The 50,726-nt window shown below is 38.2% G+C and overlaps 5 protein-coding genes across 11 annotated transcripts; 1 reads left to right on the plus strand and 4 right to left on the minus strand.

Annotated features, from left to right (window-relative positions):
* Positions 1-784: 784 nt before the first annotated feature.
* On the minus strand, positions 785-5,185 carry LOC110786074 (phosphatidylinositol 4-phosphate 5-kinase 1). Its single transcript, XM_021990620.2, has 8 exons — positions 3,905-5,185; positions 3,636-3,800; positions 3,372-3,537; positions 3,072-3,182; positions 2,763-2,956; positions 2,546-2,673; positions 2,359-2,452; positions 785-1,655 (listed from the first exon to the last, which is right to left on the minus strand). The coding sequence occupies exons 1-8, from the start codon at positions 4,906-4,908 to the stop codon at positions 1,346-1,348; spliced, it is 2,172 nt and encodes a 723-aa protein (XP_021846312.1). The 5' UTR covers positions 4,909-5,185; the 3' UTR covers positions 785-1,345.
* Positions 5,186-10,986: 5,801 nt separating this feature from the next.
* On the minus strand, positions 10,987-22,350 carry LOC110785941 (oxysterol-binding protein-related protein 1C). Of its 2 annotated transcripts, XM_021990476.2 has the most exons (10): positions 19,449-22,350; positions 18,494-18,850; positions 16,364-16,463; positions 15,214-15,662; positions 14,250-14,405; positions 13,634-13,801; positions 13,413-13,553; positions 12,275-12,505; positions 11,895-12,008; positions 10,987-11,548 (listed from the first exon to the last, which is right to left on the minus strand). In XM_021990476.2, exons 1-10 carry the CDS (start codon positions 19,977-19,979, stop codon positions 11,384-11,386), a joined length of 2,412 nt encoding a protein of 803 aa, XP_021846168.1. In that variant the 5' UTR covers positions 19,980-22,350; the 3' UTR covers positions 10,987-11,383. The 2 variants fall into 2 exon arrangements, with proteins under 2 accessions (XP_021846168.1, XP_021846218.1); XM_021990526.2 differs by lacking the exons at positions 18,494-18,850; positions 19,449-22,350 and adding an exon at positions 16,698-16,787.
* A 146-nt stretch (positions 22,351-22,496) lies between these two features.
* Positions 22,497-40,780, minus strand: LOC110795054 (biotin--protein ligase 2). Of its 3 annotated transcripts, XM_056837938.1 has the most exons (10): positions 40,333-40,779; positions 40,186-40,247; positions 39,237-39,385; positions 38,377-38,497; positions 38,110-38,265; positions 33,879-33,924; positions 32,648-32,714; positions 32,359-32,435; positions 24,379-24,460; positions 22,497-23,759 (listed from the first exon to the last, which is right to left on the minus strand). In XM_056837938.1, exons 1-9 carry the CDS (start codon positions 40,674-40,676, stop codon positions 24,418-24,420), a joined length of 1,065 nt encoding a protein of 354 aa, XP_056693916.1. In that variant the 5' UTR covers positions 40,677-40,779; the 3' UTR covers positions 22,497-23,759; positions 24,379-24,417. The 3 variants fall into 3 exon arrangements, with proteins under 3 accessions (XP_056693916.1, XP_056693915.1, XP_021855725.1); XM_056837937.1 differs by lacking the exon at positions 22,497-23,759 and having other exon boundaries at positions 24,180-24,460; positions 40,333-40,778; XM_022000033.2 differs by lacking the exons at positions 22,497-23,759; positions 24,379-24,460 and adding an exon at positions 31,321-31,953 and having other exon boundaries at positions 40,333-40,780.
* Positions 40,781-42,438: 1,658 nt separating this feature from the next.
* LOC110795053 (histone-lysine N-methyltransferase ASHR1) lies at positions 42,439-46,090 on the plus strand. Its single transcript, XM_022000032.2, has 14 exons — positions 42,439-42,611; positions 42,769-42,902; positions 43,008-43,142; positions 43,285-43,339; positions 43,526-43,644; positions 43,990-44,078; positions 44,154-44,235; positions 44,407-44,511; positions 44,632-44,722; positions 44,797-44,916; positions 45,074-45,180; positions 45,319-45,388; positions 45,480-45,543; positions 45,748-46,090. Exons 1-14 carry the CDS (start codon positions 42,509-42,511, stop codon positions 45,902-45,904), a joined length of 1,431 nt encoding a protein of 476 aa, XP_021855724.1. The 5' UTR covers positions 42,439-42,508; the 3' UTR covers positions 45,905-46,090.
* Positions 46,091-46,247: 157 nt separating this feature from the next.
* LOC110795052 (serine/threonine-protein kinase MPS1) lies at positions 46,248-50,455 on the minus strand. 4 transcript variants are annotated; one of them, XM_022000030.2, is made up of 7 exons: positions 50,107-50,455; positions 49,492-49,671; positions 49,309-49,383; positions 47,937-48,877; positions 47,529-47,729; positions 47,135-47,296; positions 46,248-47,041 (listed from the first exon to the last, which is right to left on the minus strand). In XM_022000030.2, the coding sequence occupies exons 1-7, from the start codon at positions 50,288-50,290 to the stop codon at positions 46,493-46,495; spliced, it is 2,292 nt and encodes a 763-aa protein (XP_021855722.1). In that variant the 5' UTR covers positions 50,291-50,455; the 3' UTR covers positions 46,248-46,492. The 4 variants fall into 4 exon arrangements, with proteins under 4 accessions (XP_021855722.1, XP_021855721.1, XP_021855720.1 ...); XM_022000029.2 differs by having other exon boundaries at positions 47,937-48,946; XM_022000028.2 differs by having other exon boundaries at positions 49,309-49,671.
* Between the last annotated feature and the right edge of the window lie 271 nt (positions 50,456-50,726).

A 50,726-nucleotide genomic window follows, 5' to 3' on the forward strand; every position in this document is an offset into this window, starting at 1 on the left:
AAAGAGAAATAGAGACAATGAGCATGGGCCTAGGCTCTGTTCCACTGACTTTGACCCTTGTGGGCCCAACCACACTACTATGTGGACTTTCCTATTTCACATTTTACCATGCCAAAATTTCAATTTTATACTTAAAAATAATATATAGATAGAATTGGAGTCCCAATATCAAACGGATTAATAAAATCTATAAACATCATTTTAATATGACTAATACACCCTCCAAGATCACCCACATAATGACCTAACCATGTAGATCACAGACTATAGATTCTACCAAATAGCCATCTGCCACATGGGCAGAGGAGTCATTCACATGTAATGACCAAAAATGATGTCATTGGGATCCCATTTTAAAATATAAAAATATAAAAATAAAATATGTTGTGGTCAAAATCAAATGGGGTGTCCTCTACATACTCGTTTCTTGTTCCTTGTTTGGTTTGGCTGCTTTAGGACTGACTATTACAGGAGCTAATTAATTAAAAATAGTAAAATACTACTGTACTAAACAGTGACAACTGTAAATAGTAAATACAAAATATAAAAACAGTAAAAAAAAAAGAAAAGAAAGAGAGTTGATCAGTTGAATCTTTCATAGTGGCTTTCACTGCTTTTAATAAACATCTCATTCTCAAACTTCATCCAATGCCCCAACTTTACCTGTAAAAGTCTCATCTAAATTGAATCCCCACCACCACCATTTCCCATTCCCCAAACAAGACCTTGTTAATTCTAAATTAATTGTTAATTGCGTCCTTCCTTCCAACAAAAGTCACAGAAATTAAGCCATCTTAACAACCTTAATCATTAACTTAAAGGCACTAACTACAACTATTACAAATCATGATTTAGATAAATAATCCTGTCCTCTTTTTTTCCCCTATTAACCCTGTACAATTGTTATTCCATACACCCTCTTCCCAATTTCTTTTCTGGGGAAATAACACATTTTCCCATTTCTCTATACCTATTCTTTCAAATCCTCTTACTTCAAATTTCCTACAAAATTCGACCCAAAACAGAGGAATACTATAGTAATAAATAAGAATACCAATCCAATTTACACCTTAATTTAATTTACCTCCACCCGTTGAATGTACAAGAATATGATCCCGTCCCAATTGTGCTCTTAGCTGATCCACAAAACTCAGCCAAGGCTAAAATTTCAGCCAGTCATCGCGAATCTGATTCACCTCCTTCGAGTGTTCTTTGTAAACATTACAATCAAGAAGAGAAGTGTTGAATCTTTCTTGAGTGTGTGATTTCTTTCCACATGGAAATGGAGGGGATTCCTTTTTCAATGGAACAGTACCACCCATTTTAGGTTTAACTCTTTCAACTGCTATCTGTCTTCAACAAATATTCTTCCGATGAAGTCACGGAATCTCTTTGAATATAGCTTAGGATCTACGGCTGAGATTGAAGTTGGATCAGCTTGCAAAGATTTATAGGCATGCTCTAACCTTTTGGTGATATCATAGTCTTGCAAAATGTCAATTACCCCAAAGTAAAGTATGACTTCATAGATTTCACCATTTCGAGCAGGTGCTAAATTGCCGTACCCCCCAGGAGTGTACTGATCAAAATCACTTCTCCTGGCAAGCCGCTCTGCTCTTGCTGGCATGTTTGCCCCTAGTCTGATCAACGGTTTTCTGATCAACAAAATTAAAACAATATTAATTAATACCCTTAATTCCCTCAAATAATTACTATGAACTGAACTCAGCATGGACAAAGCAAAGAGATGCAGGATAACACAAGGATCAGAAATACTCGTGGCATCCCATACCGAACCTCAGTTGGTCAGACTAGAAAATAACAAATTATGTCAATCCTTATCTGTGAGCATAATAAAACCCATATCCATATATCTAAACCTAAAATAAGATGTCTATCCATTTATACCCATACCAAGTAGCAAACAGTCAATGCCACTTCGGCATTCCAGCAAGGTCCCATTTAATAGATGAGATAATTGGATATCCTCCTAACTTAAGATGTCACTAGATCACATTAAAATGACAATCAATTATCAAGCATACAAGTAGTTCCGAATAAGACAAGCTTCTTAAACTTGCTGGCTATGAAGTGTCCACATATACCAATCATAAAATTGATGATCTGGTTATGTAGTGTTAACAGACACCAAACATAAATTGGTGATCTGGCTATACCAATAACAAGACTAGGATCAAGCTCATTGAGGTACTCCTATGTCATCAGCTAACTCCATATACGTTTAACAGTTTCAACAAGGAACTAATACCAAATATTGCAGTGCAAAACCTTCCATATAGACTATAACTTTAACAATTCAATGATAATAAGTTCAATGATCAGGAGCAGAAAGCACACCTGCCAGCAAGAACACGGTCCATATCCTGTAGTTCTGCTTCAAGAAAACGGTGTCCTCGCAAGTACTTCTCATTCTGATATGTATCCCTTTTACCTGGAGAAGAAAAAAAATCCAAATCACTTAGTTTAATTAACATATTTACTCAAGTATAATGCAATCTAAAAGCAGAGAGGATGGGATTAGTACCACGAAGGACGAATGGGGATAGGCCCATCTTATCCCCTGTATTGTCATCGCGAAAATGCACACCAACCAAAAGACTGTAATCCATGATTCTTTCTGCTTCAAGGAACTCACAATCCCGCTCAATTTGCCTGATTTCAAATAGATTACAATCAATTCAAGCTGCATAACAATCATACATGAAGAACATCTTTTAAAAAATTGCTAGTCATTAACTCACTTGATCAATTCCTGATACCAATTCCTTTGGAGACGGAAAACAAAGTCAAGATCAAGATCCTTGAGGGTAGTAGTTTCATCAATCTCAACCTCCGGCTTCTCTGTTGTGCGGCCATGTCGAGATCCTTTCAAGTCAAATCGTCGGTGAATGCGGTATTCCGAGCAAAACAAGTTGCCCATGACAATGAAACGTGTCTGGTTCAAATCCACAAAACAAAATTCAGTTAATTAGGTAAAATTCATGAAAAAACATCCTCAATGAAACAAGCACAAACACAATATTGGGTGTCACATGAAACAAGGATTGTACCTTAGGTCCACCAGCTGGTTTCACACAATGCACACCATAGAAGCGAGTCACGAGTGAGTTTTCGTACCGGCAAACATGTTGGTAGTAACTTGGAAGCATCCTAAGAAGAACCTGAATGATTAATCACCCAATTAGTACACCTTAATTTTCTAATACCAACTCTCATTATTTAAGATTAAAACTAACACTAGAGGTTGAAAACAAAAGAATCACCGAATTAATTAGGCAGGCAGACAGCTAAAAAGCACAAACATCCGAGTAGAAATTAGAAACAATAGTCAAAAGAAATGGCAAACTAACCTTGACTTCAGATTTCTTAACAGTCTTGATCATAAATCTATCATCCTGAGTAAGGTAGAAAAAACTACCACTTTTACCAGGTGATGAAAGTTCACGAAGAGCATCATTCCCACATATTGCCAGCATATAATCAGCTGGATCTATTTGAAATAAATCCCTTAAATGTCTGATTCATACAGATAATAATAAATATGTTCCATCAGTTTTCATCCAAAACACAGTAAAACAAATCAAACAAAACTCAGTAAAATCATATGATCATACCTGAAGACCATAGGACAATAATCCTTCCATCGAAACTCAGTTGATTTATGAGTTGGTGTTAGTTTTGAACCTTCTGGTGGAAACCTTGTCCAGAATTTTTCCTTTGGATCAAAATCACTGTTCTTCAGATCCCTCAATACTGAAGCATGTTTTCCTACTGAATGTCTATTTATTACCAGTTTAACAGTCAGTTCATCGTACAAATTATAACAGAATAATCAAAACAGAAATAATAGCAGAAATAAATTTGAAAAAGAAGAAGAAATTACCTGATACCAAGTTGAAGATTGAGCATCAAATCATAATTCTTATGACCTTTGGAAATGGTATGGCCAGGCTTCTTAGCTTCCTTAATAAAACAACAAGGACTCTTAGCAAGTTGGCGATCTAATCTTACAAATCCATCTCCATAAATCATTGAAGCAGCTTCCACATTATCAATTATATCACAAGTTATATCACCTGCTTCACCTTCACTTTCCCATATACAAATCCGTGGCAATATTCTCTCTCCTCCGACACCAACACCGCCATCCATCGACACCCGTTTCTTAAGATTAGTAGTCACAAATGACGGTGGTAGTGACGGCGGTAACGGTAATGGTGGTGGTGGTGGGTAAGTGAAAGTCCCATTCCCCTTAACAATCCCATTATCCCAACAACCTTCAAACTTATTACCATTAGCCCAAATCAAAAGACCTTTCCCACAAATCAAACCATTCTTCCATTCACCATGGTATTGATTCCCATTCTTCCAAATATACTTACCATTACCATCCTGTAAATTCCTCCTCCATGAACCCTCATAAAAATCACCATTAGCATACCTCTTCTCACCATAACCATGTTTTTTATCAGAAATCCAAGTACCTTTGTAAGTGTCTCCCTCAGAACCAGTGAAAGTACCTTGTCCTTCCATCCGACCACCTTTGAACTCGCCCTCGTAGGTTGCTCCGGACGGCCATGAAAACTTGCCTTTGCCGTTTGCTTTACCTTTCTTCCACTCTCCTTCATACATACACCCGTCTGACCAAAGATACTTTCCCACGCCGTGTGGGACGTTTCCTAGGAAGGTTCCTTTGTACAGATCTCCGTTAGGGAGGTGTTTTTCTACTATTGGAGGGGTTACTACGGCGTCGTTTTGGTGGTTAGTTGGTGTAACTCTTCTTGTGGTTGCTTGCGACCTGCTTCTGATTAATGGGTTTTTTGAAGATTCCTTTTCTGGTGTTTCTGGGAGTGGTATTATTTCCAATTCCAACATTGATTCAAACATTTTTACGGTTTTTTTGCTGGAAAATAAAGTTAACGGAGTGAGGTTGGAGCTTTTTATGGTTAGTTTTTGCAGAAATTTGGAGAGATCAGAGAGGGGTTGGAGGAAGAGGGATGATAACCGGTCGAATCTGCAGCATTTTCCGGCGAGGTGAGAGAAAGACAATGCAGCAGGAAATGAAAAAGAGAGAGAGTTAAAGTTGTGTGGAGAAGGGAGAAGACAGAGAGAAGAGGAGAGAGAGGAGATGAAAAAGGAAGAAAATAAATGTGAAATTTGTGTATTTTGTGTTGGTTTGGTGAAGACAATGTCCAGCAAAACCCCAAAGGGGAGTGAATTGACAGTAATACCCTTGAAGAAATGTGTCCAAATGAAATGGGTCCCTTCCCTTGTATTAGGATTCTATTTCTTCATGGTAATTATGTTTATCTTTGACGTGATGCCGTGATGAAATCGTGTAGAGAGAGGAAGTTGTAGGGTTAATTGTTCTGTATGTCTACGTATTTTGGTACTATCTTACGGAATACGTCTTTTCTAAGGTCTACGCCATGGTCTACTTTACCCTCTATGTTTTCCTTTATTTTCAATCTAGCCACTCCAATAGTCCTACAATCTTCTCCCCCCACCGGCCCGCCCCCTAATTTCGATGTTGTGCTTAGAGTTGTGCATGGGCCGGGCCGGCACAGGTTGTTCACAAGCAGAACGAAATTAGTCGACCGGACATGAGTCTGTTGTAGCCTGGTACTGCACCAATGGTTCATAGATTGTATATGAATATTGTTTTAGAAATTTGGTAAGAGATCGAGACAAGCACGATAGGACCGGTCTCACATGACGACCTGTAGCATAGGACTCATTTATTAAAAGAAGCACGAATTCGACACGACTTTGTCTTGGCCCGTTCTAGCTGCAACCCTTCGAGGCACGAGACACGTGACCTAACAGGTGGGCCTACACATGCCAAGCTCTAGTTGTGTGTATGCTTCTTAAGAGTACTTGTACGGACACAATACTCCAAATTAAGAATAAATACATCATTTATATTGCCCTCCTGGATCAAAGATTTAACAATCAATTTATTTATTGCATGTATTACGAGCAAAAGACTTAGTGTATGAATGCATCGGACAAGGATCCTACCAGACTACCACTATAGACCAAACCATATTGATTAAACATTAACCATAGGATTACTATAAGTTTGTTCATATACATATATATGTACTAGTTGCAACTTTGAAGGTACTTTATGATTCGATCGAGCTTGGAAAATGCATGAATCATAAAGGAATGGATTCATCTCAAGATTGCGTGGATTTATAATGTTTGTATTCTTAATTTGGAGTATTGTAGTATATATGACATGAAGTTGAGAGGGATTAACTCCTAGATGAAGAATTTTTTAAAGAAATGGTTAGGTGGCTATATATTTAATTTAATTAAGCTAAGCTACCTCATTATGTCATGTATCTACTAAGCAATACGGAGTACTTTAGATAAAATTCCACCTCACTTAATTCTTTACTATAAAGTTATGATGACATGAAACATCAATCAAGGGTGTCTTACCTAGTTTTTTCTCACGTTTCACAAACATTACTTTACTTTTCTTACATCAATTCTCTACAAGTTTAGCAATTTTGTCCATATCTAGGAGAATTATTCGAGCCATCCTCAATTTGTTTTTTTATAAATTAAAGAGCAACCAAATTCTACGAGATACAAGATTAATTGATCATTGTTTTGAGCCTCTTTGGCTAGTGTCTTTGTCAATTTGTCATGGACTTGATGAATCACAAAAATTAAAGTACAATTTATATCTTTTAAGCTTTTATCTAGCACTCCTAAAAATAGTACATAAATTTTTACGAAGTATTTTCTGATAGTTGGTATTTACAAGGAGAAAATAGAAATTATATTATATATATCCGGGTGTAACTAGCTAGCTAGCTAGATGATGATATTTGAGTCATCATGACTTGGCTTGGTTGAGCCTATTCACGAGATGATGCCTAAGATTGGTTGAAATTGGATTTAAGACAAATATAAGAGCCAAAGTAAGTCTTATAGGAGTGGAGGCCAGGAGGATCCGATTAGAATGATGCACATTCATTCCTAAACTAGCTCGAATCCCAGAAACTAACTCTTGTACCTCTCAATACTTTTGCCAACTTGATGGTTTAAATATTGTAAGCTTTAATACCAGAAATAATCTCAAATTGATCTTATTGGCAAAGTTGCAATGTACTGCGTGTGGCCTTTTGTTGGAAGTGACAAGGATTTCATGCATTTAGCCATAATCATAATGCTCCTATTTGGAATGGATGAAGGAATGAGACGGATGAAATACAACTCCTAACAATAAATGAAATGAACGAATTAATGAGAGGGATGGAGTACAAATTAGAAGGCTTTCTATATGGTGGAATTAAGCTCCATTTGGTAGGGAGTACAATTTTCTATAACTCACTCAAAGGTAGAAAAACCTTTTCTATTTGAAAGGGAGGGAAACCACTTTTCCATATTTGTTCGTTTCCTCTTTACCTCCCTCTCCTTTTTCCCTTCAATTTTCTCTGATTTTCTTTTAAGGAACCAAACAAAGAAAAACTAGTTTGAAATTGCGTTTTCTCTTAAAAAATGTTTTCGATCAATCGAAAATCATTTTGTACTGAAAACGTTTTACACCAAATCAAACGGAGTCTTAATGAAACCGATGGAGTACAAATTAGTAGGCTCTATGTGAGGTGACGATTGCCGATCTAAGGGCTGCACAACCATAAACGTATTGCATGCATGCAGGGCCGGCTAAAGGGAGGTTAAGCCGCACCTACAGCACCGGGCCACAAAATTTTGGGGCCCCAAAAAGAAATTATGTTGGTTAAACCGCCAAGAACAAATAATATATATTTAACAACTGCTTTATTATGCATTATATAATCTTTCATCTTTGTTCAGTTGGTAAGGACTCATAAGTGTGGTAGCCAAGATTTAGCGTTGGATTCTTCACTTGCCCCCCTTTTTTATTTGTTTTTTTTCATGTCCATCAAACCTTTACATCAATTTTCTCAAACCATCACACATAAAACGTTAAACCATATTATTAATTTGACGCTATATTTTATATAAATAAAACAACATTATATAATAATTATGTGTTTTACATTAAATAATTGCCCGTAAAAATTTATACGGGACCAATATTTGTATTTTAGCATAGGGTTTCTAAATTGCCGGAAACGGCCCTGCATGCATGTCTATATTAATTAAAAAACAAAAACTAATAAAAGAAGTGCTTAATTAATTATATTATTCATAACGCAACCATCAATCTGATTGAATGTAGACGATGGCCCTCGACTAGACTACTTGTCACGTTGCCAAACCCTCAATCATATTTCATACTTTGCCGTTGTTTATCATCGCAAGTCATCTCTTATTTTTTAAATTAATTAATTATTCAACTTTCTTATTATTTGTTTGGGCAGGTGCAATGATATATGATGTAATCTATAATTAATTAGCTTATAACTTGAAATAAAAACTACTCGTATATAGTTTGATAGTGTGTATTTGTAAACGAAAACGTTATTGTTAACAACGACGTATGAGTTTTAATCGTAGTATTTTAATTAACAGATGATTCACCAATTCCTATCCTAATAATATTAATTTGGTGTACGTGTTAGTTGATACTACGGATCAGTAGATAATATAGTACTTCTTAGTTCTTACTCAGACCACTTATATCAAGAATTCGAGATCCGGTCATAAATTCTAAATGATCTTATAACCTCGAAATGAAGGAGATAATTAAATAGCCAAACTTGTTCAATTCTTGTTATAAATATCAGTATAATTTCTTGTTACATAGGTATAGAACTATAGACTATAGATACGGTCATAAAATCTAAAAAAAATAGGAATATAGCCGGGAATTAAACAAAAGGGCCGGAGGGTGTGTGACATGCAAATCTCTTTTTATAAATATGAGTATAGTCCTAAAAGTAGCAGCAGTAAATTAATGCATTATCAATGTACTACTCCCTCCGTCCCTTAATACTCGCACCGGTTTGATCGGTGCAGAGTTTAATACATTTGAATTGACTTATTAATTTAATGAGTGTTAGTTGATAGTGAGATATTTTTTTAATATAGTTAGTGGAAAATGTGTAAGATGTCGGGAGTGGTGAGTGGGGTTGTGGATTTTTAAATGATTTTTTGTAGGGAATAGGGGTGTAGGTGGGGTTAGTAAATAAGTGTGAGAAATAATATAATATTGGTATAAATTTTCATTTATAGAAGCGGTGCAAGTATTAAGAGACGACCCAAAAAGAAAAGCGGTGCAAGTATTAAGGGACGGAGGGAGTATTATCGTATTTAAAAGTTCTAAAAGTGCTCATAGAATATTTATACTACATAGTATATTTTTGACAATTCTGTTTTTATAAACCTAATTTAAATAAAGTAGTTCGTATAATTTTATTGTTGAATTAGATCATAAGAGATCGTGGCATTGTCAATGATTTTTGTTTGCAAAGTCGTTGGTGTATGTATATATGATGTCTGCTCCTTGCAATTTGTTACTTGTATAGTTGTATATAGAAAAAAAATCAAAATAAAAACACCATACCTACTTTAACAAATAAGAAAACACTGAGCTTGTAAAGTTCATCTCTAATAATAATCACTTTCAAGTATGTACGAAGTACTTCACTTGATTTTATCTTATTCGAATTTTAATTGAGCTTATATGAACTAATTTGAAGTTATTTTAGTAGTAAGTCATGGTACTTGAGTAGTTTTTATTTTCATGAATTTACCTGATCTGTATATTTCTATTCCTGGACCAAGTGAAAATTAAAAAGGGTGCACAAAACATGACTCAGTTATACATACTAAAAAGAGTAAAAACAATTAAAAATGTGAAATAAAACAAAAAGGGGGGAAACTTAAAAGAATAGATTGATTACATAAGAAGAAGGAATATCTTTAAAATAGGATGAATTTTGGTAATCCAGTACTTGTTGTATACTTATATTCTTAAAATAGTAATCGATGTTAGGTTTCAAAATTCTCGAATCGTATAAGAAATAAACAAGTGTTAAATCAAAAAATTAAAAAAAATGGAAACGTAATCAAAGTTTTCCTAAAAGAAAAATGACGCACAGAAGCATACACAGTACAAGTGGAATAGTGGATATATACCTAGCGAAAAACATGGAAGCAGCCATAAGCAATTGGTATTTGGTACCCATGCAATTGCATAAATTGAAAAATAAAACATGGTACCGATTCAGGCAACCTAGGAGTCAGTTAGCAGCACGTCCGAAGCCCAACAGTCAAGTAACTAACTGTACGACTACATACATGCATCATCAGCTTAACTATATATTACTCCCTCCTAAAGATGGTTGTGGCTCGGGATTGGTTAGGCTTCGGGCCAAGTCCATAAGCCCCCAACCTACAACAACCCCACTCTGGATGGTATCGAGGCGGTCTTGCCGAAAATTTCAAAATAAGGCCCATGCCCGACACAAGCCCCCGGGTCGTCTTATCGAGGCGGGTTGACAGTCATGCCTAAGCCTAATTTTACTAAATTTAGCGTGCTTTGTCGTGTCGATTATCGAGTTGTGCCGTACCTTGTCGTGCTTTTTCCCAAAAATATAAAATACGGTCCAATCCCAGCCCACAACTTCGTGCTCGTGTGAGCCGTGCTTTTTTCGTGCCAGGTGGAGTCTTGTTCATTTGAGATCTTGGTAGATTTTATAGTTTTAGAATATCAATTCCATGCCTTTAAGAGACAACCAAACTTCCTTATATGACCATCGAACACGTTCCCCAAAATTTTAAGGAGTTCCTGAGACCGGATCCCGGCATATCAAATTTGGTAAAAAACAGGGTATGCAAAGGATTTGGATCTCTAAACCTTTTAAGGTCCAATAAAAATTATTAAAAAATGAAGGCTACACAATCTTGTAGTGTAATACAAATTTGGATCTCTAAATCGGGTTTTTTAAAACCAAATTTGGTGATTCAAAGGACGGAGAAAGTAGGGAGTAGTAGACAATTGTCACAATCTACAAATGAGAACTAAAATTTGGAATCAGGCATTTCATTACCATGCATAAATCATTTCATAATTCTGCATTTCAGCTAACTTTAGCTCTTGCCAATGCGATATAAGTACAACACTTTGCCAAATATACTAGGCAAGGCCATATCACTGGCCATTGCTTGTGAACTTGTAGTGTAATAAGAATGGGATCAGGAGATCGATCTATGCCCATGGCAAAAAGAATTGGAAGATAGTGGATTGTTTTATTGTTTTACCTATCAACATCTAATAATATACTTACTTTACAATCATGTAATTCACATATATCGACTCTAAAACTATCAGTGCTTCACTATCCTACCCGTATATGTCGGAAAAAGAATTCTAGACAACCCCAAGTGCAGTGCTTCAGATGTGTATACTCACTCAGTCCAATATCTCAGGAGGAATTTGGCCAAATATGTCAGGACACGATTCCCAGTTACCCTGATCCCTGGCTTCCCAATACCCTCCAGAAAATTGGTATGTGTCGGTTTCCTTATCCTTGGCAAACCACCGTGGCTTCCACCCCCTTTCTTGCATTTTCCTAGCCTGGAGAAGTAAACAAAAATTCTTTTACTAATTTTGCTTTCAAAGCTCTGAACTTGAAAGATCAAGGCTATGTTCTGTGCACCTTAGTTACACTTATTTCAGAAAAAATGAATTCAGATAAGTTCAGTTAAGTTTAGTTAAGTTCAGGAAAAATAAGGGTTAATTAAGTACAATTTATAAGTAAATAAGTTTTGATAAGTTAAGATAAATTCAGTTAAGTTCAGGAAAAGTTGGGTGAATAGAATGCACCCTAAGCCCCTCGGAAAGAAATATAGAAACCAAGGCAAAGCGTAGGCAGCCGAATTCGTTATTTTCACTTTTGCAATCAAATATTCAAATAAATTACCTGTCGTTGCCTTTGCTCTAGCCGCAACTTCTCTGAATTTGCCTTTTCATACTCCCCGCTTTCCAAGTACCTCTGATCAGGCCTTAGCCTAGAGTCTGTGGGTGGTAACTTCTCCTATAGAATGAAACCAAAAAAGAGATTCAAAAACAAAATCCAAGCTTTTGAGCTCTCTGTGTGAAAGACTCATCCATGAAGTTTGCATTACAGTATAGTTCATATATAATAATAGCTCAACAGTCCTGGGATGACCATCTAACACTCCATGGGTGGGTTCAAACACTTATTTTACCAATCAAACAGTAAACTACGGTACTATATCAGGTGGCATATAAAATATGAGCAAAATAAAAGAATGGAACAGTTGGTTTTTAAGTAGTCACCTTTAATCCAGGAGTAAGCTCATTCAATGTGATTGCAAAGCGAGTTAGGTTATATCTGGTTTGATATCTGGGAGGCTTGCTTCGCCTCCACAATAATTGGGCTTCTGAGACAGCATTGGATCCCTTCCCCTTACCTAAGCAGTCACCATTTACATAATGCATACTTTCATCCCACTTCCCAAACAATGTTGCCACTGTTTTCCCATTTATGTCTTGCACCATACCTTGTACCTGGAAAGTGATCACATAATAATTAGTAAACAGGTAAAACTATCTTGATATATTAGAAGTGTCAACATAAGGATGCATGACCTACTCCTCTAAGTATCATAGCATGTAACAAGGCAAGGTCCTTGTCAAAGTTAAGATCACCAAGTTCAAACCATCAGTTAAATAGTTAATACACAAGTTTGAGTACAAAAGTAACAGTAACACTATAAAATACTTGTATTAATAAGTATTTATCTCAGTTCAAACATTAACTTCTAAACTAACCACTAGAATCGAGTATAAGTGTAAAGTATGAGAGCAAGGGATTCAATGGAGAGGGCAGAGGAGGGTGCACGGTTGCACGCCTGAAGCTTAGGTGTCTTCTAGAACAGACCTTCCTGATTCTAAAGCACCAACAGAACATATCTTTAAAGTTCACTCAAATCTTTTAAAAATATATGCAATGCTACCAACAATAGGTCAAAGTAGATAAAAACAACTCGCAAGCAACAGCACTCAATGAGGCTGGGTCTGAAGAAAGGAAAAAGCCCTCAGCCCCCTGGAAAATGGAGGGTACAAAAAGGTGAAAACAGACTTGTTATTGATTCAGTCCCTTTGGAACAAGGCTAACTTATACTTATTCCACACGTGTTATTCAAAGTAGACCTTAAACCATTTCTCCTCTCTTAAAACACGTATCAGAGATAAATCAGTCAAAGACATTTATTATGTGGATTCTACTGCCGCGTGTTTTAAGAGGTCAGAGGTCAATATAGTCTCCAAATTTTTACTAGTTTCAGCCTAAGCCTTGGCAATCCACTGTCCATGCCTATTATAAAGGAAAATGAAGAGTCAAGGTAATGTTTGTCAAGGGTGAAAATCATCAAGGCCCTGTATTTGACTATTTGGGAAGGAGGAAAGCCAATACCTGACGAGGAGTTCGATCCATAATAGACTGCTCCTTGAACTTCAGCTTGCAGGAGTACTCCCGATTTCCTTGTATGCGCATCGTACCATAGTGTTCGCAATATAGCTTTCCTAGTATAAGGTTGTAAATGGATGTTGTCACCTGAAAGTCAAAAATTACTTCGTAATCCAGAAACTAAGCATAAAAGAGTATTAGAGAATAAATAAAAGATTACAGCTCACCTTACTCCATTGAAAAACTTCTCCATCATCAAACTCTAAAGTCAGAATTCCAACAGGATCAAGTTGTATAGAACGGCCCCAAAATTTACTTTTCAAATTGCTGTCTCCCCACAATCTCCACCCAGTTCCGTCACAATGACAGGCAACAATCATAGGATGATGACTTACCTAGCATAAAATAACATAAATAACATAAATAACTTGCAACCTCATACGTAATCAATGATGACTTACCTAGCACAAAATAACATCAATAACTTACAACAATACGTAATCGACGATGATTTATCTAGCACCAAAAAACATAAATAACTTACAACAATATGTAATCTAGCCTTAAACTGTTTAACATTAATTTCGTCTGTCCTTATTCCCCCAGTCTGAAATATACTCATTTCAATGATTAATTCTAACTAATATCACTAGAGACAATTTCCAGATTCAGTTTCCTTGTTTAAGAAAGGACATAGATCACCTTATGTCCAGTACTCTAAGGTCTAAATTCATTCACCAATCATCAAAGTCCAACGTAATAAAAGCACTATTCATTTCAAATGTTGATTGAAAGAAAAAAGAAACCACTACAACTTGACACTTTCAGATAAGAGATAGAAACCTTCTCTGAGAAAAAACGGAGCCCTTTATCAGGAAAATCAGCTTCATAGGTCTCCCCCAACAATGGATTAAATGGCTTGCAGGTTCGCCCCTCAGTAGAAGCATATCCAGAAACAGCAAATGCAGCTACATTGAGGATTCTCATAAGGCTATTTCCCTGAAGATACATTTCAGTATTTCACTATCATAAAACAAGAATAAAAGTGCAAGCAAATTCACATACAGAAACAGAACTTTATGCCCAAAGCACAAGCAACCAATCATTGAAAAACTACAAGCCATATGAATCTGACGTTTAGCCTTTCTAATTTCTAAACAGGACATGGAGAAGTCATTATTTTCCTTTTCTACTTCCCCACCTTACTGGGCAAAGTGGAAAGGTGTAAAAGGCCGAGGTATCCTTCAGGAGAGATCCTAACCAACCTAAATCTATGAATCTGAAAGACCACTGAAAAAGGAAACTGAGATGGCATCCTCCTAGGAGATTAAATCAAACTTAACTAACTTCAGAAAAGAAATTAAATACTTCCTCGTTTCTTTTTACATGCAACACTTCCCTAAAACAGAATCATCACAATACTTGCAACACACTATTACTGGATTTTTTTTGAATGGAATGACATTTATACCCTCACTTTATTCTCTTTATTAACTCCTAACCTCTCACCCTGTCACCCACCAAATAAAATAATAGTGCTTTCCATTTATGCCCTCATAATAAAAACGTTTTAATCCTTTTTCTTATGTGTGAAAAAGTGTATGTCGCATCTATATAGAAACGGAGGAAGTACATCCTAGCATCTCTGTCCCCTTTTTGCGAGTGAAAAAGAAATTCGAGACCGAGATATATCTGTTTTATATTTGACACATAAAATCAAGTAGAAAAAGAACAGAATTCTGGCAATATGAATTAACAAAGAAATTAATAATGTGCAGAAAGACGTGACATAATCTTGAATATTTACCTGCTTCCCCCATGCATTTGCCCTGTCAAGGAGATATGAGTACTCTAATTCTTCAAAGCATTTTTGAAGAGAAGAGATTGGTTCATTGAAATACACAGGCAGACAAACTTTTGTAAGATCTTTCCCGATATTATCTTTTATCATAGACCAAAGACTAACTCCTTTCTCTTTCTCCTTAGGATCAGGCAATTTCTTACGCCGTTTAACATAAGGAAAGTCTGCTACAGCATCTTTAATAGAATGATCAATATCCTCCTCAGATTCAGCAGCATGAAAGTCATCATCATCAGAGGAAAAAGATGATATTCTCAAATCAGACCCGCTGCTTTTGAAAGAACTTGATGATAAAAAATCCCGTGTTTCGAAAAAGGTGTTTTCATCTTCATCGGTGTCTTCCTCAGCTGCGTCAGCCCTATCATTATCATCATCAGAATCGCTTGGAGTTGCTTCTGCAGGATGGATAGACATGAAATGAAACCAATTAAACAACAACCACTTCCATATAATTGAATACAGCACAACCATATCAAGAAGGACACCACTAAGGAAAAACAAACTTGGAAAGTAATATCCACAGAATAGATAACTGTATGTCAATACCATCTTCTCAATGGCGTGCACTTAAAAAACACACAGAAGTTACTATCAATGAACCAGAAATCACATCATCAGAAAGAGCATTGAACAGTTCAACATCAAAATGTAAGTCTTTGTTCCTCAAATTTTAGGAAATCATACAATTTATATGCCTCCAAATCTCCGATTACAACCATTTTGGAGCATCACAAGCCTTTTTATTCACAACAGCAACAATAAACAGTAAGCAAATTTGAAATTCCAGAATATTGGACATATTAGTGGGCATTATACGATCAGATGATCCAGATCAATACTCTGACAAATTGTTAAATTATTAGGCATAAAGCTTAATATCAGAATCACAGGTACACAATGCACAGTCCCAAGCATGCAACACAAATAAACTAATACCACATATCATATCTCTATGAAATGGGAGGTAAAACCTACAATCAAGCCTGACTCTTCCTAACCCCTCTAGGCTATAACACTAAAATAGGCATCTTAGAGACTTGAGAAACAGGGAAAACCAGCCAAAACAACTAAAAAATTTCAAACACACAAAGCTTACCGCTAGATTTATCTTGCTTTGGTTTGGAGGTTGACCCTTGCTCTTTTGACTGCTTCTGACTTTCGTCAACAACTGTATTCTCCAAGTCCACCTTTTCCGTCTAGAGTAAGGCCAAATATGGAAAGAAAGAACTCTTTTAGAGAAAAGCATCACACTACAGTAAATTTCTTGAACAAGCATTGCGAATAACAAAGTAATCTAGAAGGCTAGAATAGCTTGCAACCTTCACTCAATAGAAAACGGCCCAACATCTAAGATTTCCAATGTTCCTCCCCCTTAGTGGATTACATGTTAATGGAATCAACCCATTGCCTTGAAGTACATAATAGGTTACCTTAAAAGAGTTCGCAAATGTGCTATTGTTGAAACAAAAGCTTTTAGAAACCATATCATCCATGATACTTAATTCCAGATTCAGAAACCAGGCAACTGTGAATAGAGAAATATGACATAAATGACCTCAAAGTTAATCAATTTTGTATAATCTGAATCTGTTTTAAAAGCAACGATTTAGAGCTTCAGAGATCTCAATTTGATGAATGGGATGCTCAAGATCAAGAGTTCACCTTGACCGAAGAATAATGTATATGAGAAGATTATATAAGACAATAAGAGGAGAGGGGAATAGATATGCACAACGTGACTGGAAGACAGCTACAAAGGGATTAGTATTCCAGTTATAGTCACAGAAATTTGTTTCAATGTGAAATTTACCAAAATGCATCAACACAAACACCAAAAAAGTTCAGCAAGGAAAAATCAGGAGAATGCTGAGAATAGTCGGATATATTTCGTAGTAATGAACAGGTTTCACCCACATCATATTGTTCACTTCGCTTTACCAGAAACTCCATCAAACACCCCAACTTGACTAGACTTAGGAAACTGAAAGATTATTTCATCACCAAATAATGCACTCGCCACAGTTGAAGTATAAGGTTTGACTTAGTTATCCACAAAAAATAAGATTAGCTTCATGAACCAAAATGCCATCCCCATGAGTCACTCACGTAGAGCCTTCTCCACTCACTTATGATCCTGATTATTTTTTTTTTTGATTTTTTTTATATGCCCTCTTATACCTCTTTTATTCAAGTCATCATTGATCTAGCTTGATTTTTTGATTAGGTTGATATACCACCTCATGATTCAAATCAACGAAACTCCGATACATTTAGTAGATCATGAGTGGGTCAGTCGTCCTCTAATCCTCTTTAATTGGATTTCAAAGAAAGGGTTTAGTCACCCTCACAGCCTGCAAGTAGCTACGATGAGCTTGGCTGGTAGCAAGTAAAATGTTCATACTTAGCTCTGCTTGACAGACAACTAAATATTTTTGGTTATAATACATGCACGATAACCCAGGTGAGCATTGTGAGGAAGTGGAGTGATGCAGTGGTGCACTACCTCGACTTCCAAAGCAATGACATAAGAGTCAAATCTCATACACCCCATCCCAAAGAGAGTAGCTACTTCATTTGGATTTCCCTGATATAGAGAAAAGAGACCAAGCGTGGGTCCCACATATATCTTAATAATAATAATGTAAGCATGGTACTGAGATCTAATTAGTTATTCATGGATTCTTGGAAACCAACAGAACACTGAAAATACTCCTGCCCAAATATATTTGTCACAGTGCTAATGTTACTTTAAAATTAAATGCTATACTAAACCAGGACAGAGATGTCATCAAGGTCATGTTATTCATGTAGGAGAATAGCACACCTCACACTCCAAAGGCCAATCCGGACATACTTTTTGTTAGGTATTAGGGGGTGTGTGCGGTATTCTTCAACCAAACACAACAACCTTCAAAGAATTCTAGAATTAACTAGATGTTCTTTGCTGTCAAAAAGAAGTAGAAAAAAAATCGACATTCAAAGTGGCTGCATGCTATAATAAATTCAACCAGAAATAGTTTCAAACATATAAACGTAGAAACCATCATCTCTTAAGCTGACAAGGGGAGTAGCCATACTTGCAAATTACACTAAAACAAATGCCAAATGCACTTTTCTTAGTCAATTCGAAAGGGAAGAGGACCATTTTTTTTGTTGGTAAAACTATTGATCAGTATTGCTAAACGTGAGAAACTGAAGAAGAATGCGGAAACCGATTTGCAAGTACCTCTAAGTGACGCAACGTATCAAAGAGCATCCACTGCTTCTGCTTGAGCAAAACAAGTTGTTTCTGCATCTCCGCAAACTCAGCCCTCATTAGCTGCTCACTGTCCTGAATGACTCCTTCATCGACACCCTCTTCTTGAAGCAGTTGCCTAAGCTTTTCAGTAGACAGAGCAACATTGTCAATAGGAGCCAGGAGCTCACTGTTGGACATTCGAGGAAACATATCCTTAACAGCTTGCAAGGCATCCACCCAAGCCATTCGATCCTCGCGAGTTTCAGCTCTTAAATGCAGCCTCTTTGTGCCGGTATAAATGGAAAATCTCTTGTCATCCGATCTGCTCTTCCGGATCGATGAAACCTAAAAGAACAATACAACGAGTTCAATAAGTAACGAGAGCCCGGAAGAAGCCGCTTTCTCATTTAGCAACGGAGTTCAAGAATATGGCTACAACCAAGTGCAATCTGTAAACCAAAGAATAGTCTTTCCAAAACCTATTCAGCTATCCTCTTATCCTCCTACATGGGGGCCCTAGTTTCATACGGAGTATACAAGTATGTACAAAAACATTTCAGCATAGAGCAAAAGAAAAAACTTTGAAATTCGGAATACCAAATTAAGATGCACTAAAGAAAGGAGCTTTGTACGTTTAATTAGGTGAATCATTCAACAACAATATTAGGCTAAAATCAAAGTAATTGTAGAATTACCTAAGTACATGTAACATCCATTCAGTGGCTACCATAATCATCAGATGTACGCCATATTACATTTCCAAATATCAAAAAGCTACTCCAATAGTCTAGTACAACCCAACTTCATACAAAATCCAACACAAACTATTCTGTGTACGGCACCGATCCAGCTCTTGAATACAATTCATATACCACAATAATCAAAGCAACAAAATTGCAAAACTATGGAAATGAAATTGAAAAGAGTAATCTGAGAAAAGTACCTTAAGGTGAACCTCACCGAAGGGCTTACGGCGGAGGGCGTGTGAAGACGAAGACGAGTGCCGGTGACGGCGAATCCTACGCATAGACTCATCGCCGATGACCTTGAAACCTTTCTCGGACTCCATAGTAAGGGTGATTCTATCAGGTCCATGAATTTTATAATAAGAAACAACTCCATCTTGTAACACGAACCACCTCGGTCTCCATCCTTTTCCATAATTAACCCATTTATACAATATTCCAGATATCCCATTTCCAACAATATCGTTAATCATGACTTCTCTTTGATCCACCATCGACATTTTTTGATTGTTAATATTATTGGTATTGTGATTATGATTTAGGTTATTCGGATTGCCGCTGATGGTGGCGGTGCTCATATTCTCTCTCCTCATCACCGCGGCGGCGTAATCGTGGCCGTTAGTTAGAGGAGGGCGAATCAGCGAAGCATCTGCAGAGGAGAAAGATTGGGCTGGCATTGGAGAGTGGTCAGGATTTGAGATTGGAGAAACGCAGCAGAAAGGAAGCATGAATCATGTGATATGATGCGATCAATTATGGTGATTTAAGAGGTGTTTCAGCGGATCATCTCGCCGGAGTGAAGTAAAACAGCAACCTGACGGAAGCGTTTCATCTGTAAGATTCTTCGGAATTGGAGATATTATTGATCGATTGATTGATTCCAAATCCAGATTTTTGGGAGAGAGAAAATCAGATAGAAAGAGAGGAGGAGGAGGAAGGGGGAAAACGCGAGTCGAAAGAGGTTTACACAAAGACCGGAGACTCTTTTTTGAGAAAGAAGAAAGAGAATAGAGAGATGTTGAATGGTGAGGTGGTTTTTTATTTTTTGGTTTAAAAAGTTTTGTATTTTTCAGGCGGTTGGAATATGCTTTTAATTTTCCCACTTTACGAATCATCTCCATCTCAATTACGATGGTTTTGGTCTGGTTGAGGATTTTGAACATTGTTGGGACCGATACGATCTTCTCTCCTCTATGTCCTGACTTACGATCGTAACCTATATATGATTGTGGGATTACGTACATTTGACAGTAAATAATGATCCACATATATAGGCAGACGATCGGTACTCGTGATATGGTCTAAAATTTGTAGGATAGTGACTTATGTCCTTAGGACTAACATGACATTATCTATTATATTAAGTCGACTGGCTTAATATAGTCAATAAGCCGATTGAGTTTCACTAGCCTTAGGGAGTTTTTTATCTATATTTGCAAAAGGATTCCCTATAAGTAGGGCACCCCGTACAACCAGCCCCATCAAAGTGATTGTAGTTACCTTGGATTTCCATTTACGTTTTATTATTCGCCCAATAATTATTTGTTACCCATGAGAATTTTATTTTCTTCTAGTATTCCATATGATAGAAAGGAATTAGGCGAACCTTAAAAGCTATCCACTTATAACAGTTACATTCGAATGCCACCACATCGTGCGGCGAATTGTTGCCTATCTAGCAATAAGGGCGCAAGCCTTTTGCAGAAAGAAGCTTGTGAGCACACAACACCCAAGCCAACGTTTCGTTTTAAGGGAGCTACCCTAATCTACCAAAGAGCTCATAGCAGACCCAAGCGAGACCGACGGTAAAATTGTACGAGTTTTGAGCGTCTTTGGCAGGTTTTGGATGCTTTAAACAAGTAACATAATGTGCATAGGGGCCTACAACACAAGTAAGGCAAGTAGGCAACACTAGGTAGAAGATTTTGATATCATTTCCTAACAATGATGATTATGTACCCACTTGTTTAGTAGGAGTAAATCGTAAATAGGACGGGTTTAGACTTAGTTGTTTTCATGATTAAGGCTACAAATCGTGCGATTAAGGCTACAAATCGTGCGATTAAGGTACAAAAAGGCTGCTATTCCAAACCTTGAGTAATCTAATATTTTCACGGCTTTGGATTTGTTTAATTCACTTACACCCACAAAGTAAAACGAAGCTCTTTACTTGAAATTTAAGAGAAGACCCACCATTTTCTTTTTTGTATTAAAATAAATCTAAAATGATCACTATTTCTTTTATTCTCCCCCACTTTCAAATCTTATAAAGTTGGCAATTCCAATTTTCAAATAATATTCTCTTGGTACTAGGAGCATTGCACATATCCTAGTGTTTAAACTTTTAAATAGGTAGATTATTCCATGATCTACCTGTAAAACATATGAACAGATACAAGCATGAAATACCAACAGTGTTGTAAATTTAGAAATATGCGTTCACATTTCCAAGACGTATGAGTGATGTGAGAATCTGATACCGAATACACTACGATTGTGTGCGTGTGCGTTGTGTGTGTGTGTGTTAGGTTACTTAGGTGCACAAAAGAAGGCTAATTTGGTAGGGAATGAGTTAATGAAAAGACATAAAATCTAGTGAAACAGGTAATGGTACCAAAACAAAATGAAATTAGCTAGACAGGAAGGGCCAATGCCCGTGGGCTGTAAAGAGTGACAAAATACTGGAATAGTTGTAGTTGGGGATAGTCAATTGTTGCCACAGTAGTAAAAGAGAGCACCCATGTACTTGGCTACGGATACCCGACGTCCCGACCCATGGATAAACAAATCCAACTAGCCAAATATCAATTGAAATTGCACAAAGTATCATAATAATTAACTAAACGACTTATATACTTAATCTTTATGCACGACAAATTATTGTAATGCATCAGTTCTAAGACTTAGAACAAGGTAAATACGGAGTACAAACTAGACATGCACAGCTGAGTCGACAATCCGCTAAAAAAACAAGGGGTAGTTTCGGAACAATTTCATTTAGTTGAACAGAAAGAGAAGCTGGTCCAACAGTAAAGAACAACGGTCGCCGCTTCGAGACATTTTACTACTGATTTTCAAAAAGATAAAGTGGTGGGCAACTTCAAATACGGAGTACCAGTATAAGTGCAGGTCTATGAAAATCATATAGTACCTGGAATCTGAAAGTTACAGAAGCTTGAATGTTGAGTAGTAATGAACAGGTCCACCATTATTGACACTTTGCTAAACCCATGTGAGTATGTGAGTTAACCCAGAAAAGGACAGTTCATCCTCTTCCTCTAATGCTTCCCATGGCTTTAAATGTCCTATCGAATCTAACTCTTCAACTCACCCCTTTCTTCTTTCCACTTCTGTGTCTATGTCATTTTCTTTTACCCTTTCTATTTTACTTTTACTTAATTCTTTTTTCCCAAAGTAAGGAAAACGACGCACCCTAAGATCAAATTCCAGTACCCACCCACTCACTCACCCAGTACAATTTGGTACAAGTCATTTTCGATACAACTTAACCCCCATAGGACTAATGCACACCACACCGCTTGCCACACTGTGGCAGGCGTTAAAACCAAACCAAACCAAACCAAACATTGATGTATTACTGATCGAGAAGCATGGTTTAACAACAGAGTAACTTAGCTTATTTTGCAACTAAAATGAGAACACGTTGTAGTGAACAAAAACATGTACACTACTAGTTAGTGTCCAAAGTCACGTGATATTCCACCGTCTATTGTGAAGAAGCCACAAATAAAAATAGTAGCGGGCCAGGTAAACAGCAGATGATGCCATACTCTATTGTATTGGTAGTAAATTGGATCCTGGACAATTTACTACTGTTTAAATGATTGGTTCTGCATTTCTCGCTTTACCAATGCAAACTTCTGAAGAAGGCCCTCCCTCTAAGCTGTCCTACGTACTAAATGTGGGGTTCACAACACTAACACCCCCATGGAATTATTATCAATTTCATCCTCTAGGAAATAAAGAGTATCATAAAAGTATTTTTCTAGTTATATTCTATACTTTTAGTCGCTATTTTTCACCTATGTTTTTTTTACCTATACACTCCTAAAGAGTGAAATACTTTCTTCATTACAAAGAACTATCAAAGAGAAGACAATGCCCCCTATTTAGGTGTACAAAACTGAAACTCCGAGAGGTCGTGAACGGGATGACCAACTCTTTTAGGGGGAGACTCGAGCAAAAACAAAAGTGGGCACAAGAAAGAAAGATAGACAAATTTAAGTTAGGAAGGAGCCCACAAACATACTTCATAAGAATTCAAGTCTGCAATAATGTATCGAGTACAAACAAAAGTGGCAACTACAGCTACTCTGCTAGGCCATACCTCAACGCCCACAACCCACGTAGGAACTCAAAATATGGAAGATAATCCAACACAACACAGGAATCATAGTCATTATACGCATGTAACACGTATTATAACAGAAACCAACCGTCCATTGCCAATTGTTATGGGACAAGCTCTTGCACCAGAACGCACATCTCTGTAACATCATTTTCATTTTAGCCATCGGTAACTAAGATTAAGAAAGTGTGATTAAAATCAATTGGTTAAAAATATGATTTGGCGTATGAAATATGAATCTGGGAGTAAGATATACGGAGACCGGAGTACTCCACATGACACGTGAAAGAGTAGTACTCCTTAGATAAGAGTACATAAGTGTGGAGCATGGGTGTGATGGTCCAAGTACTTGGTTGGTTATTCATGGACCACCTCTAATTGCACTTTCAGGATAAATAATTGTGAGCTTTTACTCCTATTCAAAACAGGGAAGTCAGGGAAGCCAGTTCGACAGTAAAGTGAAAGGTGGTCAGATCAAACAAAGTTGGTTTGGACACATTAACTTGGGATAAAACTTTGAATCCACAACAAAATGAAAGAACCAGCTAATGCAACCAAATACACAAGCATCAACCAAAACATTGGTCAATTGAAATATAATAATAATCAGATCTAGATTGTATAATTGAATATAGACAACAGAAATCATTCAAATTGATTTATCTGACACGGTTCAAAGATTAAATTAAATCAGACTCTGACCAGGATTACATTAATATACGTACAGGAAAGATAAGGGGGAAAGGAAAGGAAACAACCTCATAAATAGCACATGAAAAGGAATGGCAGCGCACTCTTCAACTCAATTTGTGTCTGACTAGTCCTTTGAAGAAGTCAAGGCTGTCAAACAGGATAATTTAAATTTATTAATCATTTAACTGACATAACTTGCAACATATAATTGAATCACCATATTACAAGCTGTTGACTGCATTGTCCGTAAGCCGGTAAACACTCATGATTCTTGGAAAGTGGGAGAGATTTTGAATAATTGATCTTCAAAGAATAAGCCATTAGACTTTAGATATAACAAATACAGAAAATAAAATGAAACGGTCAACAATGAAGGTAGCCGCTCTACCAACCCACCAGAAAGTTCAGCAGATATAGTTTTGGCACGTCTCTTTCCTATGCAGATCACAACTACCATTAAATTTGAATATCATAGTTTAAATTTGGTATCAAACTTCTCCAACCCTTCCTCCAAACTCTTTCAACATGCAGACAATAGGAGGATATAATGGACTAACTTTTCATGGCCATTATTGATTTTTTCTTTGACATTATACTCTATTTATTTTGGCATCAACCGTCAGCCTTGTGTTCTTGGCCTCTAATAATAATGACATCAACTTTTAGTCTAATGTTCTTTAAATCATTCACAAAATCTAAGAATAATAATTAGATTCCAAAAAAAATGTTACAGCCTTACATCACTCGTAAAGCTCTTTTCTCTTTTGCCAAATATATGATGATTCGGAATAAGAAGAAATTCACAGACCGGTTATTATTATTACTACTAATGAATTATTCATTTAATGGAGAGGGCCATAAGGAGTTCTTCCTAAACGGTCATTGAAAGAGGATTTGAACCTAAGTATTCAGAAACTCATGGAGGCAGTGCACCACTCATGAATCACAAACATCATCTTCTCACAACAAAAACCTGTATGTAGCTCAAATATGCACAATCGACTGTTTCCACCACTTGAGAAGTTAGTTGCCAGAAAAAGTGACACTTTGGAGCAATTAAGAGATTCCCTAGTAGAAATAAGGCATTCTGCTTCTGGTGAAAACATGCTAGTGGGTGGTGGACCCGGTTATGGGTTCAAATTTATACGTTCTGTCACACCTATTGCATATTTTGCATAAATTAATCATTAAGCATGTCAACAAATTTCAAATTCATTGGATTAGTAGTTCTTATATCAAAGAATAATCATTCCTACAGCAACTGTCAAATTTTCAAAAATAAAAAAACAGAATGCATGATGTAGATAAGTTCTCCATCACATGTTATATAAAGGTTTTATAATCTCTTAGGGACTGCAAGAAACTGCTTAGGAGCCGTGGAGATATTACACTTCAGTATTAGCCAAGACTTCCCACCAGTGTCCAATACCGGTCTCTATGGTGTCGTATACAGTCAATACAGACCATACAGTGAACTGGTGGCCCCAGAAGGCTTCTCGTTGGTTTCCGCTCATATCTCAAGCCTGATCTTGTAATGGTCTCATGGGCATGATCTTAGCCTTATGATTTGCCAAATCCATTCAAACCTCCTCATGGTTGCAAACAACAATTACCCACTGAAAGTTGCTTAGGAGCGGGAAAAACTTACCACCGAGATCAAAGCTGAGAACTGCAGACATTAACTATAGCCTTTACTTCAAGACAGTTCCGTTGGATTTAGTATCACATATTGTACCCTATGGCCAGAGGATTATATTTGCAGGCTTTTCAATAAATGTTGACATTTAAGTTTGGGTGATAGAATAGTCTATTCATGATAGAAGACTGCAAAATGATGTAAGAATGAGCCCACTTTATGATCCAAAATACTTCGTATCAATATAGGTTGTTTCAGAGCTTGGGGAGTTGGGGAATTTCTACCTAGACTTCCTAAGGTGCTTGTGATGGGTCCTCAAAGCCTACTTATGAGTTATTGATACGAAATAAAAATGATAGAACCGAAATAGAGTTGTAGAATTAGACCTATAATCCGACAACGGTGAACGATCTCAAGACCTATTGAGAAACGAACGAGTTAATATTCAAAACGCATTCGAATAATAACGGAATTTGTATGCTAACAAGCAATTTTGTTTTTATTTTATGAAATCTGTTTTTGAATACAAAATAGCTATGACTATAAATAGTCCTAAAAGGGACAGCCGTTTATGGCCATCAAGAGGCTCTTAATGATAGCCTTAAAGTAAGTTAATTATGGCCATTTACTACAGCAAATTAAGGCCTTCTAAATGCTGAAATAAAACAACAAAATAAATGGTAATAACAACCTCCTAAATAGGGAATTAAAACAAACTTTATTATCTTAGTAAATAGCAGCTTGAATGACTCGAAATGAGCAGCCATTTAGACGGATCCAATGCAGGAGACTAAACTCACGAACCGAGTCATTGATCTTGACGAGTTGTCCAACATACCATGAGTAGCAATAACCGTGTCCTCGACCGTATCATCCCCTCCCCCTTCGAAAGGAATTGACCTCAATTCGGTGAGACCGTCATCATCCAAGTATGGGGACAAATCACCCACGTTAAAGGTGGCATGAACACCGTAGTCGCCGGGTAACTCGATTCTATACGCATTGTCATTGACACGAGAAATGACTTTAAATGGACCCTCAGCTCTAGGCATGAGTTTGTTCTTCCGCTTACTCGGGAACCGTTCCTTTCTTAGATTGACCCATACCAAATCACCTTCCTCGAAAATACGAGGCTTCTTATGCTTGTTGGATTTTCGTTGGTAAGCGGTATTAATCTCAACAATTCGATCACGAACTTGCTGATGAAGTTTTAACATAGCCTTAAGCTTGGATTCGGCATCTTTATGGACTAATTCTCCACTAGGTAATGGAATAAGATCAAGGGGCACATACGGATTTAATCCATAGACTACCTCGAAAGGAGACCTACCAGTAGCATAGGTAGGAGAGCGGTTGTAAGCAAATTCGGCATGAGCAAGCTTAATATCCCAATCCTTTTGAGTCTTACTGACTAACCCACGTAACAAAGTACCCAAAGTTCGGTTGGTTACTTCTGTTTGCCCGTCCGTTTGTGGATGGTGCGAGGTGCTAAACAAAAGCTTCGTACCCACCTTACGCCACAACGTATTCCAAAAATAACTCAAAAATTTTGAATCACGGTCGGATACTATGGTTTTGGGAATACCGTGTAGACGTACTACCTCCCTATAGTATAAATCCGCCACATTACAAGCATCGTCAGTTTTGTGACAAGGAACGAAATGTGCCATTTTTGATAACCGGTCCACAACCACCATAATAGCATCCTTTCTTCTTTGAGTACGAGGTAAAGCAACGATAAAGTCCATAGCAACGTCTTCCCATGGTCTGATAGGAACCGGTAATGGAGTGTATGGTCCGGGCTTGAACGCACTCTTGGCCACTTTACAGGTCACACATTTTGCCACAATTCTCGTCACATCCCCGAACATTTTAGGCCAAAAGAAATGTTCTTTTAATACTTCCATTGTTTTTGCTATACCGAAATGGCCCGCCAATCCACCCCCATGAGCCTCACGAACCAATAATTCACGAATTGGATGCCTCGGAACACAAAGACGGTTTCCCTTAAATAGAAACCCGTCTTGGACAAGGAATTCGCCAGCCGTGCCCTTGCTAAATAACTCCCCAAAATCCACATCATTCTCGTAATAAGTTTTTAACATTTCAAAACCAAGTAAACGAAAATTAAGCACGGAAATTAACGAACACCGTCGCGACAATGCATCCGCTACAATATTAGATTTACCATTCTTGTATTTGGCAGAGAAATGAAAAGCTTGTAAAAACTCAACCCATTTGGCATGACGAGGACTCAAATTCTGCTGCCCGTTGATGTATTTTAATGACTCATGATCGGAATGCAAAATGAAATGATTCGGTCGCAAGTAATGACTCCAATACATGAGTGCTCTCACAATGGCGTAAAATTCCTTGTCATAGGTACAATAATTCAATCGTGCACCTCCCAATTTCTCCGAGAAAAAGGACACAGGCCGACTCCCTTGCCTCAACACAGCCCCAACACCGACCCCGCTAGCATCACATTCAACCTCGAAAGGTTGCGAGAAATCTGGTAGGGCTAACACGGGTGCGGTACACAATTTATCCTTCAATAATTCAAATGATGCTTGGGCAGCCTCACCCCACATAAACGCCCCCTTCTTAAGGCATTCTGTCATTGGACTTGCTATGGTACTAAAGTCACGAATAAACCGACGATAAAAAGACGCAAATCCCAAGAATGACCTTACCTCAGTGGCTGATTTAGGTGTTGGCCAAGACCGAACCGCCTCAACCTTGGATTGATCCACTTCTACTCCTTCTCCCGACACCACGTAACCCAGGAATAATACTTTTTCCTCCAAGAAAGAGCATTTCTCGCGTTTCCCATATAATTTTTGCTCCCTCAGTGTCTCAAAAACCAGCCTCAAATGCTCGAGGTGCTCTTTTACATTTCGACTATACACAAGAATATCGTCAAGATAGACGACTACAAATTTACCCAAGAATGTTTTCAATACTTCATTCATTAAGCGCATAAACGTACTTGGAGCATTAGTGAGACCAAAAGGCATGACGGTCCACTCATATAACCCGTACTTCGTTTTGAACGCGGTCTTCCACTCGTCACCTTCACGCATACGGATTTGATGATACCCGCTACGCAAATCGATCTTAGAAAATAGTTTAGAACCGTGCAGCTCATCAAGCAAGTCATCAAGCCGAGGGATTGGAAACCGATATTTAATAGTGATATTATTGACTGCTCTTGAATCGACACACATCCGCCACGACCCATCTTTTTTTGGTACAAGTAACACCGGTACGGCACAAGGACTCATACTCTCCCGGACATATCCATGCTTAACCAATTCATCAATCTGCCTTTGAAGTTCCTTAGACTCCTCCGGATTACATCTATAAGCAGCTCTATTAGGCAATGGTGCTCCGGGAATAAGGTCGATTTGATGCTCGATCCCCCGAACAGGAGGCAAACCTGGCGGTAAATCGTCAGGAAAAACATCGTCGAATTCACGCAACAGCCCTGCAACGGGACTGTCCTCTGACAACTCCTTACCCGAACCTGACTCCTCCTTAGCCAAGAGAAGATAAACACGCTCCCCACGAACAATGGCCTGCTCGATTTCACGCTCCTTAACCAACAAAGCAGCCTTCTTCTTCTTGGTGCTCATAGACCGAATAGCTTGAGAAGACATGGGTTTTAATACGATTTTTTTTCCTTTGTCCCTCAACTCGTACTCATTGCTCCTCCCTCGATGTACGACATCTCTATCGAACTGCCAAGGACGCCCCAAAAGTACATGACAAGCGTCCATAGGGATTACGTCGCAAAGCACCTCATCGACATAAGAACCCAACGCTAAACCAACTCGAGCCTGCCTTGTAACCTTCACTTTATTTCCATCGTTCAACCAATGAAGTGCATAAGGATTAGGATGCGCGGTAGTTGCTAGACCCAATTTGGAAACCATCTCTTCCGAAGCCACATTAGTACAACTCCCACCGTCGATAATTACGCTACACCATTTGTCATTGACTCGACATTTAGTATGGAACAACTGCTCTCTTTGATCCGGATTAATCGACTCGGCTTGGACCCGTAAAGATCGAAGAACCAATAATGTGTCAAAATTAGGAGCTTCGTACCCCTCTTCCTCCTCCTCTTCTTCCTCAGCCCCATCAAAATTGAACACACCACTCAACCTTTCTTCTTCCTCGGTCAGTTCATCCCGAAAGGCTACCGCCTCCCTCAATGTCACCACACGTTTGTTCGGGCAGGAACTTTGATAATGTCCGAACCCCTGGCATTTGAAACACCGTACTTTCGACAAACTAGTCTCCTTGGTCGTGCAAGATGGTTTTGTGGCAGGGGAGTTACTAGAACCAGGGGTCAGGGTGTGATTGTTATTGGGAACAGGAGTTTTAAAAGGTGTTTCGGGTTTGGTCCAACTCCTAGCTTTGGATTCTGTGCTAGACCCAGCCCCGTATTTCGACTTTCCTTGGTTCTCGAGTTTCAAACAGAGCCCACAGAGTCCGTCAAAATCCGAATAAGGGTATAACTCAACAATGCTTGCAATATTAAAATTCAATCCCCTTAAAAACCTAGCCATTTTTTGTTCCTCTATCTCCTCCAATCCACCCATCAAAGACAAGTTCTCAAATTCGTCGATATATTCCCCCACACTCAATTTCCCCTGTCTAAGTTCCGCAATTTTACGGTAGGTGGTAATTCTATGGGTCGATGGTACATACCGTTTACGAAGTTTGCGTTTCAGTGATTCCCAAGATGCGATTTTGTCCTTCCCAGCCCGTGTTCGTTTGGTCTTCAACCCATCGAACCATAGCGATGCTCCTTTACCCAATTTCAAGATTGCGTATTTGCACCGTTTTTCGTCATTGAGATCCTTGAAATCGAACATACGTTCAATTTTCCGTTCCCACTCCAAATACTCCTCTGGATTTGTACCCCCTGTAAACTCCGGGAGTTCGTTAATTTTGAACTCATCTTGCTTGTGACGGGGTCCGCTGGGTTGATTACGAAGCATGTCGCGTAATTGAGCGAGCAAAGTTTCGTCATCGTACTCTGCCATGTTTTTTGGTAAGAGGGTTTTTTTTTGTGTGTGTGTGTGTGTGTGTGAGGATCTCGGATCGTCTCGATAAAGAAGGCAATCGAGAGTTGGCTCTGATACCACTAATGATACGAAATAAAAATGATAGAACCGAAATAGAGTTGTAGAATTAGACCTATAATCCGACACGGTGAACGATCTCAAGACCTATTGAGAAACGAACGAGTTAATATTCAAAACGCATTCGAATAATAACGGAATTTGTATGCTAACAAGCAATTTTGTTTTTATTTTATGAAATCTGTTTTTGAATACAAAATAGCTATGACTATAAATAGTCCTAAAAGGGACAGCCGTTTATGGCCATCAAGAGGCTCTTAATGATAGCCTTAAAGTAAGTTAATTATGGCCATTTACTACAGCAAATTAAGGCCTTCTAAATGCTGAAATAAAACAACAAAATAAATGGTAATAACAACCTCCTAAATAGGGAATTAAAACAAACTTTATTGTCTTAGTAAATAGCAGCTTGAATGACTCGAAATGAGCAGCCATTTAGACGGATCCAATGCAGGAGACTAAACTCACGAACCGAGTCATTGATCTTGACGAGTTGTCCAACATACCATGAGTAGCAATAACCGTGTCCTCGACCGTATCAGTTATGACTACTGACAGTTTTACTAAACCTTGTGTCTGATACCCCAGGAATCCTCCCACAAATTCACTAGTTGTCATTGTTCCCTGGACATCGGAAGGGTCCCAAGGTCGTGCTTATTACCTCAAAAATAGGACGCGCTAGATGCTATCTGGGTTGGGCACACCACCAGTGCTAGGCTGGCAAACCCGGGCCGAATCTTTAACTTTGAAAAAAAAAGGCTAAAGGAAACCTTTGAGGAACCTAGTCGGCCTTAGAAACCCGAGTCATTGAAAATCATGCTCTACCATGCAGATAAACATACCTTCGGAACCTTCATAGAAACAAAAGACTTCAAGGTAAAAGTACTACAAAAACCAACAAAGACGTATTTTGTTTCATTTTTACCATCGTGACATATTCGTGCCCCACCAAACAAGGGATACTATATTCAAATTGACACCTTTGTTACTCTACTTGAAATACAGCAGATTCAGTGTTCCCATGATTAATGCATAATCATTAATCCACCTCTTTTCCCAAAAAGGATAATAGAAGCAAAGGAGGTTAAGTGTGATAAGGTACCTGTTGGGATCTGTGCCCACCATTCCTATTACTAGGCTACTATGCAGAAATTATGAACAAAGCCATCACACAGACGGGTAATACAGGTTGCATAGACTCAAGAAAGTAGCACTTTATCAAAATTGAAATTGATAATAAATCTATTAAGACATACCTATTGCCATCTGGGTGAAGCTCGCACATTTGACCATCATCTCCAATTGCCAGTAAATATCCTGATGATGTCAATCCCTGCCAGAAAAAGTCATAAACAGTATAAGAACACAAAAAATAACAAACCTCTATGTTTACCCATTATCTTTCAAGGATCTACCATGCATTGAGATGTTGGATATGGGTGTGTAACAGATTCAGGAGGTAAATTGAAGAGTTGAAGTACTAATGCAAGACACATGATTGACAATTATCCTTTGGTATGAATTCCTATTGCTTTGAATTATTACCTGAATAGTAACAACATTATCCACTGGTTGGCCCTCACAATTATCCTGTATAGTAACTCTTTGTCCGCTGCCGGAGTACAACAAAAGAACACCAAGTCAACACCACAGAGATAAAATGGCTGAAGAGAGCCAAGAAACTTTGCACGAAATTAAACTATAATGAGCGAGAATGAACTAAAACAGGATGATTCCTAGTTTCCTACCATCAGTCACGGATATTTTTTACAACATGAAGGTTTCAGAGAAATGATCAGAAACAAAACCCATTTTTAGAAGCCACAAATGCTTCACTTTAGATTCAAATAGAAGTATCCATGTACCTGAAGTTGACATGTTTTATGTCCCTAAAAACATCCATCGAGAAATTCAGGGGAAATAAAGATGATCTGATAAAACCTTTTCTGAGGACACTATACTTACAGAGTTACAGCTAAGACACTTAAGAAGTTAATCAAAATGCCGTGTCTTAACTCTCAAGCATTAAATTATACACACTTGACCAATAGTCTCAATCCTGCATGCACCTTCCACTTTTGTTTTTGAAATACTCCAATATGGTTTATGCCCTATCCCAATGGAACTTTCCGCATCTCCATGCGAATGACTAACGAAGGCCATAAATAAAAATGACCTCAAACCCTTTTATTATTTTAATGTAAGATTAAAAAAACTTGAAGCACTGTGCACCCAAATTTATAAGTCAGGCAGAAAAAATCCCATATAAGTATCCATTACTACTTTGTCCCGCTAATATTGTCTTATTTACGTAGTGCTACTCACCAATTGAAGGCTAGCAGCAGCCTGAATCACTAAGGGGTATGGGCAAAGGAGAGTGTGAGAGACATATAACACAACAATACCAGGATAGGATGGTGAGAATTGAAGTTAGAAGTACTGTAACGTATAAGCAAGAAAATCTCTCAGTATGACCAGGAACAGTTGTGTAATGTATAGAACTTTGTAAGTGGCGCTGTTATGCTGCTCTTTTAGGTCTGCTGGCTCTAAATGGTATATGAGGCTTGGGGATGGAGGAGTCTTTCCTAGAAGGCTTGTTCCCCCAAGTACTCTACTTGCCTTTGTATGCTGTTTATGTGATGATTGATCAAATAAACTCTACTTACTCAACCAAAAATATAAAATACCAGGATTTTAGTAGTAGTAGTAGTAGTGGTGGTACAAAGCAAATTTTCTATGTTATCACGGTTTAAACAAGTTAGGATCTGATTCTCACCTGTGTAACCAAGTTTGGTAGTAGAGTTCCTCCAAAGGTTTGAAACCTGAAAGAATATAAGCATTCAGAATCATCAGTATTCTATAAAAGACGACTTTCACCATTCTAGTAGGGTCCTCCCCTTTCAACATGTAGTTGAGGGAAGTCAATCTTCAATGCAAATCATACACAATGAATATACATTAACACCATATTCTAATCTAACTAGTGCTCAATATAAACTCCAGACAGAATGCTTGTTTTCTCTGTCATTGGAAACTCCCCTGGAGAGTACCATAACAGAAGTAGGGTTTCCAATATTATTGATCCCTTGTCATAGGATAAATGGTAAATCCTAGGAAGAAGAACGATCACCATGCAACACACATATGACCAATAACAGATGTAGTGACTAGCAATATATAAAGGAAAAACATGGTAAGCACAAAATTATAAACTTTTAACTAAGGAGGCTCTTCGGCATCTTAGCTTATATAGATCCTTCCCTCAAACTCCCAATTAACTATTATTCCAATCTCACTTTTTTTTCTTCACGGCTTTAGATTCTCTCCAATTTCCATCAACACACATCATCCATAAAGCAAGTCTCATAAATGTGATGCAAATTTCAAAATGGGCTTCTAGGGGTGATTATCGACATGGTATCATATAGTACAAATTACACTTCATACATATTCTTGGAGACTAGGAAGTTATAGTTTATACTGATCATCCACGCTAAATAGATCTCACAAGCTCAACTTACAACATTAAGAATAGGCTCTTCAAGTTGTACCGAACAAGTGCTAATAACAAGTCGACTCAGACTAAGTATCTGTTAATAACAAGGCAGCCAAGTTTCACGTGCTGACCTTTATCCTTCGGCTACCACGCTGCCTACTAGCGCCACACTCCCGTCGGACTAACTAGTCAAGACACTTCGATGCTCGGCTAATGCTAAGTGATGCTACGAAAGTTAGTGTGGAAAATGTTAAGGAACAAGTGTTTGGCTTTTAAAGAATGCTTTCTTTGCTTGAGAGAATTGTACAAGTGTTTGATTGGTATGTACAAATGAATGCCAAGGCCTATTTATAGGCACTTGAAACCCCAAAGACTTCTAATCCTAGAAGCTTCTACAATGCTCCTTCAAAGGAGTTCTCTCGAAGTATCTAGAATGTTCCCACCTCCAAAAGAACCAGAAAATACAAGGAGACTTCTAGAAAATACTATACAAAGATGTATAAGGGTGTTTTAGAGTCATCCATGCTAGAACACTCTAGAGAAATCCAAGCTAGAATGCCCAAGAGCACTCTAGAACCTTCCGGAGGCATCTCGAGAAGCTTGTTGCACCATCAAGCCAATGTGGGCCTCAAAACCCAATTCTGGCCCGACCATTGTCTTCATTAGGCCAAAAAATGTGGGACCCCAGAGTTTGAGCCCAAATACATGCTGGTTTGGCCCACCAAACAGTTCATTATACTGTCAAGTGGGTGTTGACTATCAATTTATGGCCAATCCAAAATAATCCTCTATAAGGGGTGGGTGCCCCTCCTGCAGTCAGCGTCCATGCGTCCATGGGCGCCCCTGTGGCCATTGCTGCCTTGTCGCCTAGCGATAACACCCAAGTGATGCCTCTTGTTGCCTTGGTGAGGAATTTTAGGGATGGCTCGTGACATTCTCCCCTACCCAACTACCCAAGTCCTTTGACGACCCCGTCAAGGCCGTGCCTCGAACTCCACGATATCCCTCTGGAATTGCCATACATCTTCCTCTTTTTCCCACGAGGCCTCACTGTTCGGTAGCCCCTTCCATCGAATGAGATATTCATTATAGCTAGGCACACCCCTCCGTCGAATGAGCCTCTTTGCCTTGATGCTTTCGATCTATCGATCAAAGGAAGCCACGAACGCGGTTGGTGCCCGATATGACTTGCCCCTCGTTGATAAGGCTTGAGAATGCTCACATGGAACACTGAATGAATCTTGAGTTTGGGCGGCAACTCAAGCTTGTAAGAAACACTCCCGCCCTTCCGTAGAACGGGAAATGGCCCCTCGTACTTCCGCGCTAGACCCTTGTGCACCGAGCTGAAGACTTTGAACTGTTGTGGCAGCAACTTAACCATGTCGCCTACTTGGAACTCGAGAGGACGTCAATGCTTGTCCGCCCACTTCTTCATCTTCTTAGACGTCTTGTCCAAGAATGCCTTGGTAATATCAAGTTGCTTGTGCCACCCTCGTGCTAGCTTCTATGCAGCGGGGCTCCTACCCGTGTTGCATGACGCAACGACTTTTGGAGTCAAGGGCTATTGGCCCATGACGATCTCGAACGGACTTTGTTGCGTCGATTCGGACTTTGTTGAATGAGAACTGAGCCACATCCATCAACTTGGCCCAATCCCTCTGACACCCACAAAGTGCCTCAAGTACAGCTCCAACAAGGCATTCACCCTCTCTGTTTTTTGCCGTGAACCTTAGGTCCCGATCACTGATAATACCCCGAGGCAAGCCCCAACACTTCACCACATGCGTGAAAAATAGCTTGGTTGCTTGCTCGGCCGTGCAATCTCGTGGGGCAAGTATGAAAGTCCCGTACTTCGAAAAGCGATCGACCACAATCATAATAGAGCCATACCCATCAGAATTGGGCAAGGCTGGTATGAAACTTGGGCAAGGCTGGTATGAAATCCATCGATAAACTTTCCCATGGCCTTTCCAAAATCGACAAAGGCTACAAGACCAATCGGCGCACGTTGCTCAATCTTGTCCTGCAAACACACAAGACAAGTCTTCACATAGGCCTCAATATCGTCCCGCATATGAGGCCAATAATAGTCCACCTCCAAGAGTGCAAGTGTGCGCTACATCCCCGGATGTCCAACCCACATCGAATCATGTCCCGCCTAAGATTGTCCTTCTTAGGCTCATAGATGCGACGATCGACGGTGTAGAGCACCCCGTCCTCTACCCAGAACCGTCGAGTCTTTCCCTCCTTGGCCCTCTCCATGAGTCCCTTGGCCAAAGGGTCTTGAGAAGACCCCTCCTTGATCCGATCAAGAAGGTTGCTAGCGACACTGCTTGCGCTAGCGAGCATAGCCTTTCGGCTGAGAGCATCAGCAACAACATTCACTTTGCCCAGCTTGTCCATGACATAGTCGAACTCCACTACGAAATCTTGCCACCGAGCTTGCTTGGGGCTGAACTTCTTCTGATTTTGAAAGTAACTCGTAGCCACATTGTCAGTCATGATGGTGAACCGACTCCCAAGCAAATAGTGCCTCCAAGTTCGCAAGCAATGAACGATGGTTGTCATCTCCTTGTCATGCACTGGATCCTGTCTCTCGGTATCATTGAGCTTGCGAGACTCATAGGCTATGGGATTCCCCTCTTGCATAAGCACCCCTCCGATGGCAAAGCCGAATGCATCGGTGTGAAACTTGAACAGCTTAGCATAATCGGGCAAGGCCAAGACAGGTTCTTCGGTGACAAATTTCTTCAAATCATTAAACGTTCTAGGCATTTCTCATTCCAATGCCATTGCACCTTCTTCTTCAGCATGTCGGTCAGTGGGGTTGCTCTCGCCGAATAGCTCAAAATGAATTTAACACATGTCAGTTAGCGTTAAAGAGTGTTGGAGACCATAGTACAACCACAGTAGGCTTTCCTCGGTTATCGTCAATAGTTGGCATCAATCACTAGTTGCATCTCACGAATGTGATTGACAGCTTATAAAGGGTGATTCCATATTTTTTTCACATATGAACTAAAAAACTGACAAATATGGATACCATTAGGTGGGAATCCTTCCCTTACATTTTTTTCTTGATATTCTGAAAAATATGACAAATACGGTGTGTTATGTCATCCCAACAATCATTGGGCTTCCCTAAAAATCTCCCTTCAATTTTCATCTGTATTTGTGCCAAACTTCCAAGCACAACTTCAAGCCCTTGAAAAGGGCTTTCTAAGTGCATTTGTCTCATATATGGTCACATAGATCACAGTTTGCATGCATATTTAATCAAAAAGGGAAAGGAAACATTTAGTGGCACTAACTCACTAAGTTTCCCCAAGAATTTATAACTACACAATTATGTCTAAATGCAATTCGGATATGCTTCTCCAGGCAAGAAGAAGAGGTAAACTGGAATAACATTAACTATAACATTAAATGGTTAACATTAAGCTAGTGGGCAGGAACAAAAAAGAGCTACAAACTAATCGTAAATGGATTAAAAAGAGTAAACACGATTTACCTTTGCTTAAGAAAAGGTCAAAGAAATTCTCAAACTTGTTAAAGAAGGAGGCCAAGATGTCATCTTTGCGTAATTGGCAGCTCATAGAGGCTATTTGTTGCAACCTTGCATTCAAACAAGTCGTTGGTTGTTTATTATCTACATTCAAGCCTATTCCTGAAAGTGAAAACGATAATGATAAGAATAACATATCATTGAAATGGAAAACTATTAAAAGGAAAAATTAAAGATGAGCACAAGTGAAAGATTGCATTTGACGGCATTTACCCACACTTATATTGAATTTCTTTGATTTATATGTGGAGGTGCACAGTATCCCACCAACCTTCAAACCATTTAAGAAAAGATCATTTGGCCACTTAATTTTAACCCCCAACTGAGGTAGGCCCTGCAAATGACATGATAACAAAATGATTGCAGATATAAGAAGAGCAATCCATAAGTTATCAAACAGTCACACTGACACAGAATGGGCAAGATAGATCACAGAGCTAGAATAAATGACATCCACATGTAGCTAGATGAAAAACAAACATGATACTTAAATGGAATCTGTAGCTGATAACATCCCAACTTTGAGAAGCAAGAACACAAGACACATCTCTCTCATATACAACTACATTAAAAGTACAAAAAGGCACTTACTTATACCGATCCACATAATGATAGGGTTAGTGAAAGATTCACATCATAATCAAAGATCGTTCTAAAGTGGGGAGTAAGAGATGGGATTAAGTTACCCCAACAAATGGATATAATGATTCTTTTCAACTTTGGAAATAACAAAATACCATTTGTGCAACTTCTTCATGCCAAATAGAAAACCATATATTCTGCCTCACAAGCTACGAAGTATTTAAGACATTAACAGTAAGCGCTTAGCAGCAGCCAGAACATATATTTCTTCTTCAATATAGCAAAGCATGAACTCTCTCCGTTCCTCAACAAAAGTGAATAGTGGATTCTGATCTTATTTGTTTCATTAAACTTGTCACTTTAGGATGCCAATTGAAAAAGAAAAAATGCCATAATACTCGTCACCTAAAAGGCCTGCTATGTAATACGAGCGATCAATTGACTTGTAAGAATAATTTCAGGGACGGAGGAAGTGTTCAAACAACACTTACATTCTCAAAACAAAGATCCTTGATGGCCTCAGTAAGTGCAAGAGAGGCAATATATTGCACTAAAGGCACGATTCGTCCATCCTCCATCTGTAGGGTAAACGAAAACATAAGACAACCTGGTGGAGATTCCCAGACATTTGCTGACCTTCCTACACATTTATGCACCAAATAGTCCTATAAGCATGATTCACAAGTTTAACATTTGCATCAAAAATACGGAGTATCTTTTTTTCAGACAGACTAAACAAAAAATAACAAGTCTAACAATGCAGAATGCAGTTATTGGAAATCACGCCTAATCAAATTCATAGTTTGCTATGGTTGATCACAGTAAAACAGAATGTCACATCTAAATGAGTGCTTACAGTGAATTTCAATTACGAGTTTAACATTTGCATCAAAATTATCTTTTCCAGACAGATTAAACAAAAAATAACAAGTCTAACAATGCAGAATGCAGTTATTGGAAATCACGCCTGATCAAATTCATAGTTTGCCATAGTTGATCAGTGATCACAGTAAAACAGAAAGTCGCATCTAAATGAGTGCTTACAGTGAATTTCAATTATGAGTTTAACATTTGCATCAAAATTATCTTTTCAGACAGACTAAACAAAAAATAACAAGTCTAACAAAGCAGAATGCAGTTATTGGAAATCACGCCTGATCAAATTCATAGTTTGCTATAGTTGATCACAGTAAAAACAGAATTTAGCATCTAAATTAGTGCTTAGAATGAATTTCAATTACGAGTTTATCATTTGCATCAAAATTATCTAAACTAACCAAAAAAATAACTAGTCTAACAAAGCAGAATGCAGTTGTTGGAAATCACGCCTGATCAAATTCATAGTTTGCTATAGTTGAACACAGTAAAACAGTCGCATCTGAATAAGTTCTTAGTGTGAATTTCAATTACGAGTTTAACAAAAAGCTGAAAGGAAGTTACCTCTGCCTTTGAATTGAAGATCAGCAACACAAACTGCTCCTACAGGAAGCTCGCTGAAATTCCTGTTAAACACAAATTATTATTATTATTAACATAATTAACCTAATCACAATTTGGTAAACAATCAAGCTACTCGTTGATACGTACATGGAAACGATGTCGTGTGTAGACGGCAATCGAGGAGACCAGATGAGAAAGCGTCCAAAACGAGAGGTGGAAAGGGAATTGAAGAAGGAATCGACACGAAACGACGTGGTGGTGGTAGGTTTCTGGAGTTGTGACTGAAGACGAAGGAGAAATTGAGAAGAATTGGGAAATTGAAGTTGAAATTGCAAAGTTTTAGCGATTTCTTTCTCAGCGTACGACTTTCCGCACAGAAATAACTGAATTGGAGCTTCGGATTGGGATTCCATGAGAGAAGAGAGGAAGAAACAAGCTTTGAATTTGAATTTTGTTGGATATTTGGAGAGACCGCGGAAGAACAAGTACATCAATTTATAGTGGATCAAGCAAAGACCACCAGCAGTACGACGAGCACCGGCGAACCTTCATGCGATTTCACTGCTCGTACTGTTTTATTTTGTGCATTTTGTGACTTTAACTAGTGTCCTTTCACAATACATGCAACATTTTTTATTTATTTATTTATGGACTTATATGAAGAAGTGTGTTGGAAACTTGGAATAAGTGAAGAAAAAATGTTGTATGTATTGTAAAACAGAGTTAATATAAAAAGTGAAAGTAGAAGTTTGATTAAGTTGGCTACTAGTAAAGAAGATTATAATAAGCCACTACTGGTATTAGCGGTTCTTCATTCTCCGTATTAAGCTTCCATATTATGTTGCTACCAGCTATTGTGGTTCTTTGTATTAAGCCATTACTAACGATTGTTGTTCTTTAAATATTTACATAGTCATTAAACTGCTACAGACAATTGCGAATTCGCGGTTCTTTACATCAAACCATTTGATGATTGAACTCTAATGACATATTCACTTGGCTATACAATATTATATGCTATCTTTTGTAAACGAAATATAAAATAAAGAAATAATAAAAGAAAGAAAATTTTCTTTAATAAAAATAGGAGTTATTTTATTTTACCAGAAAGGCATAGTTACAATTAGGGGTATTCATGGGTGGTTAATCGTCCAGAAACTTACGGTTATCCGGTTAACCATAAACCGCTATTGAATTTTTTATATTTATTTTGGATTGCATTTATCGTACTATTTTTTTTTCAAAAATAACATTTGTAGATAAGATAAAGTCAATAAAAAAATAAGTCTAAACAACGTCTAAAATTACACAAGTTCAAACAAAATTACTAAGTCACTTACTCATTGTTTCAAGAATGGACTAATGGGCTAAGAGCCTAAGAAGTAAGGCCTTGTTCTTTTTGGCTTAATTTCAGCTTCAGGACTTATTTGGCAGTTCAGTTCAGTTCAGTTCAGTTCAGTTCAGTTCAGGAGCAGTCAGTTCAGTTCAGTTCAGTTCAGGAGCATTCAGTTCAGTTCAGTTCAGTTCAGTTCAGTTCAGCTCTAAAGAACAGGGCCTAAGTATACTGATTGGGCTAGCAGTGCACAAACAAACATTATTTTTACTAAAATACTTTACCTATAATTTTGTGATTTTGTCACCTCCAACTAAATTAAATTGAATAAATTTTGAAAGAAAATAATTTTCGATTTTTCAATTAACCGTTTTGTCAAAAAAATTGTAACCGTAACCGACCCGTTTAACCGTTAGTTTTGCCGGTTCGGTTACCGTAACCGTTTCCGTTATTTTTTTCGGTTCGGTTTACAGCCCGTTTGTCCGGTTTTTTCGGTTCTCGGTACGGTTCGCGGTTACGGTTTTTTATGAACACCCCTAGTTACAATTATCCAAGTAATGCCTACTACTTAGACCTAATAATCATGAGTCTGGTCCGTTGGTCAGCCCGGCTCGAAAATAGCGGGTTTTGGTAGATTTATTGACCCGTTTATGGGCCTGACCCGACCCAATATTCTAAATTTTTTGGGTGGGTTTTCGGCAACTCAAATTTGCAATTGTAGTTATAAATTTAATCAAACCCGAAAATGGGCTAAAAATCTGCTATTTAGGCCCAAAAAGCAGGTTTTGGATAGAAAAATTCAGCTCGAAGTTTAACCCGGCCCAACCTATAGGGCAATTTTGAGTAGTGGTCTACTACCCACTTGGGCCGGAGCCTGAAATCTACTTTATTAGTTAAAGAGAGAGTATTTAAACAATTTGTTGGGGATTTAACTGTAAAAAGAGAAAGGAAGTTGATCAACTCTGAAGTTTGAGGAGAGGAAGAAGAAACATGGAGGAGGAGCTGCGTGGCATACTATCGGAACGAGGGCTGTCCGTTTCAAGTTTGCCGGAAAAAGGACGTTGTCTTCTCACCACCAACCATTTTTCTCCAGGTCTGTTTATTTTCTATAGTCCATGAAATACTGATTAAGCAAGGAATGCAGGTAAGGTGTTTGTGACAATGACCCAACAAAACCAAATAGCAAATTACACTGCTTCTGAATGGGGAAACCTTATTGAGGCAATAACATGTATCTTTCTATGGTGCAGGAGAGATTATTATAAGCCAAGAACCTTATGTTTCTGTGCCGAATCACTCAAGATGTGAAGTGTGTTTTGGTTCTGATAAATTGAAGAAGTGCGCTGCTTGTCATTTTGTGTGGTATTGTGGGAGTAAATGCCAGGTTTTTTTTACTTAAATGTCACTAAAATCCACAGTTATATGATCTTTGTAACTTTACAGTTTGACTGATACATGAAACGAATACCATTTGTTGTTTTCCGGCCAGAAAGCAGATTGGACGTTGCATCGTGTTGAATGTCAAGCACTCTCAAAGCTTGAGAAGGAGAGGCAAAAATACCTTACACCCTCTATACGCTTAATGGTAAAGCTCTACTTGAGAAGAAAGCTTCAGGATCAAAAGGTGGACTATCTTGCATTTCTTGCAACTGTGTTTACAAATTCAACTCTTTAAAGAAACTCTTTATGTCATTCCTGCAAAGAATTGATTTAGTTATGCTGGAAAACTATCTGATCATGACTGGTGAGTTGATTTCTTGTGGCAGGTTATACCAAATACTGTGACCGACAACTACAACTTGGTGGAGGCATTAGTATCTCGTATCCTCTTGCCTACTTTGCTAAATGCGTGGAACCATTTTTTGGGGAGGTTATCCTGGAATTAAGTAATAATTGACTGAGAAAAGAAGCTGGAATTGGGTGCTTCATATTTAGTAACTCATCGTTTTCTAAACATGGTCTTATCATAACCTTTATGGGTTTTTCTTAACCATATTACCTTCTAAGATATGTCTGAGATTGATGAGAAGCAGCTGGTTTTATATGCACAGATGGCCAACCTTGTTAGCGTGATTCTTCAATGGCCTGACCTGAAACTAAAAGAAGTTACAGAGAACTTTTCCAAGGTTTCCATTGAAACTCGTACTTGGCTAGTTTTCATTGTTTGAATATATGCATGCACAGATGCACTAGATATACTCTGATATTATTGCAGAATCTAGTAGTGCTTAGACTTCCAGTCAACCAATGTAAAAGTTATGGTTGGCTTTATATGTTGGCTTTTTAGAATGTTTACATCAATTTGTTACTCGTGTAACCTAAAGCACCTTATTCAATTGTGAAATCCAAGTAGGTTTAAAATGTTTAATGAGAGATACTTCGTAATTTAGTTCTTTGTTACTAGAAAAATCTCAAATTTGTGAGTTTGGGCAACCTATCTTTCATTCACTAATTGTTTTATGCTGTTGCAGCTTGCTTGCAATGCACATAGTATTTGTGATTCAGAACTTAGACCTCTGGGTACAGGACTATATCCTGTGATATCTGTCATCAACCACAGGTGATCTGGCTACGTTATTGTCTGTTGTTTGTAAATCTCTGGAAATGTATATGCTAATTGGTTATAGTATTTCAGTTGCTTGCCAAATGCGGTTTTGATGTTTGAGGGAAAAACAGCTGTGGTGCGTGCGGTGCAACCTATACCTAAAGGTAGTGAGGTACTAAAACCATATGACTTGTGCTACTCCATTTCCTTTGTTGCAATTACTTCAATATGTGTGAAAGTAGCAGTATTTGAGATGAGTCGCTTTCCCCAAAAAATTGGGAAAGAGAACAAAAGGGGGACATACTGAAGTCTGATTGTTCTTTGTCTTCTGATATTCTTGAAGGTTCTAATAAGCTATATAGAAACTGCTGGAAGCACCATGACTCGACAAAAGGCTCTAAATGAACAGTACTTCTTCAACTGCTCGTGCCCTCGTTGCATGAATTTAGTAAGTGCGTAAAATAATATCATTGTACATAATCACACTGAAGTTTATCCTTATAGTTTGTTACTTTCTGTTATTTTAACTTTTCTGTTTTTTACTTCAATCCATAATACCATATTGAAGGGGCAATGTGAAGATATTCAAGAAAGTGCCGTTCTGGAAGGTTATAGGTGTGATGCTAATACATGCACGGGCTTTTTGCTTCGGGATCCAGGTACACGCTTTCTTTAGCAAGTGCATAAACACTACTTGGGTTTCTATCATCAGTATCTTTTTTCCGATATGCAGACAACAAGGCATTCATATGCCAACAATGTGGCCGGTTGAGGAAACTGGAAGATATTAAACAGATTGCAAGTGAAGTGAAAAGCTTTTCTGAAAAGGCAGCAACTGCCCTTAAATCAGGAAGTATCCTTTCTGATGTCTTTTTTAGGAAACCAATAAATTAGGAATTGTTTTGATGACTTCCTGTTGCATAGTGTTGTTTTTGTTGTGTACTCACCCCCACCCCCTACCTGTTCATTCCATTATTTCCAAATGGAGGTGTTTCTTTGACAGAGTTCAGATTATGAAGAAGCTGGTTCTTTGTACAAGACAGTTGAAAAGCTACAGTTGAAATTATGTCATCCATTATCTCTTAATCTAATGAGCACACGAGAGAGTCTCTTAAAGGTACATCATTAACTTGTATGACTTCTCTTCTTGCAGTAAGATCTTAGTGCAGAATCACCTATTTTACAATGCAGTGTATAAACTTATTTTCAGATTTTAATATGCAACATATTTGTCGATGTATTATTTTATCATCAGATATTCATGGAGCTGAACAACTGGAAGGACGCACTGGTTTATTGCAGAATGACCATCCCTGTATATGAAAGTAATTCTCGGTGTTTCTGGTTGTCTCTCTCAATCTATAGGATATCTTTTCTTGTCAACTTTTCTGACAATCTAGGGAATTTATCTTACAGAGGCCTACCCTGGTTGTCATCCTATGCTTGGATTGCAGTATTATACATGTGGAAAATTAGAATGGTAAGAGTATGGTCTCTCTTAATGTTAAGCACCTTGTGTTAATTTCTTCTAAACGTTGTATTGTGTGATTATTTTTTTGCCTCAAACGACAAACATGAATAGAATTCTCAAAATGCTTTGATCTAGAAGAGGTTATGCTCCTCTGATAAATTTCCCATAGAACTGTACGTATATTCCTTATTGAAAAACACGGTGCGCATACAGGTTACTTGAGGAAACTGGGAATTGTATTAGATCATTAACCAAGGCATTCGATATATTGCGAGTGACACATGGGACAAACACGCCATTTATGAAGGAGCTGCTTGCCAAGCTGGAGGAAGCCCATGCTGAAGCCTCTTTTCACACTCAAACCCATTGATGAGGACTGAAGATATGTATGCTACAAGGATCAATAATACATCCCTTGCCTAATTGCTTCTGAGAGGATTAGTTTCTGCTTTTCACTTTTCAGCGTTCCTTTGGGGTTTAAGTATTTAACCCAATAAAGGAGTTGAAAACTGTACTGAAGTACTTAAATATTTATTTACTGTACTTGATTACTTGAGTTGAAAACTGTAATCTTAAACTACTCCAAAATAAACAATAGGTAGGAACTTCAAGGCAGTAAATAAATGATGAAAATGACACAAGTCTACTGCTCCAATACCTTGTCTGCAAATTTAGATTGGATTTCATTCTCATACTATTTCAACCAAATCAGAAACAAACCAACCCAAACCAAACCAGCAAAATAACATTTTCAACAAAAATATACAAGGACACTATTTCACTTTAAAACAAAAGAGGAGCTACATTCATTTCTTGGAAATTACAGGATTGTACAACCATCATAATCTATGATTCTACCAGTCTGTTGAAAGGCGCCATGGAAAAAGTATTGATAGTAAGAATTTATTCACAAAATAACCCATGGTGCCAGAAAGAAGACAAAATTCCTCTTCAATGTTTAGCCTAGCTCAGTCGTCTTTGTGATGTGTACCTGGAGTTGCTGCCAGATACTTGAAATTTGTGATATTATTTGAAGTTGCTGATCTTGTGATGTGTCGGTTGGATCTCCTAGTAGTTGTTGGAGCTCCGAACACAGACTTGGTACTTTTGCGCAAGATTCATTGATGAGCTGAATAAATTTACAGTTTTGGTCTAGTGAAGGGGACAACTGCTGCTGTACAGGAGGGACAAGAAATGGGTGTTGAAGAAGCTGAGGAATTCTCCATCTTTCATTGCGGTCCCAAGCAAGGCATTTCTTCATAAGATCTAGAAGCCAAGGGTTGGAAACTGGACCATATATGATTTTGTGATTGGGATCAGTTATTACTTTGAACTTTGCCCAGAATGTCTTGTATTCTGAAAAGGGTGTTCGTCCATAAACCATTTGATAAAGTATGCAACCAAGAGACCATATGTCTGATGGCCGCCCACACTTTATAACGTTCCCATCTGCATCACTTTCACTGCACATAAATGCCTCCGGAGACATGTAACTCAATGTACCCACCTGTATGAGCCAAATGAGAGCTGCATAAATTCCTGATTTTTTCAAGCAAATTACAGTAGAGCCATCAAAATACAGAAGGAGGAAGAAAAGAACCTGGGAATCCCGTTGGATGTTGGTTGTGTCACTCATTATAGACTTAGCAATGCCAAAATCAATGAGCTTCAATGAACCTTTGACAAGGAGGAAATTAGCTGGCTTCAGGTCGGAGTGCACTATACGCTCCTCATGAATCGTATTCACAGCTTGTAGTATTTGCTGCCAGCATGGTTGACATAGAAAAAGTTATTGCCTGTTTATCGAAAAGTTTCTTTCAAAGAAGTATCTAAAAGTGATCTATCACCCCTCATCTATTTCTTAAATGGAAATCTGAGAGCTCACAAGTGACTTCAGGGGTATTATTAAGACAGACTCAGCAGAAAATGAATTTAATTCCGAATTAACTAGCAATTCCTGTCTAAGGTTAGTAACCAAGAAAAAGACCAGAAACCTGCCAGTAGAAACGAAGCCAGTTCTGATCCATTGTTGAGTTGGAGCCTTCAATTTCTCTCCACTTTTGTGACAACATATGAGCCAAATCAATTTCTCCATACTCAAGAACCATGTAAATATATCCATCATCCTTCAGTCTATTGTCCTTGTTAGTAATGGAGCCGTTCATAACTTCATGGAGCAAAGCTTTATCCGTTACCTAAAAGATGAAAGTGCTAAAAATGTTTAGTCTGTCAGGCAAAGTCCTAAGGAAAACAGAAAAAATAGTAATAGGAAGAAAAGAAGAAAAACAAAAAGTAAACAAGATTATTAGGCTGCACCTACTTCAGCAGTTTCTTATATTCTCTAAAGAAACCCTGATTCTATGACGATATATAATACAAGATGGAGTCTAAAGAGCGCTTACCTCGAAATCAACAAGTTGGATGATGTTATCATTCCCCTTTAACTTCTTCAAATACAGGATCTCTTGACAAAATCCATAGGCAGTAGCATAATCACGACCTTTAAGCCTGATTTTTTTCAGGGCATAAATTGTACAGTCAGATGAAATAACTTTGTGCACCTCACTGCTTCCACCAGATCCTATCTTGCCAAGCCTTTGGTAAAGTTTACCATTAACTTTAAAAAAATGGTCAGGATCATAACCCTTTTTCCGCGATGGTGCCTTTTCGTGTTTTTCTGGTTTAGGGGGTTCCAGATTTGCAGTAGAAGTTAAATCCTTTGACGAGGAGCAAGGTGGTGGGATATTTGCAGTATCAGGCCCCTGTCCTTTCTCCTTTATGGACGGCCCTTCAGTTCGGGATGGATTTGCAAGTACTTGACTTTGCTGCACCATGTTGCGTTCCTTAATTTCTTTAGCTTCTATTAAGGCATTTGATTCAAAGCTCGAAGCTTGAGCTCCACTGAGTGCTCTGTCAGAGTCAGCTCCACTGTCAATCACGGATGTAGAGATAGCTTGCCGCATCCCGTCTCCTAGGGCTATGTTCTGAGTTTTCAGACTGGCATCAGCTAAGGACCCTGGAGCTAAACTATCATGGTGTGGACATGAAAAATGGGTTGTTGAACTAAGTCTTGGTGCAGATGTTGCATGGACAGAGGTTGTGGTGGCACAAGATAATCCCACCACAGAAGACTGGGTCATTGGTTGGCTTACATCAGTGTGCAGGAAATTCCTTAAGTGGTGCAGCTGGTTCTGAAGAGATGAAATTCCTACTGCTGGTACAGACGAGCCTCCATCAGCTCTCGAAACACCATCTGCATCAGCTCTGACAGAAATCGGTTGTTTCAGTTCTTTGCTAATGGCATTTGATGATTCTGCTTGATTAACTGCTTCCCACTCCATTTCTGCCAATGCAAGTGAATCCATATGAGAAGATAAGTTGTCCAATCTGGTGGCCATTTGACCATCAGCCCCTGCATTGACAGCACGGTCGAAGAAAAGGAAAAGGTTTGTTCCTCACAATTTCACAATTGAATGTTTTATAACCGGGAAGTTCATAATAGATGATCATGCAATACAATGTCTGCCCATTTTTTAATTAGTCAAAATAATAAGTGTATATTCTGAACATAAATGTCATCAATGGGAAGAATAGCACTCAAACATACTTGTAGCACGACATTCACAACACAAATTTACAAGAGTGATAACTGATAACACCTCTTTGGTAACAAGACTAAAACAATACCTTAAGACTCAAATTCAAAAATTGAGTTGATTTTTTCAATATTTAAATATGCACTTGAGCAGCTAAAAGTAGATTTCAGTAACTTACCCTGTGAATTGGCAGAGCTGGCCAATGAAAACTTGACCCTTTTTGTACCCTCTACCATTTGACAATGTTTTGATTCTACACAAGACGAAATATTCATATCAACATCTTTGTAATTTAGGTGCTCTTCCTGCATGTGCCCTCCAAATGGGTTATACTTTTCATCATATGTATTTGTGATTGTACCCGTGAAGTTAGGAGTTGTAAGAGATGCATCTTCCTGAGCTTCAATGACAGACGATCTCTCACTTGTTTCAACAATCCTTTTGGTCTCTACTGTTAAACCTGAATACAGCCCTGAGCTTTTAGATGTCTCCCTTTGCGGTGGCACACGTCTTGGTAAGTAATTAGTTGGTGGCAATGTACCTGTGTAAGTTCCAAACATAGGATAAAGCAAACATCAACTTGAAACCCTCCTCCCCCCAAATTATAGCCCGGAAAATATTGCAAATGCCAACTAACTAAGCCTAGATTCCTGTCATTATGTGACTTGGTCAATCAATTTTGCCAATTGGTAACCCAGAATTCACAATAAAGCCTTGAACACAACAAATTGGTTTCGGCATTGATCTATAATTAATTCTGAGTGTACTAAAACCTAACTCGAGAGAGTATAGTGACTAGTGAGTGTTTACCATCATAAATTAGATGATCATTATCGTCAATTTCCCACTAAATTCAACAATTAAACTAAAAATGAATAGGACCTGAGTTAATTGAACCAAAAGACAAAAAAGCAAACCCTAAATCCAGTGCTCGAAGTGAAAGCAGACGGAAATGGAAGAGAGAGGAGAAAAATACCAATGGAACGGTGTCGTTTCATAAAAACTTGAAGATCACGGAGAAGAGCACGTTCTTCGAGGTTTGGGCCAGACGAGGAAGTAGAAGAAGAAGAAGAAGAAGACGAGGAGTTGGAGTTGATCGGAGGGGTGAGATTGGTGTCGGAACTCACTTGTGGGACTGGAAGGTTAGGATCCCCGTCCATGGAAAAATCTCTGATTGCATCTCTGAAGAAAGAGAGAGAAAGAGAGATGAAATGTTCAAGAAGTTGAGAATCGCACAGCCATTGCCGCCGAGTCGTAGAAGTTTGAACTCAAACTCAGTGGGAGAGAACTAGAGAAGGTGTGTGGGGGAATTTTTGAATTCTGGGTTAATGCCTTAATGGCGCTCTCAACTTCCATTTTGTGGGCTCTGAATCTCTGATCCATTGGGTTCGCACAAGGCCATTCAACTTCGCTTTAGTTTATTTTTTTTCAATAATGAGAAACCCATTTGAGCCCATGATTTAACCCAAAAAAGGTAGGCCCGTTATAATACTTACAATTTGAGGAATTAACATTTCCAGCCTCATTCATAGTCCGTAACTACTTCCTTTCGAGGGCGGAGAGGCCCATATCAGATATGTGCCTCCAAACACACAT

The sequence above is a fragment of the Spinacia oleracea genome, chromosome 2 (genome assembly GCF_020520425.1).
Source record: "Spinacia oleracea cultivar Varoflay chromosome 2, BTI_SOV_V1, whole genome shotgun sequence".
Classification (NCBI taxonomy): Eukaryota; Viridiplantae; Streptophyta; class Magnoliopsida; order Caryophyllales; family Amaranthaceae; genus Spinacia; species Spinacia oleracea.

What these genes read in the sequence shown, in the direction of transcription:
- LOC110786074 (XM_021990620.2), bottom strand. Translation starts at nt 4,908, where the DNA reads ATGTTTGAATCAATGTTGGAATTGGAAATAATACCACTCCCAGAAACA. An exon ending in TTAAGAAATCTGAAGTCAAG is followed by an intron (nt 3,183 to 3,371) that starts GTTAGTTTGCCA and finishes TTAATCATTCAG; the next exon opens with GTTCTTCTTAGGATGCTTCC. An exon ending in TGGTATCAGGAATTGATCAA is followed by an intron (nt 2,674 to 2,762) that starts GTGAGTTAATGA and finishes ATTTGAAATCAG; the next exon opens with GCAAATTGAGCGGGATTGTG.
- LOC110785941 (XM_021990476.2), bottom strand. Translation starts at nt 19,979, where the DNA reads ATGCTTCCTTTCTGCTGCGTTTCTCCAATCTCAAATCCTGACCACTCT. An exon ending in AAAGCAAGATAAATCTAGCG is followed by an intron (nt 15,663 to 16,363) that starts GTAAGCTTTGTG and finishes TCCATCCTGCAG; the next exon opens with AAGCAACTCCAAGCGATTCT. An exon ending in TAGAGCAAAGGCAACGACAG is followed by an intron (nt 11,549 to 11,894) that starts GTAATTTATTTG and finishes TTACTTCTCCAG; the next exon opens with GCTAGGAAAATGCAAGAAAG.
- LOC110795054 (XM_056837938.1), bottom strand. Translation starts at nt 40,676, where the DNA reads ATGTACTTGTTCTTCCGCGGTCTCTCCAAATATCCAACAAAATTCAAA. An exon ending in AGGATCTTTGTTTTGAGAAT is followed by an intron (nt 38,498 to 39,236) that starts GTAAGTGTTGTT and finishes TGTCATTTGCAG; the next exon opens with GGCCTACCTCAGTTGGGGGT. An exon ending in TGACCTTTTCTTAAGCAAAG is followed by an intron (nt 33,925 to 38,109) that starts GTAAATCGTGTT and finishes ATATTCTTTCAG; the next exon opens with GTTTCAAACCTTTGGAGGAA.
- LOC110795053 (XM_022000032.2), top strand. Translation starts at nt 42,509, where the DNA reads ATGGAGGAGGAGCTGCGTGGCATACTATCGGAACGAGGGCTGTCCGTT. An exon ending in GGTGGAGGCATTAGTATCTC is followed by an intron (nt 43,340 to 43,525) that starts GTATCCTCTTGC and finishes TTACCTTCTAAG; the next exon opens with ATATGTCTGAGATTGATGAG. An exon ending in CTATACCTAAAGGTAGTGAG is followed by an intron (nt 44,236 to 44,406) that starts GTACTAAAACCA and finishes ATATTCTTGAAG; the next exon opens with GTTCTAATAAGCTATATAGA.
- LOC110795052 (XM_022000027.2), bottom strand. Translation starts at nt 50,290, where the DNA reads ATGGACGGGGATCCTAACCTTCCAGTCCCACAAGTGAGTTCCGACACC. An exon ending in CAGCTCTGCCAATTCACAGG is followed by an intron (nt 48,947 to 49,308) that starts GTAAGTTACTGA and finishes CTGTCAATGCAG; the next exon opens with GGGCTGATGGTCAAATGGCC. An exon ending in ACATCCAACGGGATTCCCAG is followed by an intron (nt 47,042 to 47,134) that starts GTTCTTTTCTTC and finishes TGGCTCATACAG; the next exon opens with GTGGGTACATTGAGTTACAT.